At 44.5% G+C, this 72089-nt stretch overlaps 2 protein-coding genes across 2 annotated transcripts; both read right to left on the bottom strand.

The window, feature by feature from the left end:
- Positions 1–26803: 26803 nt before the first annotated feature.
- On the bottom strand, positions 26804–38949 carry LOC8035491 (proline-rich antigen homolog). The gene is made up of 3 exons (XM_002411348.4): positions 38845–38949; positions 37371–37617; positions 26804–27140 (listed from the first exon to the last, which is right to left on the bottom strand). Exons 2-3 carry the CDS (start codon positions 37601–37603, stop codon positions 27047–27049), a joined length of 327 nt encoding a protein of 108 aa, XP_002411393.3. The 5' UTR covers positions 37604–37617; positions 38845–38949; the 3' UTR covers positions 26804–27046.
- Positions 38950–57329: 18380 nt separating this feature from the next.
- On the bottom strand, positions 57330–66288 carry LOC115331966 (endogenous retrovirus group K member 24 Gag polyprotein-like). The gene is made up of 2 exons (XM_042293010.1): positions 66119–66288; positions 57330–57598 (listed from the first exon to the last, which is right to left on the bottom strand). Exons 1-2 carry the CDS (start codon positions 66286–66288, stop codon positions 57487–57489), a joined length of 282 nt encoding a protein of 93 aa, XP_042148944.1. The 3' UTR covers positions 57330–57486.
- Between the last annotated feature and the right edge of the window lie 5801 nt (positions 66289–72089).

Here is a 72089-nt window from a genome sequence, read left to right as displayed (position 1 = left end):
AAGAGAAAGAGGTGTAAGGAAAAGTGAAAGAAGGAAAAAGAGGGTAGAAGAGGCGACTGACTGAATCATCCTGGTCGGGCCAAGCCAGGACACCCGTCTACGAGAAGCAGGGGTCGAAGCGGTGTATTGCCTCGCCCGGGGGGCCCCGAAGGGTCCAAACATTCCCCGGGCTCAGCTCAACCACCAGGGTCCCCTTTTCGCCGGACACGGGTACGCCACGCACAGCCAGACGTGGGTGGGCGAACCCACATGGCTCGGGGTTCGTAGTGACGCCACTCACCAAGCACCTACAAAAGTAGGTGCCCCCTGCGTGCGGGTATGGTGGCCCACGTGGCTGGGGTCCGTGGTGACGCTACTCACCAAGCACCTAGCACCTAAGGTGCAGGTGCCCCCTGCGGGGCTCGGGGTCCGTGAGACGCCACTCTCCAAACACCTGCTTTCACAGGTGCCCCTGCGGGGACGGCAGTTCAAGCATTCAGTCGCCGTCCCAAAGTGTTAATCACAGGTGATGCTAGTTCTGACGCCTTGCCCCAACATCAGCTTGCCACCGATTTGTTTCAAAAGCGGAAGCGAGAAAAACGTTACAATAGCGAGCATGCAGCATGATTTTTCGCATAAGCTAATGCCTGTGCCGTAGAGACGCGCGGTCTCTTCATCATATTCCCGAGGGTAAAAGCGCTGAAAACAACGGACAAACAACGCCCTGTGTTGTTTGTTTCTTTTACTTGTCCGTTGTTTTTAGAGCTTTTACCCTCGGAAATGAGGTCTCTTCTCGTTTACCGAACCGGCACACTTTTTAAGTTTACGATTGTGTGATGCAAAAAATAAAAGGAGTTTAGATGTCACGTTTTTTAGTAGTGGCGAAAGCCCTTACAAAAATCAGAGCTGCTAGAAAAAGCAAAAACATGAAAAAAGGCGGAAAAAATTAACTAATGTCAAACCTGAATATTTGATGGGGTTCAAAGACTACCACCGTACCAGCTCGCCAGGTTATTCTTTCTGTCAAAGAATAATAGCCAATCGTAATAAACAAATAAATGCAAACTATTAATTGGTTACAAAGTCGTAATTGGTGCAGTGCAGCCCTACGCTACTCCACTCTTTTGATGATATCAGGTAATGTGTAAATGTATAGGGCAGTTCAAGCAACCATTTATGCCCGACCCATTATATTGAGTTTTTTCGTTATATAAAAGTTATATGAAAAAAAGTGCTCTTCCTAAATTAAGCCGCACCACTGAATGTACAATAGCGTGTAACGTTTATGTATGTTCTCAGCAAAAGAAAAGGAGGCATTAAAAAAAGGCCAATCATTTTGTTTCCTCTCTGTTAGAGCTTCTTTCGCGTACACGCAAAATGTGGGTGTCTACGTCTAAAAGAGTGGAATTGACATTTCCTGCAAAGCTGGAAGGCCTGACTCAGTTTGGCTAGCAGCTTGGAACCTATGGGAACCTGGGGAACTGAACCACAAGAGGGTGAGAGTGACACCCACCACAAGAGTGAGGGTGACACCCGCCTTGCACTTCCTGAACGATGGCACCATGAGGAAGGTGGAGCTGCCCTAAAGTGAATGCAATAGCAGGTGGGTCGTTTCAGTGAACCCCTATACAGATGATACTAAGCAGAAAATTATTAATAAATGTGTTATTAAAAACATGGAATGTGAATCGCACGGAGAAGAAGGAGGAGATCAACACAGCGCTGTGTTGTGTTCATATCCTCTGTTCCCGTATTCTTCATGATTTGTTTTCAATAATTGGCTACTAACTAGTCCAATCATCAGCACCAGTCAATATAAGTATGCTGCTATTTATTAGTATGCATTAACACCGTGCTTGCAGTTGAATCCTACAGTCATTTATTAATAAACAAAGACGAGGGTGCAAGCTAGCTAAACAGGCTAAACACATAATTTATTAAAGACGGGTTCTCTGAAGGATGACACAAACGCAGAGAAGTATCAAACACAGCTGAGTATTAATGGGCAAAAAATGAATAGGCGACCCAAAAAAGAAAACGTAGGGGAAGACATGAAGTCAGTCTTTACAATTTCTCTTCTGCTTGCCACCACTTTACAAAGGGAATTCCTTTTTGGGCCTTACAGCGTTTTACTGTTCACAACCCCTGACATACCCAAGGAGAGTAAACATAAAAAAGCAACCTACAAACATTTGGGTAAATGTGGTTGAACAAACAACAGGGAATGCCTTAAGGTTTCAACCTAGGAAATAAAAAATATGCACAACATTAAGATTTAAAAAAACAGACGGACGCATCACAACTGTTTTTAACAAAAATATAGGCCAAGAAACTTCTTCCACTCGATGGCAAAACACAGGGAAGGCACTAATAGATTTCTAGGTTTCATCATTGTTAGTGATTCTTTCAGTATACACTTGTGGTCACTCTCTTTAGTCAAAATTATTTCATCATCATCATTCATTAAATCATCACAGTTGTGTTCTTTAAAGGGGTACGGAAACAAAAATTTAAATATTCAAATTTTGTTCGGAAGTGAGTCAAGCATGATGGATAATAACCGTAAATGATAATCGCACGTTTGTATTTTGAACGACTGGCTATATTTTTCGTTCCAAACGGTGCACTCGAACAAGCGCTCGAAGAGAAGCGAACGGAGAGCGCGATGCGTCATGGGATATTCGGCGCAAACAAAAACAGAACGAAAAGATTCCCCGCGTTCGTGGAGTAGCAAGGCAGGCGTGGTTATGAGCTTTGCCCTTGGTGGCGTTATCAGCGTTGTGGTGGTGTCAATAGCGTCAGCGCGTTACAACCAAGCCGGTCGAAGTAACCGTAGCGCGACGAGCCTGTGTCTGGCCCACGTGGGCTGGCCCAAGGAGCACGGAGCTTCCACAACATTGTCAGTTTAGGGCTGTACTAGATGGGGAAAGCAACTTTTGTTCGAGTTTTAAGCGACGGGCTAATCTTCTAGGGGGAGAATGGCTGTTTCCGGTTGCACGAACGAGGGTCCGAGAATGAGGGGAGTCGTTCCTTTCCGTCTTCTTGGACCGTTTGGTACAATGCTCGATTTGTGAGTTGAGCCAGGAGGAAAGCTAAGAAAGAAAATGTTGAAATTCCAAAGGGCGGCGCTGCTCCGAAGGAATCTGCTGCGTCACGACTACGTAGCAAGTTCCTCGGTGTTGCTAGATTACCTCCCAAATAGGCTCCGCATGCATCCACCAGGTGCACATTGAGAGATCGTTTATTTAGCTTTAAAATTAGTTTTCTTGTGCCTTTCAACGGAAGACTGGTCTTTTTGAGGTTAGAGTCCAACATGCAACACATTCAAGCTAGAAAATGAGCGCTGAAATTTTGTTTCCCTACCCCTTTAAGGCCACACAATTATTACATTAGATCACGTGTTTTGACACAGCTGAATACAGATACTTATTTTTCAGCAACATTTATACTAAGTTCAATCGGTCCTTAATGCAGGGTTTTGTCGCATGAAGTGTTCTATGAGTCGAGCGTGAATTTCTAGCGGTCCTTGGGACATGTCGTGCTGTTGACTTATGTATTACTGGCTTTTCTTTGTTACTTTGTGGGATATGGCAAGCGGTATTGAATTTATTCAAGGTCCCAGCTGCACCAAGCGAGTAGACTCACCGTCAAAGACCGCAAGCCCCGCAGAGTGTTCTATGAGGTGAGCAATCATGTTTGGCAGTCTTTGGCACATGCAGTGCTGGGGGTTTATGTAAAACTGGCCTTGTTTGTTTGATCCAGTTTTGCTTCAGAAAAAAGTGGACCTCTATAGTGGGATGGTGCACGGCTGCATGCACATGCACCCGGTATTTATTATATTTATATATACATAAATACAAAGCTTTCTATTTTGATTCAAACAAAGTATAAAAAAAACGGCGTGAGTGTTACTTGCATGTTGACTTCAATATGTGTTTGTGGGGCTCAGAGGACATTACATAAGGGGAAAACCCTTAGCAGTATGTTATTCAAAACTAATTAACCAAAATTTTTAATAATGGTTTTATGAGGTATGTTTCAATTCTAGTTTCAAAGGCAGTGAATATTAAAGACTAACACAATTGACACAATTTACGAATGGCAACAAGTTTCGAAATATTCAGTGCTAAAAATCTGCCTTTTCGTCGCCCAATTCCAAAATCTTGCGCTCAGAAGGCCTCAGGATGTCGTGCGGACGTGGTTTCTTCGGACGCACCTTCACTATCCTGGAAGTATGACGCCGATGCTTCCGCCAAGGACACACGGTCGAGATAGTGACGACGTACCCGCTATGACTAAGTCACTCTTCTGTTCATTATTAACGGCACGAAATCTTGAGCTCAAGCTGAGCACGGTTTTTGCATCCGACATTAAAAACGCAAAAGTTGGACAATGAATACCTCCAAGCCGCTTGGCTTTTTTGTGAATGGTTTAAATAGGGATAGCCTTTAATATTGACTGGCTTTAACACTGCAGTTGCAACATGGTACATAAAGCCATGAATTACAAAGCTAACAGATTTTGGTCAATTAGTCAGCGTACTGTGACAGTTATCCCCTTTACTAATGTCCCCCGAGTCCCACGAACACGCAGTGAAGAAGACATCGACAGAACTCTCACGGCCTTTTTTGTTTAAATTTTGTTCGCTTTCAAATAGAATGCTGTGCAGAGTGTATACACGTAAAACGACTTGTAGAATGCAATCATGCACATAATTGTTACAAAACTTTGCTTTTCACCCAATTAAGTATTCTATTTGTCATTGCAACCTTCCAAACATAAGCAAAGCATCCAGTTTGGTACTCAAAATGTATTCTATTCGGCAATAAATCAACGGACTACTACTTGATTCGCCTTTGGCTTCATTGTGAAAATATTAGGCATGTGCGAATCATGGATTTTGGCTTAAAATGGATAATAATTTGAGCTTATTAACTTTTCAGTTGAATGTCACATAGTTTCTGCACCTCTCTCCAAGCCCGTGAATTCTGGGTCCGTTTACATGAAGTCATCCAGCAGCCTCAGGTTACCGTTTGGGCCAACGAGATTGCTCTTCTTCTGACGCAGACAGCTCATTGTATATTTTGTCAGAACACCTTTGTCTGTCACGGATTCGAGGGGTGCATTGACGTGCAAACGCAACAATGTATCATAGATAGCTGTAGAAATATATTATCACGAGCACCTTTTAATATGTAATCACCCCCTCCAGCGTTGAAAACCGCAGCCGTCAACCTCGACACGCTGCATGCTGGATTTTGGGTTTTTCAGTGTAGAGGAGGAGGCAAAAAAATTAACATTGGCCAAGGGACAAATATTAGCATCTACCGTTATGGTCAGTCGGCAGCCCTGTACGGTTCATAAATGCAGGGTGGCAAGGTGAGAAGGGTGCGTCTGTGGCAAACATAGATTGTAGCACCTAAGCTCCCCACCTTCTGTCGGTGTTTGTCCATTTTTTTTTTTTTGCAGCTTGACTTTTCTTGGCTATGTTCGCTGATACCGAAAAGAACCCATTATCGCACCCAATGAACGCTGGCGACCGATGACACCACCTGACAAAGCGGGTCTGCCCAAACGTCCCTGATTTTTGCCTTCTTCTTCTTCTTTTAGACATATTGTTTCTCATCTGTGCATTTGTTGGTGGCCTCTTACCCATACAATAACCTCAAATGTACACAGGAAGGCTGCTGTCAGCAGAAAGAAAACAGGCCGCTGTAGAAGTTAAAAGTGAGAGCAAAGCAAAAAATCACTCATTGCGAAAATAAACCAGTGATGCCTCGGACTTTTCCGTGGCTTTTTTTTTTTTTTTTTTTTTTTTATCTCCAAACCTGTCAGCTCATTTCTAACAATAAATGTAACAAGGTACATAAGTCTAGCAACGTATCAAAATACATCGCAAAAGTATTTCACTACTGAAACACAAATAGATTTCGGAAATGCATTTCGGTACAGAAATAGAGATACTCACAAGTGCCCCTAAGTTTATATCGCAATACTTGCATGTTGTGATGTTGCCCCGATTGTAATTCCTCATTCGTTTTATATTGCTGCAGACGCCGGTTACTTGTTCCAACATAAGCACTGTATGCCTGTGTGGAGGCTGATGCTCATGGCCTTAACTGCAGCGAATAATAGCAGTTGACAAGAGCAAACATGTTTTCGCCTTCTACATTAAAATATGTTTTGCTTTGTCCTTTTACCTAACGCAGGACGAGAACACCCCACCGGCACCATGTGTCCTCTACAACAAGGAAGAGCTGGACGATGCAGACTTTCTTCACCTTGTTGAGGATCGTGAGCGCTTGTTCTCCGTTTTTAATGCAGAAGAGGGGCTGTGCATGTTGTTGGCACCATATTGGCTTTTCAGCATCCAGTACGAATGCAAGGCCTCCAACACACTGGTTGCTCTGGAGAGGATTTTCCTTGGCTTGAGAGATACCAATCCAAGGACAGTCGTAATTAAATTTTTGAACAAAGTTTGCAGAAAGGTATGTGGTTGAAGAGTTGTTTTGTGAGCCGTTTTAAAAGTGTATAGTCCACTTTTCTTGCCAGTATAATCAGGTTAATTTTTATTTCGCATCCAGAACGAATGATAGAAGGTTTTATGGAGGCATGTTTTCTTTTTCTTTCTTTAAATGTTGGGCACTTTCTGTGATAACTAATGCTGACCTCCTGTAGACGAGGTGCTTAGAATTTAGCTGTACGAGTTCCTTATCCATAGTCGTCTTCCAGAACTTTATAATTTTCTTTGTATGTGAGCAAGAGTATAGCGTCTTTTACTGAGACGTTTGCTTTTTTGCCATAGAGTGCAAGTTCATTCTGTAATATTTTTCACTACATGTTTGCAGATAGCATTCTTTATTTCATGGAATGGGCATACATTGTATTTTCCATTTCTCAAGGTTCAATAAATGTTAAATTTAACACATTCTAATGGATGTCATAATGAGCTTCACCTAATGAAATACTGCTGTGGTTCAGTCAAGGGCTAAACCAACCCCCTCTACCCTGCTTCCAATTAGTAAACAGATGCGCGTAGGAGACAAGTGATAAGCGAAGCGTGTTGCCTGCAATCCTCTGAGACAAACAAAACATGTCACTTGATCTCCAAACAGGAAAGCTTTATATGCTTCGTTTGTGGCAGACCATGATGTTGACAATGGTTCAGCCGTGCAGTGCGATGCTTGGGGCCACTGCTTGCTCACTTAGAGTTCGAGAAAGGGGGGTGCCGTAGCACTTCCCGATTGCCCACGCGGTTATGATGTGGCTTGCAATGGGCTCTTTTGTATTACTTCTTCATGAAGTGAGTTGTGTTTAGTGTGACTCATTATTTCTTTATCACATGCCTCGTATGTGGTGATGTGGCAATCCCTTTAAGTGAAAAAAGTGTAAATGTGTTCAGTAAACATGATAAGCTGTAAATCATATAATAATAATATAAGAATATGCAATACCATATATGATTTTCGTACAATTTACAAGTTCTGATATGTGTATTCGACACATTCCAATGAAATGTTCACTGGGGTTTATACTTCATTTCACCCTTCGTCCAAGCGCGGCGGACGCTACCAGCCAATCCAGCGTCGAGAGAGCGTCGTGTGACCTTGAACTCCGCATAACCAAAACGTCGCATGATACTCTCCCGGCGCCAGATTGGCTGGGGTGGCCCGGCATCCACTGGACCACCCCAGCAGGTGCCCATTTCATGCCAAGCACCCTTTACCAAGGGTGTTAGCAAGCACCCTTTGTGAAGGGTGCTTGCCTGAACGCCATAAGGGTGTTAGCCCAGGGACAAACTGATTTACACCCTTAAGTGTGTAAAAACTTTTACTGCGTACTCAAGGCTTCTCTTTCCCATTAGTGCCAGTAAGCTTGTGTAAAGTGGAAAATATTGTAACTGAACAGTAGAGAGTTTTAGTAGATCGCTCCCATGACTCCGATAACGATACCCGATACTCCGCCACCGCCTCCCTTGCGCATGCATGGTATCGTTATCGGGGCTATCGGAGGTATCAGAACGATCTACTAAAACTCTCTATTGTTGCCCTGTCCCTTCACCTAAAGTTACTTCGTTTTATTTTTTATTTTACTGCTGCAGTACCGGGTGATCTTAATGGTGGGACAACATACCATTCCTGAACCCACGACGACTGGAATGGTGGTCACAACCAGCGTCGTAAGACTTAGTACTCAAAAAGTCCAATAAATATTGAGCAGCCTTGTAGCAGCTTCGCGTGTCATTACTATGTATGAGTTTCTGGGGTTGAGTTCTCAAACTTGACCTCCCGAAACTCTTGACAGTCTTCTGAGGAACACCCAAATTTTCTGGCAGTCTGTGATAAATTATGTATTAAGTGTGTAACTACAGCCACTTTCGGCCAGTGACTGGCCGGAAGTCAATGGTTAGTGGCTGGCCGAAAGTGACTGCCAAAATGGCCAAAGGTGAATGGAAAGTCACTGGCGTAAAGTGAATGGCTAGTCACTGGCCAAATGTGAAGGGCCAGTCTCTGGCCAAAGGTGAATGGCCAGTCTCTGGCCTAATGTGAATGGCTAGCCACTGGACAAAGGTGAATGGTCAGTCACTGGCCTAAAGTGAATGGCCAGTCACTGGCCTAAAGTGAATGGCCAGCGACTGGCATAAAGTGAATGGCAAGTCACCAGACGAGGACGAAAACACTTCTATTGCCGAGCACTTTGGCCAAGCTTGGGCCATCGAAAATCTGGTTGGCCATAGTACACTTGCCACCGATGGCCCATTCACAACGTGCTGCTTGGGCTATTAATCTAAAGAATTCGAAAATTGTCGAACTTTCGATTCCTAAAAAGTCAAAAGTTCGACGAACTTCAAACATTTAGGGTAAAAGTTCGAAGTTCGTTGAACTTCGAAAGACCGGGGCGGACGGTTTCATTTGGATTCACGCAGTGAGGTACATTCGTAATTCTTTTTTTCGCAATTTTACATGAGGTGCCGCATTCCTTGCGAAAGACAATGCCGTTTATTTGAATCATCTGGCATGCTTGGTTTTAAAGAAATAGATTCCCGAAGGAGCGAGGAAGGACAACGGGTTTTTGACAATTGTCGTTTGTGCCATATTTGAAGCGCGCTATAGCCGAAGCTGTTTACGGTAGAGATTTTAAATTTTTTTAAGAATGATCTATGTATAGCCTAGGTAAGTGTCGTCTTTATATATGATTATTCTTGTTCAAAACGTAGCCGCCTCGGTGGCTCCGAGGCGAGAGCGCCGGCCTACGCGTCGGGTTCGAATCCCGACCGAGGTGCCCGCAATATGACGGAGGCTTATTGCGGAGGAGGCGCCGTGTAACCGAGCTTTCGGTTGCACGTCAAAAGATCCCCAGGTGGTCGAAATTAATCCTCAGTCCTCCGCTGGGGCGTGCCAGATGCCCGTCGTAGGTTTGGCACGTAAAAACCACAAATTTTTTTTTTTTTTTGTTCAAAACGAGTTTAGTAGAAATATCCAAACATGTACCTAGGGGCGATTATGTCCTAACCTTGGTAATTTTTTTCGCCTACATTGTTTGAGGTATCGCATTTAAATTAACACTAGAGACAGTACATGATATTACCATATTCAGAATACAAAATAACTTATTTATTGTTTTTTCACGTTGAGGAATAAATTAACTCATGGAGGAAAATTTCTAAAATTGTTCAAGTAATACAGCACGTCATAAAAAGCTTTTCTTTCTCATTTTACGTTCTTGGGACGTGCTTCTTTTGGCATGTACACATTTTGGTAGGAGAAACTTGTTTCATAGTTCTGGGCCTCTGAATATGCAAGAATACAACACTTCCGGCGGGTTCTTGATAGTTTTTCTTTTTCTCTCCAGCTTTTTATTTTGGCATTTATTGTTATGTTTATTTATTGATTATTTTTTACCAATGGCACAGTTATTTAGGTCGAAAAGATATAGCTTTGAACTTCCGAGCCACCGAGCATGTGACGAGTAGTGCCTTCTGACAACGAGTTTCACACAATGACCATCTACGCAATCTTTTATGCAGTGAAGAGCGGCAGTAGCTATACATATGCATAAATAATTTCAGATTAAAATAAGCTCGACCATGCCCTCTTTTCCCCTGTTCTTTTCTTTAACAGTCCGAAATATCTTGGAGGGGGGGGGGGAGACCCCCCCCACCCCTTCCCCCCCGTTTTTCCTCTTCCGACGCCACTGATATGGTAGAGCGCTCCTAGACCTGAAGTTGAGTCAGCTTCTGTGCTTTTTGCTCGGCGTTTCTTCCGCCCCAGAAAATAAACCTCCGAAGCAATTACAAACAAAAAAATTGTCAAGGTGCAGGCGAGCTGGTGTATGTTGATCTTAATGCAAAATCCCGAGACTGGGAATGAAATTTGCAAGACATAGTGTAAGAAGAAAGAAAAAAGGGGACAGGACAACGTCTCAAACTCAGCTGAGTTGAGTTAGAGACGTTGACCTGAGCTGAGTTTTCAGCTGAGTTTTCAGCTGAGTTGGGTTTGAGACGTTGTCCTGAGCTGAGTTTGAGGCGTTGTCCTGTCCCCTTCTTTCTGTCTTCTTTCACTTTTCTTTCAAATTTTATTCCCAGACTCGGGATTTTGCATCATGTACAAACTAAACTTACTATGCCAGCGTCACTCGGGCGGCGTTCGATCGGATTACTGCCCGCGTTCAAGGGTGTAGGGAGGCAGTTTGCCAGATCACTTCAAAGTTTTTCTGAGCCTCAACCACCTGCCTGCCCCTGGCCGTTTCGAACTGGAGGAGTATCGTTAAACAGTGCGTTCGTAGGATCACTAGTTCGTGATGCACGTTAATGACCACCCCGGGCTGGCGGTCACAATTACTGATATATTGTCACACGTCACTCTGCGCTGGCAAATATTTAAGGACATTTGGGACACTCGTCGTCTCATTTGGTTGCCTGACCAACTTCGCGCAGTCTAAATATCACACCCGAACTTTTCTAAACCTGATTTCGTGAAAACCAGTGAGGCGTGAAAACGATATTTGAAACTGAAACTGTGGCGGAACATGAAAACCGGACTTCGAACTTTGCGCACTTGGACTTCAAGAAATTGGAAACCATCGAAGGTTTTTTTTTTTCGAATTTAGCCCTAAAAGAGAATCGAAACCTTCGAAGTTTTTTAACTTTATGAAGAAAAAAATTCGAAATCTTCGGATTTATCGAACCTTATGTCTTTAATAATTCGAAACGTCCGAATTTTTCGAATTTTATATCCAAAGAAATTCGAAACATTCGAATCTCTCGAATCTCAAATTAGGCAAGTTCAGAATCTTCGCATTTACCCAACCTCAAGTAAAACAATATTAAAAATAATCGAACCCGAACTTTTAGAAACTGTGAAAGCTTCGAACTTTTCGAACTCGAAACCCTACGATTTTGGAAAGTTGCGAATTTTTCGAATTCAAACCTAATACGGTCGAAAATATCGAAACCTTTCGAATTCGAACATCGGTTCGGTTCGAAAATATCGAAACCTTTCGAATTCGAACCTGGGGTGGTTCGCGGCATCCCTATATGTTAGGTCTACAGCTTTCCCACCTAGTTGCCAAGGACAAGTACGTTTGCTGGTTCTTCGCTTTCCCACAAGGAAAATACCTGCAGGATCTCTTGCGGGTGACTTGGTCTGCCGCTTTTCCGCAGTACAGCGTTTCAAGGGAGAAGAACTCCTTGCAGGCTACAAGCTCTTTTCTGAGTTTAAAACTGTTCCAAAAGGCACATTCTCATAGAAAGAACCGCCTTTGCAGGTCTCGCTATTCTGGATAGCATGCGTTTGTAATGACAAGCGCGCTCCTAGGCGTTTTACAGCACCGATGTCATAGAAAAATGTCCTTCTAGGGGGCAAGCAGACTGCTGAGTGAAATGTATTTGTGTCTTGAAACCTCTCCTTCAGCAGTGTTGCTATTGTGATGAAGCACATGTTTCCACCCAATTATAAGGTTAGTACAAATAAATGGTGTACAAAACAGGTCTTAGCTTCAGCCAGGACTCTTCACTCAGCCTACAATGTGTATTTTAAAGAAAGCACATGATGGTATAGCTATTTAATTTGAATGATTAAATCAGTATAAAACAGTAGCAGCCATAACAAAACTTTCAGTTGTGAGGAAGACTTCAAACATACAAATGTGAAGTTGAATCAGCAACAATGTACAATAATAATGCTTTCTTTATATTGCTTGCCTGTTAAATAGTTTTTACATTAAGTGAGTTCATTTAATAATTAAGTAATCTCTATGCAATTCGATACCCTCTAACCTCTGAAACAATAATTACATTCAGGAAGTCCATCTCGAGCTATCCCATCACTCACCAGTTCAACCAATCATTCCCTTTCATAGACAGATAGGCTACCCTAGCTCGCATAGAACTCTAGCTCCACTGACACGCAGGCTTTGCCCTTTCATATATAAATTATTTCTGAAGAATTATACAAAATTTACGGGCACATCAGCACATTTTATTGAGAGAACGAGATGGTGGTCTGTGTAAAATTAATTAATAAATGAGAAAGTGTGGAGGGAAGGTAAAAAGAATAGATCTACCAACGTTTGGGGGGATAAAGGTAAAGGAGATGGAAGAATAAGCAGAGAAATTAAACAAAATAAGTGGCGCAGAAATATAAGTGTGCGTACCTAAGAGGGTCATGTAGAGTGAAGAGACGATAGTATATCAAAGGAATGTAGTCTCGCCGCGGGTCTCATGGTCAGGATGTTGTCACGAGACCAAAGGGAATGTAAAATATACTAAAAATGATTCAGAGAAAATTATTCATACAAGGTTTTTGTACTAAATGTCATCTTATGAGATTTTATAGGGGAATGCCTCAACTAATTATTTCTCACAAAACAGAAGTGCGCGTGACTCTAAGGAATTTCTCACAATACTCCAGAAAATTTCCCTTGAGATTTAGTTTCCCTAATGCTTGTAAGGTTCATGCAGGGTTTCCTGCTGGTTTTAATATTGGAAGCTTCTCAGTTTCGACACAGTTTGATTTATAGCAATAATCCTCTTCCTCTCTCTGTGTGAGTCTGTCTTCAAAAATGCAATCATCGTGGTTAGCATCAAGGTGCTGGGACAATTTTATTAGGACACTCCAAAACAATCTGAAAATGATGAGAACCAAGTTAGTGCTGAGGAAGAAACCGAGAATTTGTCATGTGCAGTAACTGGTGAATCAACAAATGTTTCCACAAAAGGTTGTGCAACGGGTGGTCATCCAATAGGTGGTCGGCCTAGATCAGGGGAGGCTAAACTGACATTGCTCAAGAGCCGTAAGCAAAAGTGTAAACTTTAAAAAGCCACAAGGTGGGAGGGGGTAATAAGGTGTAAATCTTATCTTTTTTTATGCCTTCAAGAAGGCTGCGATGTACACTGATGTAAATATTTACATCACTATATATCGCAGAGCTGTCCCATCGGAATGCTCCTCTCGAGCCTTCTTGCCCGCGTGCTGACTTTGTGACATGGCGTTTGGATTGCAGTCTGGAGTCTTTGTGACAGAAATTGTTCGGAGATTACTTGATTGCTTTGGTGCTGGACAAATATGGACTCTGTGAATACGGAAAATTACTGATGTTCAAAAAGTTAGCAGGCATTCAAAACAGGTAGAGTAGATATGATTCAGGCATAATTCACAAAAATTAGACATATATTTTAAACATCTTCAATTGTTCGAATTTTTCCAAACTTAGAACTTGTCAGGTTTGAAAGTCTGGAAATTCTTAAAGTTAAAAATTGATAAAATGTCTCAACATATGTTCAAGATGTTTGGAAAATTTCCAAATGTTTTGAAACCTGGGATTGATCTTTGAACCTCCGGTTTTAAAAACAAATTATTCAGGCATGTATTTCTATATGCAACTGAACAATCGGTTCAGCCTAACTGAATCCAGGAATGTAATGTGGGGCAGCCCGTTAGGATGTTGCGGCAGGAGAGAATATACACTGATATTTAATAGACTAACAGGACGGTGAGGGAGCGTGCTCACTGAATGAATCGACCGTCACCTTCTATTGCAATCAGTCTACGGATTCTATTGTAGAGACTAGGGCAAGACTGCATTAGTGACCTAGTGTCCCAGTGAGCTTTAACCGTGAGTGTGTCATATGGTGGGCACACCTTTTTCGAAACTGCTCGGTTTGATCGAAAGCGCAAGTGTCAACACCTGCAGAAAATCAGCCTGGGAAGAAAACATTAAATTTGGTTCTTAAGTGCCTAGTATATGCAGGTGCAGTGCAAAAAACAAATGCATAATATGTAAAATAATATGCTTTATTACATATTACCAACACTTCTTCAAACGTCAGCAATGGAATCAACAGGTCGTCCATATAGGCCATTACATTCGTGTTCTTGAGTTCTTGACAACACACTTGGTGCGTTGACAAGGCCGAAAGGCATGCGAGTAACCTGGTAGTGGCCATCCGGAGTGATGAACCTTGTCTTCTCTCGGCTTTCCTTGGAGGTAGGCACTTGATAATACCCAGATGCAAGATCCAGGCTAGTGAATAACCATTTGTCGTGAAGCCTGTGGAGTTGGTCGTCAATCAGAGGAAGCGGATACCTGTCTTTCCTGGTGATTTTGTTGAGAGCGCGAAAGTTGACACATAGAAGTAGGTTCCGTTACAACACCAGTGTCTTTGAGTTCGTCGATCATTGCCCCAACAGTCTGCTTCTCAGAGTGTGCTAGACGGTATGGGCGGTACGTCATGGGAGTGTCTGTTGTCAACTCAATTTTCATTTTTGTTGCCTTCGCGCACCCCAGTTCCGATAGGGATGTAGCGAAGCAGTCGCGATAGACATTAATCGTGGTGACGAGTGCTTTTTTTTTTTTTTTTTTGCGAGTCAGAAAAGGTTGGACCAACATCTACGTCCTCTGCTGCAATCAAGGTTGTCGGCTTTCTTTCGCTGTAGTTTACGTATGCGTCGAGGTTGGTGTTAGCGCCTTCTTCCATGCACCATGTTCCTCTAGCGATCTGTTCGTTTTCAGCGATGATCGGCAGCGTAGCCGTAGTGTTATTTACGGGGATATACAGTTCTCCCAGTTCGTCTTTTCTCAAAACACAGGTCGGGACGTAATGCCCACGCGATTCGTGGATACTGCCATCAATAAAGATGTCTCCGTGGGTTTTTGTGTCCTTTCTCCGGAGCAGAGCACAATAATCCCGACGTAGCTTGGAGGGATTACGACCGCTTCTTTGACCCAGAGGCTTTACGCGTCGTGGAGGCAGGACCGGTATCTTAAGACTGGCGAAAGTACCGTCCTCCTCATTAGACGTGTCACGCTGTTCAAAAATGCGCAGGGTATTCTTGCGACGTACCACTGTAGCGTGCGGCTGTTCAGTAAAAGGCTGTCCGACAAGCAGCGGAACAACCTGCACTGCGTCGCGCACCACGTACACCTTGACATTGGCCTTGGCTTGGTCGACCGTCAATGTTGCTGCCTAAAGGCGTCGTTTTTCCAGAGCCAAGCCCTTTGATTGTGAATGGACGATTCAGTGGTTCGTAGGTTACGTTCATCAGCTGCGCTTCGCTTTCTCGTAACGTTACGCACTGGCTTCCCATGTCGACGAAAGCTTTGATTGGCTTGTCGTTTAGAATCGCCTGCATGAAATACTTCTCGTTTGGCGCCATGCAGTCGCACGTCTTGTTACCTTGTTGGGGTAAAACGGCGGCTTTCTTGTAGCTCGTGTTGGTTGAGTTTCTTTTCTGAAAGCGGTCTTTCGTCTCATGACCAGATTTCCCAAAATCGGTGCATCTTGGTTTTCGCTGAGGTTTCGGGCATGCAGCCGAGAAGTGTCCGATTGTCAGCAATTAAAACAAAGCCGCTCGCCTGTTTCGTTGAATCTTTTTCGTGGGGCCCTGGTCGTCGGCTCGTTGTTGTCTAAACCGCGATTTCGACCTTCACCAGTCGGCGGTTGATGGAGGGTTTTGGTCCGAGTCTGTTTGTCACGGTCCAATGCGGAGCGAGAGGGGAAGCGCACTCGCCGTAGACCGCAACGGGGTTCGGACGCCCGCTATCCCACAGTACGTGGGCTCTAGGGACGGGGGGACAAAGACAAGGCACGTGACGAACAGAGCATTAGAAACATTTAATAAAGGCTATAGTACGATGGTGACAAAAGTGAAAGGGTAATACACACACTGTCTCAATCAGGCGGAAGCATACAAGAAAAACTTAATAGCTATTGGCAAGACAGAGAGTACACAACAAGAGGAATGGGAACGATACCGCACTTTGGCGCAGTCCGGCACGACGAGGCTCGCAGAGGCGTGGACGCACCTGAGGTCGGTCGCTTGCGACGGGCTCTGTCTGGACGGGGCCGCGGTGCGCCAGAGGCGGGGGTTGTTGGCTTTAGACGCTGTCGCGTCACGGACGGTCGACGCACTGGAGCAGTCCGGCAGAGGAAGGCCGCACAGGGTTGGAGCACAGAAGTAGCTGACGTTCAGTGTCCAGGCGGGTCTTCCCCTTTACCGCGGTGCCCGAGGCTACGCCCGGAGCCGACAGGAAGAGCGGGTTGCGCTCTCGAACCTCCCAAGTCGACTGCCGCGCCGTTTCCCAGTTTCAACCGAACGGCGCTCTTTCTTAATAAAGTAAACAAAACACACCCGCTCCCCTACAATCGCAATACACTCACACACACACAAACAAAAAATGACCGTCGCAGCGGCGAAGACATTCGTTGCCCCAAGCTCCAAAGTCAACACCAAAAACGCTCAACTGGGGCATCTGGCAAACTCATTACCGAATTCCACGAAGTGGTACCGCGCCCAAGCATCGGGCAAAAGCGTCCCCCGAACGGGAGTCGAAGAGGCCATAAACAAGTCAAGTAAGGGTCCCAGTCGGGACCGGCGAGGTGCTAACTAGCGCCAACCAGGGAGTGTCACACCACCCGCGGCGACCACATGGCCCCGCAGGCAGCCGACGGGGCGCCCTTTACAATACGCAAGACCCGGCGGGACCAGGCCGGTTTTTGTGACACTGTTTGATCACATCGATTCGTTCATGCAGTCGCTTCATGCACCGAAGTAGCTCGTCCGGAGTGGCGTATTCTCGCACACTCAGAGACCGCATAAAATCTTCGTCTTCAAGTCCAGTGATCAGGTACTCTATGCACGACCCGTCACCCAAGTTGCAGCGTCGTGCTTTCGCCAGCTTGCCATAAAAGTACGCTTCGATTGTCTCGTGGCGTCCTTTTTTCTTTTCTCCATGTCCCTGAAGACGTGTTGAAAACTCGATGCCGACGGAAAGGCCTTTTTCATTTCCACTTTCCACTCGTCCCAGGTTCGTTGAACGGAGGTCAAACCGTCATACCATGTTTTTGCGACTCCGTGAAGCTTAGTGAGAGCCAAGCAGGTCGTTTGTCGATCACTCCATTCATAGGCCGCAGCTAGATTGTCAACCTTGTTGAGCCACACTTCCACCGTAGGCTGGGTGTCCGATGATTGATCATTTACTGGCACCAACTGGGCGCTTGTCGTAGCCAGCTGTCCATCCATGGCGCTCGAAGCCACCGTTGGTGGGTGACGTTGTGGCGATTGCGTCGTTTGGAAAGCTGGGCCGCTCCTTGCAAGGCCTCGCGTTCCGTAGTTTGTATCGCGGCCTACATGAGCACTTGAAAGTCAAGGACTCCGGACGTTGCACCGTCGGGAGCCAGGCCGTGGTCGCTCGACGTCGCGGTATCCCTGGCCTCCGTCGTCAAATTGTCGTGTTGGCGATCGTCGTGGTCGAAGTGCTCGTTGCCCACCTCCGCACTGCTAAGTATATCTGTGGTCGTCGGATCATCCTCTCGTGGTGTCCCCTGCCCTTGTCCTCCTGCCGTTGGCTTACGTCTTCTCGACATTGTGATTTACGTGGACGAAGCTCTCGTCGAGGATCTCGGGTGAAGCAAGCATTCGTAGAGTGCAACTTACGTTGTAGCCCCCAATCCGAACGGCTTCTCAAGTCGGGGGCTCTCGATCCCACTTCTGAGCTTTTATGTAGTCAAACAGATGTTTCGTTTTCCGTTTTCTTAAAAAAAGAAAGCGGTTTATTCATATGATACCCGCTCGTCACCGAGGCGGGTACCTACCCTCCAAATCTTGTCCCATTTCAAGTCTCCTTCCTTTTATTCTCCACACAGCCTATCTAGGTGACGTCACACGCCAATGATACTCCATCGCGTGGACCGGTTGCGGCATGCGTTCGCTGTTCTCGCGCACACGTGCCGACGACTCTTTTCGTTGACAACAATATTGAGTTTAAAAAAATCCCAGTCACAATTTTTTCTTCAAGTTGATTCCTATTAGGTTCCCACGGGTTCCTAAATGGAACTGGCATATCCCGGTTGTAGTTTTACACTCCAGGTGGACCCAGTTAGAAATTTAACTGTCCCATCCGCAGTGATCCCGGAAGTGTAATTTATGCGGGGGCTAGTGGTTGAAATAAAAAGGGGGGGGGGGGGGGGGGGGAATAAAAATTGAAAAAACAACCATTACCAAGATTTTACTGTGTATAGTAGGTAAATTATCACTACGTATACCGTGTGTTTATACACACATCCAAAATTCCTGTCACGAAGCAATGAGTTGTTGACACAGTCTGATCCAATACCAGTAGCCATACGGCGGCATCAATCTACGGTTTCGATGTAAAATGCAGTGAAAACTCGGGCGCCTGAGCGTAGAAAGCTCACATTTTAAACAAAGGTGTATTTTAATCGTGGTCACATTCCTGTAAAATTTGTCGGCGCAGCTTTGTTTGTTTTAAAAATGTTTACCACCTGTGGACGTGGTAGTCCTCTGGTGGTAAACCTTCACTGGGGATACCCTTGTTTATTTCAGCATGTTGTCTGTTACTATGGTCGTCTTTGAAAAGAAGGTAAAACAATCTGGGTATCTAATAGGACACCCGCCTGGACATAGCAAGCAGGCTGACCAAGAACCAAATGGCATTTTGAAAAACAGAAACAGAAATACAGGCGAGAATGCCGCGATTCTTTGATGTCTCCGACAACCACCGTGATAGCGGTGCTTCAACACAAACTGCAGTGCGCTCTTTCCCTCAACAACCTGTGTCGCCTGCTAAGGTCTCTTCTTGCCTTGGGAGTTAGGGTACTTTACTCCCTCAACTTGCTACATCTGTAAACAGTCCCTCGTTCAAGAAGAGTTTTCTTCTCGCGCAGACTAAAGTACTACATAGCTCCTTCGGAGCAGAGTACCGCAATCTACAACGCCGTCTCTCGGCGACTAGCACCGAACGGCCGGAGGTTCCAACTCCGGTCAGAAATGCACGGGGAACGTGAGAAAATCGTTGTTTCTTCAATGTTGTGGAGATGTACGAAACGAGAATAGTTTTTGACATAATAAAGGAACATTTTAGAATAATTTGCGTCGAGTTGTGTGCCAAGTGAGGACGTAATTTTTGTAAAAAAATTGCATGAGCGGCATCATGCAGCAGACGACGCGTAACGCCATGGCGACGTCACAGCGTTCACGTGACCCGCTCCGGCCAACCCAGAAAGTCCATCTCCACTGCGCACAAAAAACGTCTGCTTCAAACGCCATTGCCTTGGAAATTGCGTTCTCTAAATTTTCACACGCATCCAATATTATGGAAACTTTGATAAAGTGTTTAGTGCTTTACCAACTTCACGACAGACTAGTTTCGAAAAGTGTCAACTCGGCGTTTATTTTTTAATCAGCCGTGTTGAGTCGATTTCCATGTATTCTCCCATAGGGCGGGCCGCCTCCTGGAACCCTGAGTACCACGTGATTCTCGCCGAGCTGCTCTCTCGGCCATGTTGTCGGCGAAACACGCGGATCAAAGGATTGCGCTACTCTCGAGCTCCGTAGGAGCTATATAGTGCTCTATCGCAGACCATCTCTCCGCCTGGCGCTTCGACTCTCCCCACGGAAGCAATTACCCGACCCTCGTGGTTCCTCAGATTGCCAAAACAACAAAAACAACAACAGCAACAACAAAAAGAGCAACTCGAAGAAAAAACTGCTGGAAGATATCATTGTGTTCTTTCGGAAACGCCACTGCTCAAAATAGAAGCAAAACAAAGACGAAGGCTTGCTGGGCGGACAAAAGCAGAGCGCTACGCGTTACTCCGTCACCCGTGAGTGCATAAATGGGAGGGCCACAGGAAAACGACTATCAGGTTATCTCCCTGATAGTGCTCTGCAAACCGCAGGCGCCGGCTTTTTTCTTTTTTTTTTCCCATTTTCTCGGAGCTGCCGCGTCGTCCGGTTTCCTGACACTTTGCTTTACTTCGTAATTTTTTTTTTTTTTTTTTTAATTTCGTGGGCGAAGGTTGTGCCGCAATTTGGTGGGTTACCAACCGTAACAAAAACATAGCCACGTGCTCGCCCTTAGTCAAGTACGTAGCTTGGCGGAGCTGAGCAACAACGGAAACACGGAGGGGAGTGGGGAGTGGGGAGGGGGTGCGGGCGTTATTCGGTAGGCCTAAAGCGAAACACATAGGGTGGAGAATATGAGCGGGTGCTCAAGCCTCCGTGGTCAGGGACTTGTAGTGTAGCGTAGTGTGTATAGGTAAATCCTTTTTTATGGAAATAAACAATATTATTAATCCGAAAGCATTAACTGTCCCATAGAGCGAAGCCGACGTTGTCTATAACAGTGAAAAATAGCACATAAATTTTTATTGTCTGAGCGAAACGGCACCAAATTCCCATTGGCTGAGCGAAACGGCACCTAAATTCCCATTGGCTGCGACGCGTCATGTGGCTCCATAGCAACGGCGTCATCATTGCTAAGGAGGCAGTCGAACTGCTGGCGGCGCTGCGGGAAGGGGGAACGCGGGTATCCGCTGGCCTGACGTTAAGTCTAACGTTAGGCCTATCGTTGCGCCTTGAGGTCTAACGTCGTCACCCGGTACGTGTAGCTGTTTGACGTGAAGGGTGGACGTGGGTATGCGCTGGACTTACGTTAGGCCCAACGTTATGCCTAACGTTACACTTTGAGGTCTAACGTCGTCATCGGTATCCGCAGCTCAAGGCGATGACGATGATGAGAGGACACATGATATCAGCATGCGCCGCGCTGGGCTTCGCACTTCCGCCGTTTCCTCACCCAGTGGCGCTGCAGTCACCAGGGAGCCAGGATGGTCTGCGCGGCGCACCACCGCACTACCTGCCGGCGCTGCGTCTGCTTCTGCGCCTCTCGGCCCAGGGAATGCTTTGGTATTCACAACTCATAAGAAATGCTTAGGTGTTCTCGAAATTTATATAATATAAAGCACGTTTTATGATACCTCAGATAGAACAGAATCTTAACAATTAATGGAAGCATGTTCTGCACTCTATGGTTGCTTACACAGTAAACAGTCGACTGACCGCGGAACTAACCTCATTTTTTGTTCCATCCATACCTTCACGGCAACGTATTAGTGTGTTGCTTAAAAGAAGACATTTTCACTGCCGGTGAGATATACAGCTTTTAACTCGACATAGTACATCTTGACTTGGACCATCACTAAACAATGCTCTAAGAAATGGACTGAGAAAATTGCGTCCAAAAGTGCTCGTGTTAAACTTCCTTTCTGGTCACAGCGGAGAGGTATTCTCGTGGAAACCATAAACGTGAATAAAACGTTAAACGAGTAGACTTGTTTTAGAAAACCTACGCCTGTCATACGTTTCAACTTCACGGATGAGACGGAAAGACGGAAAGCGACATGCTAATTTAGCTTGTATCATCGTGCGCTAAAATGATCGTTCCTGGTTCCCTAGAAGGATAAAACGTGACACAAGTTGTTTAGCATAGAGGTGTGTGTTCAAGGGTGGGGTGCTGCCGGTACGTAAAAATGGGCACAAAAATAAAAGTCTGAGATATAAGACGTGCAAAAAGAAGGGGAAAGGAGACGAACGACGTTTCGGGCGCACAGCCTTGGTCATACTGACTGACGAAGGGTAAGCCAATGCCACGAAGTGGAATGTGTCGAGAGAAGTTGTCTCGTCTCATTGGCGCTGATCTGGACTTCCAAATAAACAAAGCACACTTTCTGTAAATTTTCTGGGCATTCATGCGTACACATTATAGAACTTACAGCACGCACGTAATCTTAGCAATCAGAGAAATGTTTCAAGCCGTTGCTCTGGCAGAAATTGACATATCACGAAAAAAACGCCGTAAAGCATGTTTTTTTTTTTTTTCTATCTCTAGAAACAGCAGATTAGTAAGACGTGCTGTTGCGAAATTCGTGGAATGGTACACCGAACTATTTACAATGTTGCTCACTCCACCCTACGCTTCATATTCTAAAAGCTTCGTTGCCCATGCACCGTGCCAATTCCGATTGCATTTTACCCAATTCACTGCAGCTCGTTTTTTTTTTTTTTTGTTTTTTTTTTTTTTTTTTTTTTTTTTGCAAACGTTTTTGGTTAAAAAACAACCGCCTCAGATACGCTTGTTTGCCGTGACAAAATAAAGCAATGTTATCAGCGTACGCTAGGACTTTAATTTCTACAGAGTTTAAACTATAACCTTCGACGTTCCCACTTTTAGCGATGCTCAAACAAAAGGGTTTCAGATAGAGGGCAAGCAGTAAAGGTGACAGTGGGCACCTTTGTCGGACAAAATACAACACAGGGGTACTTGTAGTGAGATTATAGTTTACAATAAGCTTCGTTGAGCATCCTTTATAAGCCATACTGACTTCATCAAAAATAGCTTTTTCTCATTCCAACATGTGTCAAAACTTGCCAAAGAGCCTCGTAATTAACTCTATCAAAAGCTTGTTCGAGATCTATCTGGAGTAAGGCAACTGGTTCCATTTCATTTGAGAAACGTGCCAAAACACTTCTTGCAATAAGAATGTTTGACTGCATTGTTCTTCCTTTTATTCCACACGTTTGGTGTTCCCCGAAAATTTGACAAATTACATGCTGAAGCCTTCTCCTGAGGACTGTGAAATTCAGGGCAAAGACCCAGGCCGTTGCGTATACAGAGCTGGGGTATCCAGGAGCGGTGCTGGCTGTTGTTCCCTCCTGCTCGTCAGCTTCCATGGTAATTTTATGCAGTCTTGACTCATGCAGTCTTTTACATCATGTCCGAAGCAATGACAGAACAACGCGGCACACGGCAGTCTCGTCGTATGTGCCCAGTGCGCTTACACCGCAAACTAAAGGTTCGCATCTAGGGACTACAGTCGAACAGTTCGCTGGTGCGGTAGGCTGTCGATTGTTGTTTCCTCCTGCAGAGGGATACGCACAAACCTTTCGCAGACCTGATGCCCTGGAAACTTGCGACCATCTAAGTGCCCCCTGTTACTTCTGTAACTTTATCGAAAGGCTCCAACGCCTTTCGTACTGCGTCGTTCGACACATGAAATGGTATGCAATGAATCTTGACTGTATCTTCAGCGTTGCTCGGATAAATGACTGACGTCGCCTGTCCTTGTTTATAAGCTCCTTGGCAGCAACTAACATGTGCGTGGCCGCTGACAGTTGTAGGGTGACGATCCAGACGTGATTCATCTCGTATTTCCCTATTGAAGACAGTTCTCTGAAGACGTTCAGGCGTTCCAGCTCACGTTTGAAGTCTTCACTACTGCACGGGCAGTTCTTGAAGTCACATTGCAGAAGTACACTGTTGAGTACAAGTGCACCACGAGGTAGTGGTGGCAGTGCAACTCATCAGCAGATGCAGAATCCAAAAAAATTCCGCGGCCCCCAGATTTCACCAAACATCTTGCGCGTTTGGCACGTACGATCGATCTCCACGGCCACCGATTCCCCATTCGAAATATTCAAAAGACAATAGCGGTTAACTTTCCTGGCTCAAAATTCCATAAGGAGTGAGTGATGAACGCGCCAGGAATGTTGCATTGTAAAAGCAAAATCATATCCTGAAGAATCTAACAAACTAACAGAGAGAGGTGAATCCGTGACTGATCCTTGATTAAATTTGCATTGGGATTTTGCGGACGTATATTTAAGGCTAAACGGATTCACCACGTGAACCCTTAGGTAATGATGAATAAAAATCAAGATGATCTGAATCGTGGTTCAAAACACGATTTAAATCAGACCAGTTTTACTATGATAATTTAGATCAAACCTTCCCGCAACACTAATCTCGAGAATACTTTCGTTATTTATCGTTTGTCTATCATTTGACGCTCTGTGCGAATTAATTTTGTACTAAAATGCAATCATGAACAACCAAGTGAGATGGGTATCAGGCTGAACACGAGCAAAAAGCAGTGCTTTTCCGAACAAATCCGAGCTTTCTTCCTAGCTTCTACTTCATCCGTCAGTTATGTAACATCCTAGTGCAAGCAAATCAGAATGCAAGAACAAAAAAAAAGATCAAATAACGCTTTGTAGCTAACGAAAAATAAATCAAACTATGTTTGTGCCAGTATAGCAGTATAGTATAGACAATAACAAGTCGTGAATTATGCTAATGATAACAGTAATTATTTCCTCTGTGTTGTTATCAGTAATTGGGAGAATAGATCAATGAATCTGTCATACCTAAAAATACATGTAGTAATAAAAAAAAGCCCTATTTTCTAGCTACATGGATTTCAAAGAAAACAGTCAGATATAGATAAAATAAACCTGATTTACATCATTTAAGAAATATATATAATTTTGTTTTGTGTCAATTGCACATGTGTCTCTATTTGTAGTTGCTGCGCAAGCACAAACGCATCGCAAGAATTTTCGACCACTCAGTGCGAAGCGCCGGCTATGGCGTATCAACCTAATGATAATAATCTCGCCATCAAGGGGCTCTGGAATCGATTTCTTTGCTAACAAATTGATGGGACCCGAGCCCGAAATGAACGCTTATCTAGCAGCTCTTGTGTACTGTCCGTGTGTCACATTGTACTAACTTCTCGAATGTATGGACCTCGCATCACCCGCTGGTTGCGCACCTTTCCTTCATCAGTAACCGAATGGCGGCCATTACTACGGCACAGGTGCCATACCTCAGCTGGTGATAGTGATCGAGGTGGCTAGACTGAATTTCCGAAAGGGTCTATTGCTCCTCGAACGGACGCGTTAGTCATTCCCACTCCTTTTAAGCGTAGCTTGGCAAAACGCGAACGCTTCGGCGACTTTGAGCCGGTCAGAATCTGGATGAAAATCACGTGACAGTTTTCTGCAGGAGAAGCTCACTTCGACAATACGCTGTCACGTGCACCGCTCCGGCGTTCTGATTGGCTGGCTGAGATCTTAGTTTTCGTTGTCTACCAACTTAAAGGAGCTGTGCAACAGTTTCAGTGCTTTGCTTAAATAATTTGGGAGTTAGTGTCTCAACCTTTTTTTAAGTAAAGAACAAAAAAAAACGCTTTTGCCTGCATCTCCTAGTTTTTATTTTAAAAATGAACAAAGATTGAGGTTTTCGGCACCTTTCAGCTCCTTCACCATCTTTCGAGTCACATGCGCTGTGACGGTAATGGGGTTTGCGCGGGGTTCCAGTGAAACTCCCTCTTTAGAGCCATCAGTGAGCAGCGAGAACTCATCCACTCGTGACCGCGTCACCACGTGCTGGCGGGCGCAGCGCGAACCATATGGTAAAACAAGGAATGTCTCAGAGCCGGACGGGTATGGCCGGATCCGGGCATACCCATCCGGCTCTGCCCCCTCTCCCTCCTGCTTCTGGCGGCTGTTCGCGGTAGCAGATAGAGCTGACGGTTTTCTAGACCTAGGATAGATGGCGCCACTAAAACTCCGTATAATAAACGTTCTGGCGGTGATACCAGGTTTTCGACCCATTTATATTTATGTTGGAACGACAAGATTTATAGAAAAATACCTTTTATCGACCAGGTATTCGCACAATTTGCTATCTTTCTACAAGACCCCCATTGACGTCACGCCGCGTGTTTCTCATGGCCGCCGCTCGCGGCTGCAGGTCGGGGAATATTCTAATTTTTGCCTCGCGATTACGCGGCGGAATCGCAACATTTCGAAAAGAGCTGTGTTTTCTGTCCTTTGTGACAAGGTGAACAATGTCAAAAGTAGAAGATGCCAATTCTTTCAACGTTAAAATAGTTGCACAGCTCCTTTAAGGTGAAACGAAGAGTAGGCACACGTTCCAAGTTTTACCACGTCCTATTCGTAGGGCACTTCAATAGGGGTCTTTCTATTTTTCCCGAGTAGATACGAGATCAATACAAAGAAAGCAATGCACAAACATGGGGACAGAAAAAGACGAGTACAAGCTTGTACATGTCGGTTTCTGCTCCTTGTCTGTGTTTCGCTTTCTTTGTATTGATTATTAACCCAACACGCTCGTCAAACTCATAGACACGAGACCACTCGTTGTTGTCCAGGCTTCCTGACTTGCAGTTTGCGCGTTCCGCCTGCGTCTAGGTCATTTGAACGCTACAAAGTCATCAAGAAAGAAGACTTATAGCTTTCCCAGGGGCTAGTCAGCCTTTTAGTGAATCTGAAGAATTTCTCTGTGCCGTTAACAGTGGTTGATTGTGATGTCTTCACTGTTTGTTTATAATCCCCACTCCTGCCATAACCCCCAATGGGGCTAAAGTATGTAAAAATAAATAAATAGATAAAGTCTTATCAGTACCCCCTAGACAACAAGGCTTGGGCAAGACTTCATCGTTAGTGGATCCACCGACCCGCGCCAAGCGGCAAACACGCTCAAGCTCGAAGAGAGTCAAGTTAATCTTCAGACGATTCCCTGAGGACCACATCGCGAGGTGTTACTAAAAGGCTGTGGCCTTGACACTTTCTTGTCTGATATTCGTCCCTAAATCAGAAAGGGGCTCAATTTCGGCACCTCATCCAAACGGAAAGAGTTTTTTTTTTTTTTATTTCCATTATTCGTGCCAACATTTCGCCTACGCTTTAATGTCTGTAATAGTTAGACGACATGAAAGATCAGTATATTTTCTCCTTCCGCATAATTCAGGTATGGAAGAATATAAAATATCCCTCTCTCGCTCCAAGTACAGCGTGTCACAGACTCGATGATCCCGAATCATACACTAACAGACCCGACAACTTTGCGCTCTTCGAGGGACGATGTTTAAAAAAAATGTCACATCTATTAAAAGCTAGGTTCAGTCTGAGCAGCAAAAGCAACACAGGGTCATGCAAAGCGCGCAGATGCAGCAGTCCTTGGCACAGTCGTCGTCTTTCTTCTCCTGGACAATCCTGCAAAGTTCAAAAAAAAATAAAACAGAGCACGCAATGTTGTTAGGCTTACGGCCGGTCAACTTCCGCGTCATAACCCCACCCTGATCATTCCATCAATGTCGAACCCGTGCAAGTATCAATCAGCTGCCTCTTTGTCAGCATCCACGTATATCGATCTCGAAAAAAACAATACTTCTTTTATGCTCAAACTAAACTCACTTAAAACACAGACAGTGTGGTACCCACTTAAAAAGTTAAAGCATGCAGAAGAAAAGTTTGGAAACTTTCCTAACTGCAATACTCTTTAATGCTATGTTTTAAGAGCGTATGCGTGTGCGCTTGAGTACCGGGGTGTGAGGAGGGAGACAGTAAAATGGTCGAGTATAAAGACGCATTTATCACGGTGGGAGGCCTTTTTCAGAATTGTTTGTTTTGCATTTGTCTAACTTTATATTATTGGTACGAGATTCGTAATATTGAACCTGGTGATAAGCAGCGCACAGGAGGCAAACACACAGTAGAAGAAAACAGACTTGACAAGCGCTAGCTCGCAACTCAATATACTATAAAACGTCAATGCATACCGAATCGCCCAAGTCACATCCTTGCTACGTAAGATTGATTGCTGTAATAAGTTATATCCCTGTGTTACCATATTAGTTCAAAATACGGAAATGTGTTATTTTTATTCTTAACACTGTCTCTTCGAACTGTATACGTTGCCTCGGAAACAGCGAGACTACATACGAATTACGATTTTGTAACATTGAAATAACGTCTGTTCTTTTTCTTTTTTTTTTTTTTTTCACAGAGGGATAGAACCTTTGGGAGAGACAAAAAGGCCCGGTCTATAGTTCAACCCAGTATCACGAACACATCAGTGCAAATCGATCGGCACTTCATCTCCAAGCTGTGTATGTGGATCATTGCTTTGGAAGTCGCCCTTGGGTGCAAGGCCTTTCGGTACATGGAAAACGCTTTCAAATAATTTCTTCGCTCACTACCGCGTCCCGCCCAACACTGAAAACAGGCAACGAGTTTGGATATTGATTTGATTAAGTTCATCTCTCCGTGCGATACTAAAACCACATGACGCGCAGAAGCAGCCGTAAAATACCATTCTACGAGTAGTGCGAGATTGCCACTCCGGCAATGCCAAGCAGTGCACAACAAAATGCCTCAGCCCATCTGGCTGCTGCCAAAATAAGAAAATGGTTCCTACGCCATAAGAGGGAGAGTGGATTGTACATTCAAAAACGTCCGGATCCTCAATTCTTAGGTCGCAATCTTTGCTCAACATTAAATGTGGTGAAAGTCAGGAAACCATTAGAAGTACGAAGGCTCCTCATGCAAGTTTATAGCTGCTAAGTGTACCTTGGTTGAAGCTATAGAGCAAATAAAAAAGCTACGATTAAAAAAATCGAAGTAGCGACATTCAGCAATCTTTGTCTGGCCAAGATAACCAGTGAGCGTTACGGTGTAAATATGGTTTATTTATAGACAAATAACGGTGATTAGAACAGGATTTAGTTGTTGCTCCCAGCTTCAGAGCTTCAGCTTCATTCTCCTCTTTTTTTTTTTTTTTGTCTTTTTTTTTCAACTTCGTCCTTTTCTGGTTTCTGGTCATTTACTTAAGATGTACTCCTTAACTTTCTGACTAGTGAAACTGAACATACATATGGTTCCAACTAGAAACTTGCTGAGCGTTATCGAAAACCACTAAATCGGTCAATTTAAAAGTCACTTGAAGGACGTGGGAAGCGCGAAGGTACACACCAAAGTTACCACTCGTGCAACAGGCGCAAAGCTAGCGGTGGGATAACGTGGATGATAATCTAATCATTTGCATTTTCGCGCCACTAGCTTCGGGCCCGCTGCACGAGTGGTATCTTTTGGTGCACCCCCGCGCTTCCGCACATGCTCCGAGTCATTAAAAAATTTACCGACTTAGTTGTTTTTGATGACGCTCAACAAGTTTCTAATTTGAAACCTAAGTTTATTTTCACTAATTAAAAAAGTAAATGAAGATATTTCAGTCAATTATTCGACTTCTCTCGAGGATTGGCCCCCTATAGTATCTCCCGCTGGGCGTATAACTGATCTGCACAAACCGTATTGTGTACATTTTACGGATATTTTTTTTTTTTTTTATTAAATCAGTTGGAACTAAAGATAGAACGCCCTGCATATACGGTAGAGACTTCGGGAGAGGAGGAGATGAGAGCGCAGCGAAGCCAGATCGCCGAGCTCTGACTGGAATGATTAGTGGGTAGACGCAAAGCCTTTGTCAACTCACTCTTCGAACGCGTCAGACCACCTCGGACCGCCAAACTCCGGCGTTCGGTGTCCCCAGTCACAGCTGGGCATTCTGGTGTCCCTGCGTGCTCTCACCTCCTGCCGCCCTTCAGTTTATTCTCATGTAAAAATAAGTGTCTCCCCCACCCTACCCCCCCTCCCACCTACAAAAAAAAAAAGAACTAATATCAGGAACTATTCAGAATCCGCGAAAACGTGCGAGACGGTTCACGTAAAAGCGCCGACTGTACATTTTATTTTATCTCTCCCGTACTAGTGCCCATAAATCAAGATGCCGGGGCTGCAGTACGTACACTGACAGGGCGCGGTAATGAAGTGCGCTCGACTCGTCGCCCTCATTAAATTAGAAGCGCCAAGAGAAGACTGCCCTTCCTCAAGCATAACAGCGCGCACATCCCAAAGTAAATCACCCCCGCTCATAGCCTTCGCTCTGTGGCTGCTTTTAAGATTAAAAGACGTCCCATATACTCCGAAAGGGGTCATATAAAATAAGAACTGCTATAACGAGACCGACGCTGAAAAGAGTGCACGAATTTCCTCCAGCCCCGAACTCGGGCAGAAGGACAAGCGTTCAACTTCATGCTCCCGTACGCCGTCTCACAGTAACTTGGCAAACGACGGAGTCTGCGGTCCCAGTGAGCCAATCAGACCGTCGGAGGAAGGCACGTGACTGTCTCGCTAGTCGCGCGCTGTGCTTTCAAAGCCACGGGCGAGAAAGAGAGAGCGAGATAAGAAAGCCACTCTTGTTCGAATTTTTGGGCGAAGGGCCCCTCCTCCCACCCCCTCTCATTTTCGTCCCTTCGATGTCGGCAACCGATCGCTTATCTTACGAAGGGCTGTAGCGTTCTACCTTACGAAGGACTAAAACGGACGCTACGAGCCATCCCAGCCAATCCAGCTCTGTGAACGAATCACGTGACTCCGCGCTCCGCGGGCCGCTTCGCCCCTCGCGAAGGTCACGTGACACACTCACATGGCGTTGGATTGGATCCGATGGCTCGTAGTGTACGCTGCGGAATGAATCCGATTTACCCTGGCGGATTTTGTCACGTGGCAACAAAATAGAGAAACGCTGGACGCGGGTAGGTTTTCGATAACCACCTTTACCCTAGAGTTGAATCGAGTAAGTTTTGGAACACGGCCAGAAACTATCAACGAGCCACACGAGCTCCTTCCGACCGTGATTGCGGGTGGCAGAAGCCGAAAATATTTTAAAGATAAATAATTAGGCCCGTGTGGAGCAGCAGAGTCTAAAACAAAAGAGACGGCGATGTTATGAAGTTTCTACGAACGTTTTAATATTCTTTTAATATTCCTGAAAGGTTTGAAGACTCGTTTCGTGCACATATGTGAAAGGTTACCTTGGCCGATCTATTTATTGACCATGCATGCTGTTCCGATTTCAATTAAAGACAACATTCTTGAACCCGCTCTTCGATGCAGGAAACCCCCAAATTTGTCAGAGATTCCCTAGTTCCGTCGGTTCCGTCTCGCAGCGAGACGGAAGCCACGCCGATACCGGCACACCGTCGTTCGATAGCACGTCAATTCGTTTTTAGGCGGTATGCATGAACAAATTTTTCCCGCAACGCTAACTGGTGTTTCGGCTTTCCAACCTAAGTATCTTTATTCTCTGTGGCTGGGCTAAGCATTCTAAGCAGGGCAGCGGTCTGACCGTCTTTTCACCACATCTGTTCTGTCGTCGAGCTATCGGCACCTCGCTTGATAGATCAATTCGTTTTCAGGCAAGACGCACGAACAAACCTTTTCCTCAACGCTCACTGATGTTTCGGCTTTCAAATCGAAGTATCTTTATTCGCTGTGCTAAGCATTATAAAAGGGACAGAGCGGTGCGAATGTCTCCTCATCTCAACAAATTTTCTGTCGCTGTGCTATCGGCACGCTACCGTCTGACAGATGAATTTCTTTTTCAGGCAAGATGCACGAACAAACTTTCCTCGGAACGCTAACTGCTGTCTTGGCTTTCAAATCGAATCGTTTTTACCTGCTGGATTAAGCACTAATCAACTGAAAAGGGGCAGCGGTCCGGCTACGCCTCTCGTCTCGATGGTCTCAACAACAGCGCAGCCATCTTGTTTGTTAACGTGACGTCACGGAGCGCAAAGACGTCACTCGCGCTCCGAGAAAATCTCGGTCAACGTTATTAGATTAGCTCAGTTACGGAACTGCTCATAGACGCTGCATGCACGAGCAGTACCCCCCCTCACTCACCACGACTCGCCAAGCGTCGCTTGACGCGCTGCCGGACGGCTGCTTTGGTAACTGCAGCGTATTCTGTGGGAATCGGGCAGGGTCGGCACGGTGAAATCGGGTCGGGATCGCTGGGATCGCTACGTACGTTTCGAAGCACGGCGTCTAGATGGCGCTTCATCTCTGCTCTTTGGAACGCACAGTTATGAAACGAAAATCTAGATGGCGCTTTGAACGACACTTGGCGGATTGAGGTGAGTGAAGGGGGGGTACCCCCTTCCGCTTGAGTTCCACAACTGAGGTAATCTAGTAACGTTGATCTCGGTGCAAGAACAGCGTGCTCGAGTGTCAGTCTCCGGTGGCACCCCTGTCCGTTTAGTGAAAGGAGCGCCAAACACTCGCGCTCCGGAGCACGGACTTAACGCGCCCAAAGATAAACAGCTTCTTGCTCGTAAATATCCGGGCTCGCCTCCTGACAGTGCCCCTCGTCCCGAGCAGTGAGCAGTGCATGTTAAAGGACCGGGTATTGTTCGCAACGCGTTTTGGTGGGGGCAGCCGACTCCTAATTAAAATAAATTAAAGCAGGTTTCTTTTTATTGTGTCCTGCGGAGCAATCCTGTTGGTTTTTATGTCGGAACTTGCACTAAATAGAGTGTTAAAACGTTTGGTGCATTTTCTTGCTTACATCATGTTTTAGAACGAGCATAATGGACACGTTCGTACCAACCTTTTAGAAATAGTAGGCATAATAAATAAATATCGGAACATTTTTCCTGTTGGTATCAAACTTCAGCATTATAAGGCATTCTTAAATCCAAACTGTTCGTTGTTTATCTACTCTGCCAAGGAGTCAGATGTGCTCGTCAGCCATGTTTATTGCTGGGCTTGCTGAACCGCGCTGCCGCCACTGGCCACCTAGCGGGGGCCAATTGAAACACCTATAATAGCGTACTGTAACACCAACTCCCTCGGCATATCAGGGTTTTTTTTTCAATTTAAATACACTTAGAGTGTCGCAACAAAGCTATTTGATCTGCTGCGAACGTCCTATCGACCTCCCCATCATCGCCTCTCTTTGAACCAGTCCGCTATTAAAAGGAAATTCGAAAAAACTTCTCAACCCCTCTTACCTTCATTTGCTCATATCAGTCGAATAAACCCGTCAAATACATAATTTAGATTTCTCAATCAGGAATAAACTTGACACATGAAACGGTCTGCTTCTTGAATTGCTAGATCTAATCGCATCACTAATAACTGATGCAACTTAATTGAGAAATGGCATACCTTACATTGCATAAAATAGATATTGTCCGCTTGTTTGTTTAAGTTTGTGTTGGTATTGTTTCATTTTTCTACAACCTAAATTTGCTGTCGTATCTCTCGTAGGTTTAACGAGGGCTCTATAAGCTATAAACCATATATTTCCCTCGGTTCCCCCTATTGGCGGAATTAAAAAATAAACAACATTTATTGTTTAATGTCCAAGACAAGAAGGAAGGAGACCTATAGTTGATCAATTTTTGTTTCGCAACTTTATGTTCTGACACTCAAGCTGACATTGCATATATCCAGTCTTAATTATTATACTTTTTACGGTCATTCATTTTTAAAAAAATATTTTTTAAAAACCTTGTTCGATAGGTTTCTGAGCGTTGTTCATGACGCTACCTCCTCTAATACTGCAGTCAATTCTCACATGTCCCAAGGCTCGCCTATAGGGCCTCTTTTTTCTGGTAACGATGTTACGTAAAATATTCAAGTACCTATCAAACCTTCAAGTACCTTTCAAGCATACTGTTTGCTTTGAAAATACTTCGACCGAAGACTGCTCAAGCGTAAATAACGCGTTAAAAGCAATCCAGCGTTCTAGAAGCAAACATGATAAAAAAAGTACCCGAAACAAGGGTTACTCTGGTGACAACCCTAAAGACTTAGATATTTATGTATTTGTCGTAGTACTTGGCAACTGTATTTAACTTACAATACAACTGTCACATATGCAGTTCCCGTAAAATTACCATATATATTGAGAAATAGAGAGAGGGAGAGAAAAGGTTCGGTGTCCACAAACACCTTCTAGAGATATTGGACACTCGAATTATTTAGCTCTAATCGATACGTACATAATGTTCCAAATACGGCTCCAGATATATTATTTTCCTAGCGAAGGTCGAAATTCCCTGTTCTTAAAATTGAGACATACTTGAGTAGTAATATGTTACAAGTAGCGTGTAAGAACCTTATGGCTCTCACGCCAAGCAGCCCTGTACGTGCCGAATAAGCGGCCATATCGACACAAGCGTCAGTTCGGCGTCGTTGAGTGTATTGCGTACTCAACTTGAACCTCACCGGACCAAGTTCAAATCCGGCCAGAGATAAATCACTTTTTTATATACCATTAGGAATGCATCCCATTTAATAAATACAAACAATTGTTATACACAACATCCTGGTATCTCGGAACATTTGTTTGGTTACTGAATTATTACAATCTATTGCTCAATATGCAAATGCATATTAATCAAACGCATGGTTAAATTATTTTATGACTGAGCAACTCGTTATTGTGATTAATTAACTTTCTCAAGTAGCGGGCACCATTTTGAACCAACTGCCCAAAAATCACTCACGCATCGACCCACGAATATGCAACCTCAGAGTGTCTTTCATGCACTACTGTGGGAGCTGGTATCTTCGAAAGCATTATGGAAGTTCGCCTTGAATTTAAATTGAATCAATGTAATCATTCGGCTTGGGCATTCATCTCTGAATGTATTGGTATGGCTATTTAGACCGTATTTCGTTGTAGGCGCATACTGATCGCCTTGCACTATTAAAGTGAAATATTGACAATTATACTCGTAGGCACTAGAAGCTGAATATACTTTATTCAATTGGTTTAAACAGGAGAAATCATGCTAAAACAATTAGGCAATACAAGATTGATAACCGTTGAAATAAATTCACCTTTTTATTTGTCATCTAAGAGGAAATCTCAAATTTTAAACCAAAATACCCTTCGAACTCAGTATAAAGCAGTTGTTTTGGCATAAACCCATCCGCAAATCTTTCATTTGTATGTTAATAGTTGTGCCTATGCGTTTCTATTTTGATATATGTAACACCCGTAGTGTCCCGCGTAGCACGATAAGGTTCTAAGAACATTCCGGTAATGTTCAAAAGAACATAGGAAACATTCTTGGAATGTTGCACATTTACGTAAGAACATTTTATTAGCGTTGTCAGAATGTGGCGCAGGCACTTATCGCTACATTCGGGGAATTTTTTCTAGAGGGACATTTTTAGAACGTTCTGAGAACGACATAGAACATTACCAAGGCATTCAATCAACATTCAAATATCCTAACAAGGTTCTAAGAACGTTCTCAGAAAGTCCAAAGACTTCCGTAACTTCCTTGAAATGTTAAAAAGTTATGCAGGGACATCCTTTCAATCTCCTCAGAACGTGGCGTGGGTATATCGCTACATTCAGGGTACATTCTCTAAGGACTATTTACAAAGATTCCACAATTACGGCTTGCTCAGGCTACAGCCCCAATGAGCCGCACTACATGTATGGATATGGTACAGCTCCTCACAGGGCGATATTTTTTAGTCCAAACAGATTTTAGAAGGCGCAATCACAAGCTAGCCGCTTTTCCAGCGTACCAGCCTGAGCACGTACTAAGGACAGGTTACCCCTACCTGTTCTTTGTCAAATTCTTTCATTCAAAATGTGCCGTATACGCAACTGATTACTCACTCCGAGCTTAAGAACAGATACACACATGGCATGCAAAAATACTCCAAAAGCCGGGAGACGTCATAATTAAAACAAGAACGCCGACTTGACATAACAGAAAAAACAACTTCATTAGACGTTTCGCCTCCCATGCGGGAGGCATCATCAGTAGTTTGCTGATGATGTTTCAAACACCATTTGCTGTGTAACTACTGATGATGCCTCCCGCATGGGAGGCGAAACGTCTAATGAAGTTGTTTTTTCTGTTATGTCAAGTCGGCGTTCTTATTTTAATTACACACATGGCATCCCACATTGAACTCGGAAATACCTTTTTTCAAACTTTTAAACCCCAGATACTACAAATCTGGTCTATTCAAAACTGCCCCTCTACATACGCAGTGATTACCAAGTTCATTATTAAGTTTGGAAAACCATTGCTTTTTCCCCTCCACCTTATATCGGATTCCTCAGTAGACTCATATAAGATAAAACTGATCCCTTATGCTAAGTTTCCAGAAACTCCATTTAATTTGCATACTTTTGGCAGAAAGTGGCATATAGTGGATGGTGTTTCGAACCGCAGCTAGGTTGCGTGAGAGCTCCGTAAAGTTCGCTTCACCTGCGAATATTCTAGGAATGTTCGCAAGCGAACGTTCCAAGAGTGTTGCGCATATGAATGTTCAAAGGGGAACGTTCTGAGAACATTCTGCATACGAATGCTGGCCAACGAACGTTCCTGGAATGTTGAGCAGCTTACCTTGTAGGGAATGTTCGCGTACGAACGTTCCTAGAACGTTCTGAATGGTGTTTTAACGTTCCCTCCACATTCAGAACCTCCAGGGAATGTTCGCACAACATTGGGTGCTACTTGGGGTACCACCCCTTCTAAAGCTCCGAATGCAACTAGTCCAGGTGCACAAAGTATAAAGGTGGATTGAATTAGAGAACAGTAAAAGTTAATCATTGGTTTCTTGAACTGGTGACGAGCAAGCGGGGCAGGTTTCGGGTGAAACTATAGGGATATAACTGTGTTAGAGACGAAGGCACATACGTTGTTTGTGGCCTTTGGAGCTGCTGAAGTTTAGATAGTGCACCATATATTCGCCGTCAAAAATACTAGCGTGAAAAGCATATACAAAAGATGTAATTTTTCTTCTTTACTTTGCAAATACAATTATAGCTATTTCATAGGTCCGTCCCTATGTCCGTGCGTACTTAAATGCTTGTTTCGATTTTAACACGCACAAAAATATTATGTCACCCCAGATTTGAAGCATCTAAAGTCCTCTGCCGAAACCGTGACTGCGCTATCTTGTTGTTGTTGTTTCATTTTTAGCTCCCGATGACATAAAGCGTGCGCATACACTGCGTGACATTGTTAGAGCGAACACAACTTCGGCGCTTTTTCGCATTTTACTTTGAAAATATATTGGCGGGCATCTGCACTTACCACTTAGGTTAGTACCCCAACTTAACACTTTGCACCACTATAGTTTTTTTTAACTACTTTTAATTGTTTTTTTTCAATTATTTTTATATTTTATTGTGGTCTTGAGTGTCACCACGTATATTTCGTTTCTTACTTATAGTCATAATGTAGAAAACCCGAGACTGTGGTAAAAGCAGGGAAACGGTGTCGGAGAAGAAAGACAGGGGAAAAGAACGTTTCCCTGCTTTTACCACAGGCTCGGGTTTTCTACATTATGATCAACATCCACCAGCTCGCCTGCGCACTCACAGTTTTTTCATTACTTATAGTGTTCTCGCGAAGTTGCACCAATCAAAAGAACATTATGTTTGTTTTGGGCATTTTAAATAAATATTATATTATATTATATTATCGTAGCTTTGATTACAGTCCTTTAATACTGAAAGAAGCACAAAGTAAACAGCCAATGCTTTGTTCTCGTTAACAGTTTCGCAGAGTGTACAACCTACCGTCATACATAGTCATACTAATTAATTTTACTTACACGGTGGTATGCTGAGGAGGGGGCGGCGGGGCGTAAGCGTTCCCGCCATACTGCTGGGGCTGACTGGGCGGGTAGAGGTGCTGAGCTCCCGGTTGGGGCGGAGGTTGGTAGGTGTCGCCACCCGGTGGCGGCGGAGGGACATACGCGCTGCCGTAAGGCGCGGGCGGCGCTTGGGGGTAGTACCCCGGCGGAGGTGGCGGCTGGTACTGGTTCTGGGGGTACCCGTAACTCATTGTGCTTTCGTCTCCTGTGTGTAAAGCGAAGGATGAGCACTTTTAGATAGCAAAGCACAGAGATTGCCGCAGCAAAATCTGGAGTTGTTACAAATCTACGACTTTAGTTGGGAGATGTTACAAATCCACGACTTTAGTTGGAAGGGTGTCACAAATCCACGAGTTTGGGTGGGAGATGTTATAAACTCTATGACTTTAGGTCTGAAGGCATTAAAAATCCACGAATTTAGGTGGGAGATGTTACAATCCACGACTTTCGGTTGGAGATGTTACAAATCCACGACATTGGGTAGTTCGAAAGAGGGAACACATATATATTCTGTTGAAGGGCGACAGACGATAAGAGCAGTTCGAATATCAGCCATATGGCAGAGAAATACCAGCACCCACAAAAAGAAAGTATCGTGGAAAGCCCTTCGGCGGGCACTTGCTGGGTACTTGTGGAAGCATATGACAATTTATCGATGTTTCGCTTGTTATTGGCAAGTGTAGCAAAGTAAATCCTCCAAAGTTATTTTTTTTTTTGTCTATGCAGAACTTTACGCAAGCCTCGTGTTCGTTTTATAACGTACGCATAATGTAAAGTTCACTTCATGCTTGAATTTTATGCATTGAAAGATAGTATGGGATACGCTTGTACATTCACTGTGAAGTATTAGCGCCATATTTCCCTGTTGCAAGCTTTTTTTTTTCTTTAGATATCTTGTAGAGTCAATATTTATTAAAAACTACAGGGCTGTTAAACATTAGAGCTGTTCAGCTAGTCAAAGTACATCTAAGCAAAGACTGCGGTGGAATATGTCGCTCTGAAGAAAATGTTCCCATCGTAAGATCGGTTCACAGGCTGATCCGATGAACCGGATATGATGCTGCTAATTTTTTGGCCCCTCCGTGTTATGAATAAGATAGAAACCTGTCGCCTTCTCGGCGGTGCATATGAGTGGCCTTCTTGTCGTTGCAATACTACATCTAGAAAGTATCCTAACACAATTTTAGTTACAATAGACGAATACGTAATGCATCGTAAGAATAACAATACGTTGCGTTCTTTCAAACGAACAGATGACGTGTCTCTTTAAACAGAATAAAGCTCCTGGCTTGAGCTCGTTTCAAAACTGAGGTGGACCGAGAAATACTCCCGCGTTTGGAATATTTAAAGATCGTGCGCAACACTGGTTCGACCTTGATGCTCGCAACGCCCGTCACTGTCAACAACGAAACAAAACCCTGCAGGCACTTACTCAATTGGTAGACGGCTCCGTCTATCAAGACACTCGCAGACCACTGTACAGGCTCGGAGGCAACGCAGTCGCGATCTCTATCCCTATCACATATCGGTTGCTACGGCGATGCGTTTCGTTGAGATACGACTCCCCTTGCAATCCAAAAACCGCCCCCAGAAGCGGCGTCACTAAAAAAAGAAAAGAAAGCTGGTTTGACTGACATTGCTCCCAGGTTATGGCGCGACAACACAATTAAATTGCTTTCCTTCTTTCGTTTTATCGTGACGTCAACGATTGTTGTGTCCGCTGAAATAGGTGTGAGCGCGATGGAGGAGTCTCGCTAGACTGCCGCCAAAAAAAAAGGTAAAAAACAACTAAATTTACTTGGGTGATAAGTGCGCCTTAGTACTAGAGGCGAGAGCTTATCGTTTTCGGAACATAACAGCGAGCGCCATCACTGAGTCATCTCCTTGGTTTTATTTTTATCGTCCTAAGCACAGCAAGTGACGTCACACAGCCCAAGTGTCCTTTCACGGTAATGTGGCGTTATTTGACGAAGCCGTACTTCGCGTGAATTACCGCATCTAGTCGTAATCATAAAAAAATATTACCAACAATTTCCTATAATACATGAAATGCAATATGTGGGTATACATACTTGTCCCGGGAGTAAAGACCATATATATTTTTATCAATTTTAGGAAAACTGAATTTCGGTGTCAGATGACCATAGGGGGAGGGGGAGACGGCACTGTAGGACGGTGAGGAGAAGCACCGGGAGAGGGAGGGAAAGGGAGGAGGTGTGAGAGGAGTAGAGAAACTGAATTGGTGTGTCACATGGTCCGAGGAAGGGGAGGGAGAGGAAAGACACCGTAGGAGAATGGGGGAGAGAGACCGCTAGAGGGTGGAACGGAAGGGGGAAGGGAGGGGTTAGAGAGGGATAGGGAAGGAAAATGAGAAAGAGGACAGGGAATTGGTGCGCAACGTGACGTTCATTTCCCCCTAAATTCAGCGAAAAAACAAAAACAAATTGTTACCAATTAGTGTTAAGTCACAGAACATAAATTTTCCCGCTTTATTTAGCGGGGAAACTCAGTTGGCGTATAGGTTACGTCACGTCAATTTTCCCGCTTTAATTTGCGGGGAAACTGAATTGGTGTTAAGGTCACAAGACGTAAATTTCCCCCCCAAGTTTAGCGGGGAACATGAATTAAAAGGTAAGTCATGTGTCATCAATTTCTCCACTTTGTGTATGTGTCACGACGTTAGGTCATCTGACGTAAACATCCCCACTAAATTTAGCGGAAAATGCACCGACGGACGGACCGACAAAACAATTTTGGAATTGGGTGTTCCGTTAAAAAGCTTTTTTTTTAGTAGACATACTACTAGTCAAAGTTAAAGACTTCAAAAGGAGTGGTAATTACAAACAGGATTTGAAAATGAAGAAAAAATTAAAACGGCAATCGAATCACAGGCAAAATTGCCGGTACACAAAATACAAAACAATATAATCTATAAGCGGCATCCTATGCAAAATCGAGTATATATACTGGCATTAACTGATAGTTACGTTGTGTCTAAATAATGTGAAGACAACTCAGAATCATGAAGAGAAACAACATTACCCACTAGTGCATTCCGTTCTCGCACCGTGCGTTGGAAAAAAGAAAAACTTGAAACAATCTTTACTCATCAGAATTAATGCAAGTAACGCAAGTGCTTGCTCCCAGCTAGACACGACTTATGAAATGTCACGTAATTTGATGGGTCCATGAGCAGTGAATCAGAAAGGATAATGAAAAGAAACTCCAAGCCAGGCACGTAGCCAGATTTTGTTTCGGGGGCGGGGGGGAGGGGGGCGCTTATGACAAAATGCTGTATGAGGGGGAGGGGGAGAGGAAGTCCCAGCAAAGTGAAAGATTCGGGGAGAGGCCCGGGCCCCACGGAATTCCCCCCCCCCCCCCCCCCCCCCCCACCCCTGGCTGCGTGCCTGCTTCAAGCGCTTGCTTTTTCGTCTAGACTCAAGGGTGGCAAGATTAGATAGGGCGTGCAGCTATGTTGGTGAATCTAATCTACGATGCTCCGGAAAAAAAAAAAACGTAGCGCCAATCGTTGAACGCGTTCGAGATCAAGGATAAGGTTTTTCGTGCGCGGGTCCCCTACTTCAGCCACATACTCTAACAGGGGACGTGTCAACACTTTGTAAGCGTGCAGTTTTGTTTCAGTGGTTGCCCATTTTAAAGACCGCTGTAAGAAGGCCATTTCTTATATTAACCTATTCTAACTATATTTGTTACGTGCACGTTTCATCGAAGACCCCTGGTAATAGTAACGCCAAGGTATTTGTAACTGACAACTCTTTTCAAAAGAACACCATTACGACAGTAATGGTATAATAGTGGATTCAACTTGTTTCTAATGGAAATACAGAGTGTTTTGCCTTTGAGTAAGAAGTGTTCAGCTAGAAATACATGAACATGCTTGCAGGTGTTGTATTTTTATATTTTACAGTAGGTTGACGTTAGGGAAATTGGTCGATAATTCCGTGCACGGGTTTCCGTCCTGAAATATTGGAATGACTTCACCCAATCTCCAGTCGTTTGGAACTAATGAGCTATCGAGCGATTTATTAAAAACAAGAAATTGGTACTTCCACGACCATTCAGCATACCTTTTCAAGTGCGAATTTGATATTTTATCTGATTCTCCGCCTTTCGTTAGATTGGCATCAAGAAGCAAAGAGAAAATTCCTTCCTCGGGTAGTTCCACATCAGCAATTGGTGGTATCGTGGTGAATTCATCGAATCCGGATATCGCGCCATCATCGCAATCAAACACTGTGGGGAAAAAAAGCTATTAAACGCGTTTGCTATGTCGACCTTTTCTAAAAATAACCTTGTCATCTAATGCAAGTTTAGTCACTCAAGATTTTGGTGGTGAAAGATGCTCCCAAATCTTTTTCGGGGAGTGCTTGAGAAGCCTTGTCATGGTTACATTAAAAAAGTGGTGCTTGGCCTTTTGTACCATTCTTTTCAGATCTATACTCAGACACCTCAACTTATCACGCACTGACGCACCCTGTGAACCACGCAACCGTTTTCTTAACCACGAAACATTTCGTTTTTGACATGTTATTTTTCTGTTAATCCATAGATTGTTGCTATGGTTTCTTTCCACCTTTTCCGGGACATACTGAGTAATGCAGAGGGTAACAATCTCTTTAAATTTAAACCAGCCCCTACCGAAAAATCCGGTATAACTTTTCGCTATCCGGATTATGGAACCAGAAATCTATCTGGATTCTATCTGGACTCTATCTGGAATTTAGGTTTTCAGAAATTATTCCTTTGTTCTCAATCTGGATTTCGGGTTTCCAGTAACAAATTTCCGGTTCCATATTCCGGATAGGGAAAGTTATACCGGATTTTTCGGTAGGTAGAGTTGATCAACGTTTGGTTTAGATCCCAAGCTAATCTACTCGAAGGCGTCGTACAAAAATTGAGTATGTCTAAAACAGCCACGTCATCCCTATGATTAAATTCTTTGTAGGTAGTGATTTCATAACGCACCGAACGAATTTCATTTTTATCTAGCGATAAAATTACCATAGAGTGACGCAATATAACTGGCAAGACTCAACATTCATAAGAATTTAACAGCCTGCTCTCGCTTAAAAACATTAATCAAGTATAGATTGCTTTCTCCTTGAATTCTTGTAAATTCCTTAACAACTTCAGTTAATCCATGCGAAAGCGTCATGTCTATCAAAGCCGATGAGAGTAAGACATCACGAGTATCAGGTAATGATGCATCCCAATTGACCTCCGTCCCCGACATAGAAATCACCGGCAAATATTACTTTCTTTGAGTCAATACGCAGTTTTTTTAGAAAGTCATTTAGTTTTTGAACGAAATCTAAATTCGTGCCAGGTGGGCGAAAAACTGCGCCAACTATGGTCTCCGATTTCGTCAGCCAATATTACTTTCTTTGAGTCAATACGCAGTTTTTTTAGAAAGTCATTTAGTTTTTGAACGAAATCTAAATTCGTGACAGGTGGGCGAAAAACTGCGCCAACTATGATCTCCGATTTCATCAGCCATCGTTTTCAATGTCAGGAGTGTCGTCTTACACAAAACAGTCAATACTGATTTCTTTTTTTCTTTTTTTTTTATTACACTGGCCGTTCTACTCCCTATGCTCGCGCGGTCTTTTCTGGTGAGGCTGAACCCCGGTGGAACAATTCCACAATCCAAAAGTAAAGGACATAGCCCCATTTCGGTTATAATTACGACAGAAGGGTCATGTTCGACAAAGACGTTTTCTAAATCAACCGTTTTATTTAGAATGCTCCGCGTATTTAGATCAATGATGGAAGAGGTGCATTCGGTTTGAATCCTTCTTCGTCATTCCCTTCGATGTCGAACGTTTCTTGTTTCCTCTTCGGAGATGAGGACCCTTTGCTCTTGTTGCTCGTCCAAGGTGTACGTAGTTCCATTTATTTTCAGTTTGTCATGTACAAGAATTACTTTTTCACCCTTTGCTCTATTTTTTCGAGAACTTTCTCAAAGCTTTTTTTCGCAGAGTTCGCACCTGTTTTGAGTAGTTCTCGTTATTGAAGTTATACCGACAGAAGACTACCGGTCGAGGTTTATCTGGGAATATCCTTTCAAGCCATGTGAATACGTTCAACGCTACTGACGTCTATCGGTTTCGCTTTGCTTTAAATACCTCATCAACAACCTCCACTTTCAATTGTTGTTTTCTGCGTAGGCTCCTCGATGCCATAAATAACATGATTATTTTGCCTACTTCTCTTCTCCAAGTCATCCACTTTCCTTTGAAGATTTCTGATCGACGTTTCCAAAAGCTCAACATGCTTAACCGATGAATCTAGCCTTGTTAAAAAATCCTTAAAAAGCAACTCCGCTTCATTTTTGGTTTTGAAAAAACAATGCAGTCCTCTTCAGTATCGCCTAGGAAGACCACACGTGAAATCTTACGACGCAGTTCTGTCTGAATGTTTCTTAAACGGTCCGGCAAACTTTGCAACTCGCCAAGTTGCCGAAATCGGCTGACTTGAGCGGGCGAATTCAGGCGCAACCAACAGCGCAGTCAAGGCTACGGCATGGGCGGAGCCAACATTGAGCTAAACGCCATCTACATGGCCCCCTTTTGCTTGTTTTCACTTCTCCGGGCGAGCGTAGCGCATGACGTCAGCAACGTTGCCTCTTGGCGCTCAGCAGTGTCCACGTGATTGGCGTAACGCGCCTGCGCAGCGCGTTTCTTGGGAGCCGTCCGGCCGCCCGCCGTGGTCCCGCCGTTACCGCCGTCTTCCGCGTCACAACCGCCGTCGTCGTCTCACCGATTGTGATTATTGTCTCTCGGAGTTTCGTCCACACTACGGACACCACGTGCGCGCACACTTATGCCGCAGTTGTGCAGACGTCGTCGAATGCCGTAGACACCGAAACGTAGCGAAGAGTGCGGTGCTGACGACACTCGCGCCTGCCACACGCCCGCCCCAATCCCGCCCGTCGTTGGGCCGAGGATCACGTGACATCTCGTACCACGTGATGGCCATGTACTTGGCGACCCGAGGCCAATGTTGCCGGGCGGAGCCGAAGTTTCGGTTTCGATTTCCGCTCAGATTTAAAAATATATATCCCATTTTTCGCGAAGCAAACGACGTAGTGTGTTTTACTAGGGCTTTTTAATTCGAAATCAATCATTATACCGAAATCTTCGAAATTGAGCGGAGTTGCCCTTTAACCAGGGCTATTGAGGCCACGATAGCCTCCAGTCTTTTATCGAAATTCGCATAGTCTCGCTTTATTGTTTCGAAGTCCTCTACTATTTGATTTATTTAAGATAAAATTTGATGCATAATCTGCATAGTTTCAGGCCTGGATTTAGTTCAGCCTGTCCACTGAGACCCAAAACCAACGAGGCATCATCCCAACACTCATATGCAATGACACACAAAGCCTGTGGGCCTGGCAACACCATTATAAAAAGACTATTGCGCCTTAAGCAAGGATAACAATGACTGGCACGAACCTGTACAAAAAACAGTAGAGGATTAAGCATTCCTGCTTGCGTTTTGCCGCCAAGCCCACTGAGCCGGGAGGGCCGATGATCCTGTCTTCTATGGGACAGTGCAGATGGCGCGTCCGTCGCCGTCGAGGAAGCGCAGTAGATCGGCGCAGATATTCTTGAGACGTCATCGGCGGTGACCAGGGTTGCCAAATTGGGCTATTAATATGCAAATTGGGATATTTTGTAATGCATTTGGCGTCGAACTAAGGCAGTTGGCTATGTGGCTATTTTCTGGCTATTTCAAATCCTAACGCGGCTATTTTTTTTTTTTTTTTTTTTTGCTTAGTTCGGAAGACACTTCAGCATGGGCACAAAGCGACAGTCCACCCTTTCAGGATTCCCGCATTCAGGGATTTTCTGTGTGAAGATGCGTGAGCGTCGCCAGATCCTATTAGTTCCAGTGAGCTACCGTCCTAGATTCAGCTCCGAAGACATCACTTTTGTATTTATTCTGGCTTATCTTATGCTCCCAAGTCCTTTCTCCTTCTTACTGGCGTCTCTTATCTCCTCGAGTTTTCCACCATCCTCGTACAGGATGCACCTCTCCCGAGGAGAAAGAACACTAAAGGCAACTCAAGACATCCAGCAGAATTTCATGCCGTCCGATAACGCGTGATGTTGGAAATAACGAAGGAGGTTGTTTTTTTTTTCTTTGTTTTTGCGAAACATGGACGTTTTTTAAAGCAGAATGAGCCATAACAAAATACAGCAAATTTAGAACAATGAATAATTTGAATAAGACCAAGTTAAGAAGCGCAGGAGCAGCCATGTTTCCGTTGCTATTCGAGCTTGCCATCGCGCACCTGACGCTGCACAAGTCGAGGGCCGCCGTTGAGAGAGTATACAGTCACGTGTTCCTCACATAGACGTAAGGAACAGGATGTCCCTTCAAACTCTTAAAAACATCCTCTATGTAAAGTTTGCTTTCCTTGGAAGGAACGAATGATGTAAGGATATCAACCCTACTGAAGAATGTGTTGCCCGTTTTAACACGGAAATCATGTACGAAGCTTGTCAGCCGAGCACGAGGTTCATAACTATGTTTCTGTAGAAACGCGTGTGAAAATTTTTGGTACTTGTTCGTGTTTGAAATAAAATTTTGTAGTACATTTCAAGATGTGTACATCTTGCAAACTGCTCGTAATCCTAGATATGCAGACGCCATTCCTTCGCCTTGAGCTCGTACTTTCGACCGCACGATTTTTTGCGCACTGCAGATAATTTAAATATGGCTACTTTTGGGCTTTATGAATTTCTTGCATTTGGCTACTTTAGGGCTACACCTTTTGGTATTTGGCGGTTTGAGCTAGAACCTACCTGGCAACCCTGGTGGAAACTTGCAGGCAGTTGTGGTTTATTTATGATTCTTTCACGCCACAGATGGTACCGCTGAGTTGTTGATATTGGGGTTTAGAAACCGCTTCCAGATGATCCGACGACTTGATGTTTCGTCGAAGGCCTGTCAAAGTGCCCTTCAAATCTAACGCAGTTTTTCGAGTTACGTTTCTGGGTGACTACCTGGATTCCCGTTGGGTTCTCTCTTCAGGGACCCCAGCAGCTCCCTCCGCAATCGTCGACTTTCAAGGGTTAGCATCACCGCAGGGCGCGGCGTGCGATAGACACGAAAGGCAGTTCGCCGCGGCCCACGGGGCTGCCAGCGAGTGTAGCAGGAGACGGGGACAGGCTTTGTTGACTTCCGCGTGTACACCAGCGACGTGCCACCGTAGGTGCGTTGGAAGCTACATGCTCGTTGGACCACTCATATGTGAATCTTTCACCACGTGACCAGGCTTTCGCTTATGCCCACACTCGGCGAATGGGGACAGGTGATGAAAGGGAGGTGGTTGATTGGTTCGGCGAGCACATAGCTTCCACATCACTGACAGCTTAGGAGTGAACAGAGTATAGAGTAATTTCCCCTCAGATCTTTCCACATTCTTTAAGAGTCGTGTTACTTCCTCGTTCTTAATTCCCAAGGAACTAATCAGTGTCAACAGTTTAACAAATAAACTCGATAAACCTTGATCGTTGAACCTTGAAAAAAATATTGAAGTTGTGTTCTAGGCACGAAAGCTCGGTAAACCTTAATAACGAACGAAGTACATCAACCGAGACGTACGTCTTGCAAAGTTTCGTTTAATAACAGTCAGGAGTTTTGTACACACCATGGGGCGCCACGCTTAAGTGCATTCATATATGTGGAAAATGCTTGTGTAGTGCCCTCTACAGTTTTCCGCTACTTAGGGACTGTAGCTTGCCAGGTTAGTCCATTGTGCTGTGCCCTCATGCAGCTTGCCGAATGGGCGACGAAGTAATGTGGTTGCAGGCTTAGAAAAATACATTGGGAATAGAAGTCACATTTGAAATCTTCCTAAATGCTCTAACTTCAAGCTCATATCTTTTTGAAGTCACTCTTAACAGCGAGACCGCTTTGACAAGATCTTTTTTTTTAATAACATCGAGCTGCTGTGATATAGCACCGGAAATACAATAGACTCTCACTAATTCAAACTCCAGGAAGCCGTGAATTTTGTTTCAATTATCAAACATTCATCTAAATATGATGCAAGATAAAGTTATGATTTGCCATATGAATGGCTACAGATGCAAAGCAAATATTCGATGATTTTCTGTACATAGGCCATAAGCATGTACAGATCATAAGCAGTTAAGCCACACATGAAACATTTGCGAAATGTATGACATAAGTTTATTTATCTCTCAAAAATGTTGTTTATCTTGGACTATTTAGACAGCACATGGCAACTCAAAACAAAAGTAAGTTTGTTCATCGTGCCAAGAAGTTATGTAATGTCGACTCTTAAGCAGGGGACACACAAGCAATGAGGACGTTCACCGCGCGCCAGTTCTCATAGAAACTTGCGTGGACGCTTTGATGTGGACCTCTGCGGCTCTGTTATGCCGCCACGTGCATCATGAGTGAGAACCCAACAGAGGGCGCATTTATTTTCTCGCGCATTGCATTATGGGAATGCAAGTGGGCGTATAACCGTGCGTTGCATTATGGGAAAATTTCCCCTCTAAACTTAAAGGGGCCCTGCAATCATATTTAAGCGTCTACCTTTTATGCGGTTTTCATATCTCTTGGGGTTCGGGCAAGCCAGCGGGCACGGAAAGAGTAGCTAAATATCAGTGCCCCATATTTTAACCGGACGACACGGAAACCTCCTCCACCGACGAGGGCGACCCGCGGTACCGAAAGCGCGCAAAATGTGACGCCTTTGGTCCTGGGCTTACTACTGGTCAGAGGCACTAAAAACTTCTTTCTGGTCGAAATACAAAATATAAGTGGCGCGAACCGTTTCAATTATTTATAAAAGTAGTTTTTGTTCACTATTATAGATGAAAAACAGAAAGAAATGCAGTTTATAAAGTACGAAAACAAGAAATGACCCGTCGACATACCCGCCGTCAAGCGGTGGCAAAGGCGGCGCATACTAGAAAGGAGTAGTGGGATAAGGTGCCGACACGGAAAAATCCCGGATGTACGCGTTGGCGCTGCAGTCGTATGGACAGGAGGATCCGATCGGCTCCGAGCGTTCCGAAGGCCTTCGGCGAGAGGCTTTGTCTCGCGGTTTGGTCGTTTCGCGGTATGGCAGCGCGAAGTGGCTCCCATTCTGAACTGATCTTTACCCCGTGTTTGCTGTCGTTTGTGGCCGATGAAGTGTCATGCCGAATTAGTGTTTAATCGCGCAGCAAACGCAATGAAAGCCGCTTTGGCTGCCCGCTGCATACAGCCTATCCAGAACATGCTTCAGTGGCGCCCTCTGGCGCCATCGACACGGAGTGCGGCGGCCGTGAGCGCTCGATGAGCTCACTATACCTCCTCTAGTACACGGCCACTCAAGCTAGGACCTACGACGCCATGAAGGAGGTTATTTTTTGCTTGTTTTTGTAATTCTAAATTGCCTATAACTTTTAAAATAAAGCGAATTTCGCGAAGAGAAAAGTTTCACTAAGTTACTACGTTCAGTGCGCTCAGGGTCGATGCAAATTTAAAAAAAAAACAGTAAAAAGTCCTTGCAGGGCCCCTTTAAGAGAAAATTTCCCCGCTAATTTTAGCGAAAAACTTTCCCCTCTAAATCTAGCGGAAAATTTTCCCCGCTAAATCTAGCTGAAAAGTTTCCCCGCTAACTTTCGCGCAAAAATTTCCCCCCCTATATTGAGCGGAAAATTTTCCCACTAAACTTAGCGGATATATTTCCCCACTAAATTTAAAAGAGACATTTCCCCGCTAAATTTAGCGGAAACCTTTTAGCGGAAAAAATTCCCTGCTAAGTTTTGTGGAAAATTTTCCAGGCTAAATAAGCGAAAATTTCCCGCTAAATGGGAGGGGAGGAGGGGATGTCCTCCCCTCCTCCTCAAGAGCTGCGCTCTAATTCGGCAGTGCAAAGATTTGTAAACTTCTTTCTATTCTTCTTTTTTTTTTATCAAGTTGCCGCTATTCTGGTTTGCAAAAGATTGCCGGCCTGTTTGCTCGCTCCAGTTACGCTGGTGATGTGTTCCAAACGCTACGCCTCAGAAGCTAAGCCTAACACTCGATTTTGATATCTTTCCAGGCAATAGCGAGAGACAAGACAGTGAGGAGGCAAGTCACCGCACTGCTCAAAACGAAGGAACAAACTTTAATAAAAACAAAGCAGTGTCGCCACAGACCGGCCAAGTGGATTGAAGAGCTGGCACGAGAATGAACGCTACACTCTACGCGCCTACGGTGTACCCTGTCTCAATAAAACTGTGCAGTGGACGCAAAGGCAGCGCTGGTTGAGGGGAGAATGGGAAGCACTAGGAAGCCTGGAGAGAAGAAAAACGTCCTCTCCCCTACAACGTTCCTTATTCTTGCCTTTTCTCCCCTCACCCACCATCACCCTTCTCTCCCTTCCGGCCTTCCTAGTTATTCCTAGTGCTTGCCATTTTTCCCCTCATTCAGATTTGCCTCTACGTCCACTGCATAGTTTTAGTGAGACAGAGTGTAGCTTCGACCGCACAAGGCTGCGCATTGTGAGGACAAGTTGGAGCGCGACTTGCGTCGCGACTCGGTTCTGTAACAAAACTTGGAAGTTTCAGTACCCTAGAAACATTCTGTGACTCTTCTGTTAACTAAGGAAAACCTGATAATTTATAGCTTCACTTCTTAAATTTGCTCATAAACCCTAGAGGGGGGAATTGATTAAAAAACAAAACACAGAGAAGCTTACTTTTTTTTACCGTTCCCTGTCCTAAGTTTATGATTGAAATTGTACACAAGCTTTCCTACATTTATAGTATTCCTAAATAGTATATTAAAAAATGGCACATGGGCTATTCAAATTCAGTACGGAATTCTGGTGCAACCATCAGTGCAGGTTGTGACAATAAAAGCTGGAACAAATTTAGCATATTTATTCTAATCGTAAGCTGCTTTAAATAAACTAAATAAGTGAGGAGCTCTTAGCATTCTGATATTGTTGTTTTTAGTACCGATTGTCAGCCATGCGTAGAGAGTACAAGTAAAATGTGTCAAGTTAACAGCCTCGTTCCTTTTCTGTTTTAAAATTTGCAGGGAGAAAGCCAGGCGTGCCCTTCTAACGAAGGAGAGTGAGGCGAGATCATGATAGACATAATTTCTTATTTTACGTTAACAAGTTGAAGAAGGTTGATTTGAGACATTAATACAACGCAGGCCAAAGGATCGGCACAATCTTTTTGGGGATCTAATCTTCTTTTCAAAATGCTTTTATTTGCAGGTGTCCAGCAGTGTGCCCTCTACTTCAAAAGGGTATACAGAAAACTGTGTAAGTATTTTATTGTGTTGTCGGAACGCTTCATTTTATAATCTTACATCTTACCAGTGGTACCCCGAGACAAATGGGTTGAGTTTCTGCCTCTCTTTGTAACTGATCAGGGGTGACACCAGCATCTTCTTCTTGTGGAGGGGGAGAGGGGAGGGAGTCATACGCTCGTATATGGCCAAACAGGTGTGTACGATTTATATATATTTGTTGGTGACGGGGTTATTGCCGACAACACCGTCCTTTTATATGGCTTTAGCTTGACCGCCAAGACTTTATTTATATTGGATCTAATACTTCTGCAATGGTGAGCAATATAAAATATTTGGGGTTCTGCAGCGCTGAGAGTGTGGGTGGACACACGTATCTGCCTAGGCCGACGTACCTGACCAGAGTGTCGAATCGAAATTTTTATCGGTTCGGTTCAGTTCCGGTTCAGTTCCGGAGAGCAAAAGTAACGGTTCGAGCTGGTTTTAACCGCTAAATTAAGTATATATTTTCCGCGTTGTTTTGGCAATACGCACTATTTCAAGCGTGAAACGAGTAACTCTATAGCTTTTGTCATTCGTACAATTCATTTTTGTTTTCAGGTAGCAAGAATAAAAAATGCACTATTTAATTTTAACGAAACAGTCAAAGAAAAACTAGATTAACATACAAAACGTCCTGTTTATACGAATCAACATCTATTTGTTTAACTCAGTGGCATATATTTTACCTGAATCGAAAGGCTATCCGTCTGTTAGGTCGCCTAAAAGAGCTGTGATTGGTACAACTTTGCGTCACAGTATTTGAAGTTGAATATTAGTTGCGCTCTTGAACTAAGGAATGACTTTCAGTGCATAAAATCATGAAATTCGCACCTCCTCGCTATATATATTGTGAAATCGTGTTTATAAAATATCTTTCACAATATATATTATGAAGACGCAACTGAGCTAAAAGTAATATTTTCCAAAATGTCACACAAGTCTAAGGACAGGCCCCTTTGCCCATTTTTGCTTGGCAACAAACCCAGTGGCGCCATCTCTTGTGTAGACCCGGCACACTTCCGGTTCACGTGTATTTCCTAATTTTCTCCTCATAATTCCTTCATCGTAAAAGTGATTCAAGACTGTCATTGCTGTAACTGGCCATTTTCAGAATATGGCGTGTACATTTGATTTCGAACTGACTGTGAAACCCGCCGTCTAGTTCAGAACCGGAAGTAGTTCGGGGCTATTCGCACTCTGGCGCCACCACATTTCAACTCACGCGAGAAAGAGCGAATAGAAACTCTGAGCGGCACTCACTTGGCTTGTTTTCATTACTAACACTGCTTATACTCAGCACCGTGATACGGGCAAATAACCATGCAGAAAAGGGAGATCAGAGTTGTACATTCAAATCTATACGCCCCTTCGTACCCCGATCAAATCTGGCCTAAAATAGCGCGTACTCAAGTGAACATTTTCGGCATAGTTTGGCATCTGAGGTTTGTTCTTGACAAGATGTCGGTCAATTCAATTTGCAAATAAGCGTCACCCTTGCCAATTCGTGATTTTTCGTTAAATAGAACAAAGTTGTATTTTATACTGTACTCGACATTGTCGCTACTTATCTGGTCACTTTCTGGCAGTCTGCGTGCGCAATCTTCATAGTTCGCCACACGCCCCTGTGTACTTATTTTTGTCCAGCCCACAGACACATAAAATTATTGTTCATCACGTAAAATAGGTAACAACAGACTCCTATAATTTTGAGAAGATAAATATGTGTAAGGAGACAATAGTTATTGAACGCCGATCACTTTTTGGCGTTTGCATCGAGGATGAAAATGCCGGAAAAGATTTGCAAAGCATATTTCAGATAATACAGCAATTAAATATATTTTTGTTATCATCAATCAATTTGACTGCATAAAGTTGAGACCGACACGGGAGGACGGTACCCGAAAATACTCCAGGTGCTGAGTCTGCGCGAATGTGCTTTCTTGTTCGCTGTTTGGCAGTGTGAAACACCAAGTCGAAGGGTATGCCTAAAAAAATGTATGTGCTGACATAATACATACATTTGAAGGCAAATTTACGAAATGTACAGAGAGATAATAAATGTTATTCTTCTCGATAATCTTATACATTAACTCCTTACTGTCAGAAAAAATGCATAGAGATGCAAGCAATGATATTCCTAATTACATATAAATAGCGCGAAATTCGGACAATATATTTCTAATATAAATCACATTTGGACATCGGCTTGCACGGTTTTGATACTTCACAAAACACCGTCTCGGGAGGCTAATGTTACATTCGGTTCTACGTGCACTTGTTTTGGGCTTTCATTTCAGTACTCTGTGCTTTGTCAGTCATTCGCACTCTAACAGTTTATTAGGCTGACGCTTATCATAATGAGACATGCTGTAGTGTTGAAAACATCGCATTTCCTTCTCTTTCTTGTCGTCGTCTGTCAATACCTCAGCCTCGGGTTTTTCACAAAAATGTTTAATCTGTTTAAGATGGTTTCCACGTGACATCATCGCACTGTATGCTGGTGGTCATTGCAATTTGTTCTTGCTGAGAAAATCAAATCCGGTGGTGCAAAATCCAAGCTGCAGAAGGTTTGCGCTCAGTGCAAGTCACATATTCGAGAGACATAGATTATTCTTGTTAGGTGTAGCGTTGTGACGAACGGCGCGGGAGTGTGGCACCACAAAAACGCGCTTCCTGGCAGAAGTGGTTTTGCAAACAAAGTAGTTTCATGAACCGCGCTTTCAGGTCTGTGCCGAAGATGCGGAGCAGAGAAACCTTTACAACACAGTATGTTTTAACCCGTTCCCCCCTCTCTCCCCTTTTCTTTTTTCGATGCTCCTCCAGATAATAGTTTGTATTAGTTTGTATTCCCGAGAAACTCCCACCTCCATTTTGGGGTATTACTTTGACAATTATATTTGTGACATTGGTTAACAGTAATCCTCAATTTCTTTGCACCCCAAAACTGTGAAGTTTAAACAAAATACGGAGGTGCTGAACTGGGGGAAAATTGAGAATGACTCCTGCGAGACATTCCTGTAAGCGGCTGCCTACGTTCGGCTGTCCCTCTGAGACCGCTAGGATATTTCTTTCAGGTATCCCTCCCGTGCACACTTATAGTTCTATTTATCGTTCGATGAATATGTCACAATTAGTATTTTCAATGATTTTATTCTCGGGGACAACTGTCTGGGACAGTTCAGCAACAACAAAAACACGTTTGGGTACCTCAATGATGTGTACATGTAAAATGGGTCGTGAAACAATTTTTGTACTTTCAGTAAATACCACTAAGAGCTAATCCCTGACGTTAATAACATGCAAAAACACCCATTAGTTTTCCTCTCCGCTCAATGGAAGACGCTGGAAAAATAAAGGAAAGGTTTTCCCCTCCTCAACTTTCTATTAAAACGAGTGGCCACGTGATCTGACACTAATTATAGTATACCATCAGTGTTCATGATAGTCATGCGCTGGGGTTTAAAAAAAACAATCATGAGTTGAGGTTTAGACATAGTTACAGTTCAGCAGCTATTACCATCTATGATTGAGCACGAGCCATTACCCGCGAATGTTTGAAGATGCTGATAGTCATGAGGCCGAGCACTAGACTCGGGTTCATGACAACAGAGTATGTCACGTTTTCATGAGACTCGCGGTGACAATTCGTGATGCTTCGTGACGTCACGATGTCAACAACGCTAATAAATCTAGTGACGTTCTCAATTTAAGTAGACCTGATGCAGTAAGTCACGCGACTACGTAACGAGCCACGTGGTGTGACATTACTTGACAGCATGTGTTCACACCATGACGTCACGTGAGCATGTGACAGATGATGAATCATAGTGCCAATACAAAAGCGCCACGAACACCTACAATTTCTCACACACTGCAATTCGGTATATGATAATTTGATCACTACGCAGAAATACTGCTGTCAATTTTTTGTTTTTCAAAAGTTTTTTTTTTTTTGTAGTATTAAAAAAGAATATACCTTGGACCGTTTTGAACCGATTACCGTTATATTATGGCGGCGACGATTTCGGTTCGGTTCAGTTCCAGTTCGAATAAAAATAACGGTTCGGTTCTGGTTTTTGGTCCGGTTCAATTCCTGTTCGACACTCTGCTCCTGACTGGCAGTGCTGCTGGATATACGGAGAAGGTGCCTGATGTTCACATTATTCCCTTTTCAGGTATCGAGCACGCTTCGATTATTGAGCAGGCTTTCAGGTATTGAGCGGCCTTCTTCTTTACTTTTTATTTCTGTTCTTTCACCTCTTTGTCAGTTCATTCCTGAAGCTTTTTCTTTTTCATTCTTTTCTTTGACATCAAGCATAGTAACTTTTATTTCACCTGACATTTATTTAGAGCATTTTTTATTCCAGATTCGCAGCTTCTTAAACTTCTTCGTCGTTTGCTTCTTTATAAATCTTCCATTTTCTTTTTTTTTTTTAATTTCTAATCTGTCTTACTCTTGTGTATTAAAAAGGCAGTTGATGGCCAGCATTTGTCCTGTCCACTTCTATTAGTCCTCATTCTTAGTGCTGTTTTGTGTCCCTAATAAGGCTGTTCTTCATGTCAATAAAAGATAAAGTTCGTAAGGTATGTTATGTTTCGTTATTCCTTTGCAAAGCCTCCACAAACGGGTCAGGGATGTCTTGTGGTGCACACGCGTCATGCCAGATTTTATACAGAAGCAAGTCCAGTACACTCGCATTCGCGACTCCAGCGAACTATGGGGGTGCGCTGGTCAAGCAAAATGGCGGATGAAAGGAGGTCGTCTTCGTCGTTCAGCACGCGGACCACCATAAAGTTCTTACACTGCGACGTAAAATCGGCGGTACATATGAAAGCAAAGCAATTTTTCGATGGCAGAAATCTTCTTCTAGTCAGTGTGTAGGAATGACACGGCGGAAGCATAAAGGTAATTACTGGAAACTATGTTTCTATGATGCCTACGAGAACCAAGCAGCGATAGCAGATGACAGAGTCGAAACGACCCCCTCTCTTGAGCTTCTCGACGCTACCGCTATGCGATGTCGATTTTGCTGGAGTCGCCAATAAGCCTCACTAAGACCCTGAATGCCTGCGGGTACGAACACCATATACACGACCCATGCTCACGTAAGGGCCCGGCAAAGGTATACAGGTGCCATTCAGGCATACGGAACCCGTATACCCGAACCACATGTAGGTATGCAGGATTTAATTGCTGTATAGGCATACATGAATTGGATTCCGTATAGGCATATGGGATTTGAATCTTGTATACACCTTTTCAAAAAACGCTCCTAGGCCGCCGCCATGTTGCTGATGCTGATGCGGCTGGTGCGACTCTCGCGCCCACTATAAGCTTGAAATTTTCTACCACTCTCTGACTGTGAAGACCCGCTCAGAGCGATTTTCTACCTATGTTTTACGGCTTTGTATTCGACGTTTTCTGGCCTTTTTTTAAAGTTCTCACTTATTTTTTATGCGCGGTGCGTACCCTTTTTGTGTTATCTTCCACTGTGAGAAATAGGGCTGGTATGTGCCTGCCATTCAAGCTTTTCTGCTCGACATTCACGGGAAACGAAGGAGAAGAAGGACGTCGAAAGGCCCTCGTCGCGATTTTGCGAACAAGGGGAACTGTTCTCCCAATCCTAGAAATAATACGCGTTGAGTCCTCAGTCATCCCCAAAAATAGATGTCCCGGTTTAGATGGGAAACGGGTCAGTCGCGTTCGTTCATTTGCCTCGGTGCTGTTGTGCAAAAAAGGAAGCTTTCCCCAAATTGTGCCTCAAAACGAAGCCATCTTGGATTCCGCCCGATCGTCAAAATGTGACTGTCGTCTACTGTGACTGTGTTATTTGAGATCTTTGTCAAATAAATTATTTTTAGATAACGCTGCATCGTGTGGTACGTACTACATATTGTTCGAATGTTAACACTTGCTAAAGTGTATGTCTCTGTCCTGTCCATCGGTAAACACGCATTTGCATTTCGGCTATCTTCTGTTGTAAATTATTTTCGACAGCTAAGTGCTTTGTCGTTTGGCACGCGGCTGATCGGGAGGTGCCGTCAAAACTTATCGTAAAAATACGACAACACGACAACTAACATTCCAGTCGCATTCGTTCTGTCGCTCGCGTACCCAACAAAAGTAATTTACAGGTTGTTCTTATTTTTTTTTTGTGCCTTTTTTTCATATGTGGTACAATGCTTTCTCAATGTCCTCGGAAAATACATGCACCATGAAACACAACATACAGCGGGAGAAGACGATAATTCAGCCACCAGCAGTCTCTGAAACTGCGCCCACACAGGCTGCGCCAATCGAAATCACAGTCTACTCGGTTAGGGTTAGCAAGGACGCCGGTGAGAGTCTACCCAGTGACTGGGGTAGAAAACGGTTTGTTGCCCTTGGGGTCGAGTGTTTCTTGGAAAGGTGTATAGGCATACGAGATTTGGATCCCGCATACGTATACGGGATTTGGATCATGTATACTTGTACAGGATCCCGAATAGGGTTTATACCCAGATCCCGTATAAGAAATATATGTACAAAAATTTTCAATAGGGGCTTGCGCGCCGGCGCGGTTTTGTTTTGTTGTTGTTTTGTCTTTGGCTCCGCCCACTTGCAACGCCTAGTATTTCAAGATATGCACGCCAGCCATGGCTTGAAATTTCATACGCCGCACCATTGTGGCGAAGAAGCTTTCCTCTGTGGGAGCTCTGACGTTGCTTCTCTTTCCGGCGCTCCATCCTCAAACACTCAGTCACTTTTGCACAAGACTACGTAGAGGATCCAGAAGCAGCAGTCCGGGCAGCAGTCCGTCCAGCAGTCTGTCCAACAGTCATCCTCTTTCTTCTTCTTGTGATCGACTCTGAAATAGCAGGAAAATTGAGCTTGCTGAAAACACTGGACACTCGACCGGCGGTTTTCTGGAGAAAAAAAAACGTATTTCGAGCCGCAACTTGTGTTCTGGGTAGTTGGACTTTTATATGTCACCTACAAATAAAAACATTGGCAGGCATAAAGACCCTGTCAGTGCCCTTTTTGAGGAAGTAAATCAGCTTGTCCCAGGAATAATGCTCTTAAGGGTGTAAAATGTTTTAATGTGTATGTCAAACAAGCCAGCAAAGAAATTAATTGTCTCGCTTAAAGTATAAACTGCACGTATGCGATTTGGCGAGCGCCGAGACAACCGACCAGCTCCGCTGTCGCTCAGTCAGTCGCGAGACGAGGCAAACCACACGAAAGCGATGGGAGCAAGCAGCCAAGCTGATGAGCGATGTTTTATTGGAATCCAAAAACGGGACGACGCGGCGAGGGGCAGTGAAGAATTTTCGGTGCTCGTCGCTGACTCTCGTCGCCGTCATTCGTCTCGTCGCTCGCTAAATCACTTATATGCAGTGCAGCCTTAAAACGTGTCGTTCCCGCTTCACTGAGGCAAAATACCGTACCAATAATCGTCCTCTGCGTTGTGCAATTTTCGTCTACTAGTGTGTGGAATTTGTTCCGAACATGCGCAGCAGCTGTCTCCTGAATAATATAGGACGCCTAGTGACACGGCATTTTTCTCCTAGATGATAACCCAAACCTGGGTGATAGCACTGGAAAGGTGTACACGAACCCCAGCAATTCTGTTCCCTAAGCATATTTTGTAATATCCAAAGTTTCCACTACTTTAAGAGTTCTGTCACCCTCAATGTTGAACCTTTGAATTAATGTAACAAAGGTCAGCGATTAATCTGTTAAGCGCTATTAATCTGCGCACAGCACTAAAACGTAACGCTATGTTTCGTTTTTTCTCTGTTTCTTTACGTTCAGTTTTCTTTTCTCCCCAGAGGTTATACGAAGTAGTCATGAAGGTTGCGACAAATAGAGCAGAGTTTGTCGACTCTTCGCCATACGTGACGCCACTATCACATGGCCGTGCCAAGAAAGTGTCTTGACTCTAATATTAATGAATAACTCGGCCCCTGGTCGACAGCGTTCAGTAGCTTCTCAAGGTTATGCTTTCACTCGATTCGTCTTTAACCATATAACAAGTATCTGAAATAAAAAGAGGAGAACCATGTTGTTTTGCATTGCAAAGATGAACCCTGTATTACCGAAAGCCCAGACTCCGCCAGAATGATAGAAACAAAGAAAAAACGGCTTGGGCCAGATTCTAAATTTTCGAAACTTACACTCAATTTAATATTTAAAAGCGAGCTTTCTGTATATATTTATATATATATATATATATATAAGTCAGAGATCCATACTTTCGGAGTTGCTATGCCAGGAGTTTATTACATGTATTACGACAGTTTCGCCGAGAGGCTCGGCTTCGTCAGGAGATGGCATACATCTATATATATATATATATATATATATATATATATATATATATATGGGTGATTTCATCTCAACTCAGGCACGGATTTAGGGTCAAATTTTTAATTTTGACGAAAAAAATATATGTTTTGGGGCAATTCCTATAATAAAAGAAGACGTAAAGGGTTATCTCGTCGGATTTTTTGTTCTCAAGTTATGGACCGTTGAAGCGGTCAAGGTGGAAATTGATGTTTTTCCAGCCTATCGGAGGTGCCATATTTCACTCCATCCCTTTTCCCTACTTTTTACGCTACATCAATATAACTTTTTGGGAACACTCTAGACATAGGCTTTTTCATGCTAATTAAGCGTCTAGGTCATAACATTCTTAATGATTTTTTTTTTTATTTGTCAAACCGCCTCTCTGTGACGATATTTGACGAAGTTCAGCAAGCTGTGCTGTGTGACCTAATCAACATATTTTTATGATCTTTATATCACCGTAAAGCACCAATTATGCTCTTTCTTTTGAGTATAATTTCAAAATTTTGCCACAAGTATATAATGCGCTATATGTGCCTGAAAAACGAATATTTCGGAAAACTAGCAAGTTTGGAGTCAATTTTCTAAAAAACCCCACTTTTTATTTTTTTTCATTTTTTATTCACAGTTAGTTAATATAGTAGTCTATCAGGAACTACCAACAGAAATTGTAATATATTGTTTGTATGGCCGCTATTAAGACTCGAATCTCGTGCTATGAGCGTTTTTAACTGGACTTCGCACAGGCGCTCTGCTGAGCAGAAGTTTGGCCTATATAAGGTTTTCTACTTATCGTTAGCCGTTACCTAATATCCAACCATAAACAATGAAAAACATTTTGAGTAGTGCTCTTAAACAAAGTTACTTAGAAGTCTGTATTCACAAGTGCGAGCGCATCTTTTTCTCCCAATACGGGGGAATGCAGATCGTTAGAGAAGTCCTCTGAGACCTTTTGCTTTCGGCTCCGAAATTTTACAGATGCCACCCCAGTCAGGCGGCGTGTATAGAAAACTTTATCTTGAACATCATGGGGCTACCGCCTCTATCTTCGTCGGGGTCCTGGAGCCTCTAAGGATTATGCCTTTGGATGCGACCGACACGGAAACCCTGATTGTCGGGAGAACAGGCGTTTCGAGGTCAGAGTTTACGTCGCAAGCCCCCCTCTGTCTCTCCAAGCTCACCTCCTCGTCCTTCTAACACAACCGTGCCACTAATCCGCGGGCACTAGAAGAGACGCCGCTGCTGCGTGGCACTTAGATTACCCGCGAGGCGGAGAGCGAATGTTTAAAGGGGCACTGACACATCAAAATCATATTTTTTTTATTATCCGAAACGATTGAAAACGATGCCGGGACATTACCCTCAAAATTTGAAACTTGGGAGTTCAGTATTTGTGAAGTAAAAAAACAATTTCTAAATGCCGAATTCGAAGTTCCCGCGCGATCGGCGCCGGTGCCTTGACGTCAAAAATCGCGGAGACCTGAGAGTCGACTTTCTTTCACCCCTCCCTGCTGTTGCCATGGCGACCCAAAGCGAGGAGGAAAGGAGCGATTGCCATCGTTTCGGCGGACCGGTTTTGAGCGGTGTCGCCTGTTTTCCGTTGGAGGATACAAATCCAGGAGACGGCACCACAACGAACTCCCGATTTTTGGTATTTCAAAAAGAAGGGCCGTAGTGCGTTCGCAATTGCGTTAAAAAACATGTTTTACGATTGCCGTAATTAAATGTTATAGAGATGTCGCCTACAAAGCTTCTAAATTTCCTGATTTTTGACGTCACCGATCAAAAGAAGCGAGGAGGCGAGAGGCGGGAAAATCAAACGCCAAAAATAAAAAGGCGCGCGCGCGCGCGGGAAAATTTTTTTTCGCGATGCGGTTTTTTTTGCGTGTTTATGACTGCAACTTGCATCGTTTTAGACAATAAAAATAAGTACGACCTTTGGGGTGTCAGTGCCCCTTTAAGTATGGGCCGACGGGAAGATTGGGGACCCAAAGGAAGCCAAATCTTCGCACGTCGTCTAACTGATAATAGCCTTCTCGTTCCCCTTCTGGCTCTTTACTTGAATTCCTAAGCCGCGGCGGAAAGCTGGTACTCATTCTACCTCCGTGCTGTCTGAGCTGGATGAACTTAAAACTGCTCCTGCTTTGAAAAAGCCAGAAGTGTTCGTTAAGGCCCGTTCACACTCTTGCGACCGAGTACGACCGAGAAAGACCAGACCGGTTTTTAAGCCTCTTGCGATCTCTTAGGACCAGCTCCGCTGCATCGCATCCGGTCTTAAGAAGTCGCAAAAGGCTTAAAAACCGGTCTGGTCTTTCTCGGTCGTACTCGGTCGCAAGAGTGTGAACGGCGCTTTACTGCCATGGCTAATACATTATTCAGTTCAGACCGGAAAGTGTGCGCCGACTATTCAAGGAGACACAAGAGAAGAGTGTTTTACGGACGCCATTTTCGTCAAGTCTCGGAGCTAAACCTAAGTTTTCTTAAGCAAGTTCTACCGGCTGAGGACGCCCAGCGCGTAAGCCCTGGAGATGTTCTGTGCAATAACTGCTACACAAAGTTCTTGGGTCAGATTGAAGAACATAAGCAAGGACAGGAAATGTTGTCATCAAGCTCATCGTCATCATCCCTGAAACCAGCGGACAGATCATTCGTCGACGAGGAAGCCCTGGTCCAAGGAGTGTCTGAAGCAATTGATGCTGCCGAAGTAACTGTGACACCGCTTAAACTCCCTTCTAGCGTGACCCCACGAAGTCGTACCGGCTATGTTAAGCGAAAAAAATCCGAGATAACCGCGGACTTCAAAAAGAAAATTGGTCGTAAACTAAGTGACGTGTACGGAGAACCTACGGGCAGAGACAAAGAAGATCCATGCTCCTCGTGCTCCGACTGGGTCAGGAATTTACAAGCAGCCTACGTCAAGAGGGCGTCGCAGCTAGAACGCTACCGCCTCTTAACTCTCTTTCCATCTAACCTCAAAAAGAGAGATATCCTGAAAGCAATTCCTGAAGTGACAAAGTATGCTTTGGACCAATCAAGAATGCTGAAAAAAAAAAATGGGGGTCTGGGCGTCACCTGACCCATACCAAGGACATGCTCTCAACGAAAACGATGTCGCTCTTGCGTTGACTTACTACACATCAGATGCGAAAGACTGCTCAAGACAAAGCCCGAACAAGAAGGATGTCGTAAGACTTTTTATTGATGGTCAGGAAGTCTTCGTCACGAAGCGATTTATGACGAGATCTATTAGGGAAACCTACAAAGAATTCAAGGCGGCCAATCCCAAGTCAAAGATGGGCCTAACAAAATTTTATTCTCTTCGGCCCAAGTGGGTTAAGAAACACCCTGTACATGAAGAGTGTGTGTGTGACGTGTATGCTGCGCCAACTTCATACTCTGTCTGACATCTCTGTCAAATGCGGCGGGGAAGACCATGACCTTTGAAGACGTCCAGAAAATTTTTCTTTGTGAAAATCCTTCCCAAAACTGCTTCTTGCTGAGGTGTGAAGCCTGTTCGAACCGGAAGGACATATCCCTCGAGATGCTAGGGATGAGCGCTGAAGATGAACTGGAGTTGACACTGTGGGAATCTGGTGGCGAGTTGGTGAAAAAACATTTGGAGGCCACTGCTTTTCTTAACGAACTCAACAAGTGGACAAAGAAATACATACCCCACTATTATATTCGGCGCGCACAACAGAGAGAAATATGGCTTGAAAAAGCAAATGTGAAGCCACGTGTCGTAGTCCTCCACTTTGATTTCGCCGAAAACTGGAGTATTGTGCTCCAACGTGCAGTGCAAAGATATCACTGGAAAACCAAGATGGTGACAATCTTCACCTGCGTTGCGACGGCCACGAAGGGAACACTAAGTTTCGGCGTCGTGAGTGACGATACCTGTCATGATTCTGCACACGCGCTCTTTGCGCTCACAATGATTGAAGACAGGCTCAAGGAACTCTTGCCCGTTTTTTTGGAGCTAATCTATGTTTCGGACGGCGCTCCAAGCCATTTCAAAAATCGGCACCAATTACACGAATTTCAGAAGAAGTTTGTTGTCAGCAGGTGGATATACTCGGCGTCAGGGCACGGCAAAAGCGCGTGCGATGGAGTGGGTGGTGTGCTGAAGCATCATGCGTCACTGAATAACTTGAAAACAACTGAACTGAGCTCCATAACTAACGCGCGTAGGTTCGTTGAAGCTCTCGGCCAGAAAATCAAGGGGATAACGCTTCTCTTCATCGACCAAGAGGAGCTGTCTCGTTATCGGGAGCTTAAAAGGAAGGAGTGGGAGAAGGCAACCCCATCGAAAGGCATCCAATCTTCTCATGTGTGGAGCAAAGCAATGGGGGAAGGGGGAGGTGATGTGGTCCTAGAAAGAGTTTACCAAACCCCAGAATAGACAGAGCTAAATGGTGGGACCGTGAAAAGGCCGGACCGTTTCAACAGTGCGTTCATCCTTGTCCCCCTGTGAGTGCGCGCTGTGTGATCAGACGACGCGCCATAGACTTTGACACTGAACTGACTGCAATTTGGACAAAGCGAAAGCTGGCTCAGAATCGCATCAACCTATTGTCTCGAAATGTGCTACGTCGAAAGATGACTATCCCTATCCCAGGTGTTTATCACTGTTTTTGTGTGAGCAGCGCCGTGTAGTATTGAAAAGGTACTGCGTCGTCTATCCGTAAACCAGACGGAATTTGGCGGTGTTCAATTCGTTTTAAAGTTTATATTTGTATTAGCTTTGAGTGTATTTTATGTTAATTAGGAGTATATGAGACATTTGGTCAACACATTTTGATATATTTTATGCAATGAACATGTTTAGGTTACATGAAATATTACTTCCCTTCTCTGGTTACGTGCCGCATCTTGAGTTTAAAATTCCGAACTTTATATGTAATTGTCATATTTTCTTGTGTCAAACAGATATGCAGTGCATATACATATGTGCGATTTAGTATCTGACGCTTAGGAAGTACTGTCTATTTTGTGCTCATACGGGCTCTTTCGTAAAATAACGAGCATTTTGTGGCGTGTAAGGACGAGCATTTTGTGGCGTGTAAGGCTTCAAATGCGTTAGTCATGTGTTTAGGTTTCATTTCTATTTGCAGTGATTCATGCCAGGTTACTTAGACTTTTCCCACGTGACTTAAGTTTGTCCGTGAGTTTAGATGTTACGTACTTCTCCGTCAATACATAAGGCGGAGCTCACACACCTTTCAAATCACCCAGTGCCAAGTAAATAAATATTGTAAGGATAAATATTGTTACTTCACTTGCTTTTACGCTCAGATATTGTGGTAAATACTAACATTAAATAGAAAACTTTACATTGGCCAAAATTCTGCTCAGCAAAGTGCTTGTGCGAAGTCCCGTTCAAAACGCTCATAGCACAAGATTCGAGTCTTAATAGTGGCCATACAAACAATATATTACAATTTCTGTTGGTAGTTCCTGATAGACTACTATATTAACTAACTGTGAATAAAAAATGAAAAAAATAAAAAGTGGGTTTTTTTAGAAAATCGACTCCAAATTTGCTAGTTTTTCGAAATATTCGTTTTTCAGGCACATGTAGCGCAATATATACTTGTGCCGAAATATTGAAATTATACTAAAAAAAAAGAGCATAATTGGCGCTTTACGGTGATACAAATATCATAAAAATATGTTGATTAGGTCACACAGCACAGCTTGCTGAACTTCGTCAAATATCGTCACAGAGAGGCGGTTTGACAAATAAAAAAAAAATCATTAAGATAGTTATGACCTAGACGCTTAATTAACATGAAAACGCCTATGTCTAGAGTGTTCCCAAAAAGTTATATTGATGTAGCGTAAAAAGTATTGAAAAGGGATGGAGTGAAATATGGCACCTCCGATAGGCTGGAAAAACATCAATTTCCACCTTGACCGCTTCAACGGTCCATAACTTGAGAACAAAAAATCCGACGAGATAACCGTTTGCGTCTTCTTTTATTATAGGAATCGCCCCAAAACATATATTTTTTTCGTCAAAATTAAAAATTCGACCCTAAATTCGTGCCTGAGTTGAGATGAAATCACCCATATATATATAATTGTAATCCCGTTTTCAGAAGCACTCGTAATATGTCTTTATATATCCGCGGGCTCTGCTGGGCCGCCGTTTTTTCACGAAAATATTTTCGAAAATTTCTCGTAACTTTTTAAGTTTTTATTCAGACAACGGTATAGGTTCTGAAACTTTCTCACTTATTGCCAACCGCTGGAGCTAGAGTCGAGTAGAAACTGAGCTTCCAACGACACTTAGTTTATTCTTTCGACGCGAAACATGCGGCTTTCATTTCTCCAACACTCGGTATAAACAACACGCGCGCACACGTGCCAAAGAGCTTCCCATGCTCCCAACGATCTTGCGTTCAATCGCCACCCCTGTCAACACCACCTAGAATAATCATGGCCGCCGTGAAACGTCATTACAGTTGGATGGCGCCAACTCCGTCACTGGGCCCGAGCCCGACACCGAGCGTCCTTCGACGCGCTGATTGGACCCGAGGCCCAGCTGAACGCTGACGCAGCACTCGTGTCCAATTGGCCTCATCGCTCGATCTCACCGTGATGACGTCAGAATTCTAGTGCACAGGCTTGGATTATTTCAAGAGGTGTTGCCCCTACCCATTCAGATCTGGGTAAGCTTCGTACCGGCGTGAGATCGCGCATCTCTATTGTGTGATGCATGTTAAAGGCTCCGGGATAGCAGTGGTACTGCAGTGGCTAAATTTCTCGTCGATATAGCACAGACACCGGATGCCCATCGGGGCAGGCACGTAGCCAGGGGGGGGGGGGGGGGGGGGGGGAGCATGGGGCCCGGGCCCCCCCCCCCCCCCCGAAATCTTCCATTTTGCTGGGACCCCCCTCTCCCCCCTCCCCCTCATACAGCACTTTGTCGTGGGTGCCCCCCCCCCCCCCCCCCCCCCGAAACAAGAACCTGGCTACGTGCCTGCCCCCCTTCGGGGTTTACTAACTTCCCACAGTGTCAACAAAACCACGAGACGATCTTAAAGCGCTCACTTGTAGCGGTGGCGCCGTGACACAGGGTGTGCGCTGCTGCGGTAGGTAGTAGGGAGCGTCCTGCTGCGGTGAAGGGTGGTAACCCGCAAGTGGCGCCTGCAACTCCGGCTCGGGCAAGTAGTAAGCGTTCGGCTGCTGTTGCCCGTTGCTCATCGCAACGTCGGCCCGAGCTCGCTGGCTCTAGATCTGTCCGGAAGAGTAGAAGAGTGGTTTAGAGACGGGAACAAACCGAACATATCGAGCCAGTCGTCGTGGTCATGAGGAAGTTGCGTAGGAACGAAATATAGAAAATTAAAGGGTCAATAGCGATTTCTGGGCAAGTAGAAATTCGTGGTTGTGAAAAGAGGGAGCCAGAACACGTTTCAAGTCGCCACTTTCAACGAAACCAAGCTGTGATTGACCACTTGGGTCGCAGTCAGGAAGGAAGGTTTTTCACTGCTTTCAGCGAGAAACCTTGGCAAAGTGTGGCAGCCACACCGTGACGCCTCCAATGCAAATAGCCGAGCTGCGCGCGGCACCAGAGTGAATCCACGCCGCTTGACGGCTTTGGGAACGGAAGATTGCCCGCATCCGCCTGTACGCACTTCCAACTTAAAGCGGCCCTGCAATCATATTTAAGCGTCTACCTTTTTTGCGGTTTCCACGTCTCTTGAAGTTCGGGCAAGCCAGCGGGCACGGAGAGAGTAACTAAATATCAGTGCGCCATATTTTAATCGGACGACGCGGAAACCTCCTCCGCCGACGAGGGCGACCCGCGGTACCGAAAGCGCGCAAAATGTGACGTCTTTGGTCATTGGCTTACTACTGGTCAGAGCCGCTAAAAGCTTCTTTTTAGTCGAAATACAAAATATAAGTGGCGCGAACCGTTTCAATTACTTATAAAAGTAGTTTTTGTTCACTATTTTAGATGAGAAAAGAAACAAATGCAGTTCATAAAGTACGGAAACAAGAAATGACCCGTCGACATACCCGCCACCAAGTGGTGGAAAACGCGGCGCATACTAAAAAGAAGTAGTGGGATCAGGCGCCGACACGGAAAAATCCCGGATGTACGCGGCAGCGCTGCGGTCGTATGGACAGGAGGATCCGACCGGATCCGAGCCTTCCGAAGGCCTTCGGCGAGATGCTTGTCTTGCGGTTTGGCCGTTTCGCGGTATGGCAGCGTGGAAGTGGCTCCCAATCTGAACTGATCTTTACCCCGTGTTTGCTGTCGTTGGCGGCCAATGAAGTGTCATGCCGAATTAGTGTTTAATCACGCAGCAAATGCAATGAGAGCCCCTCTGGCTGCCCGCTGCATACAGCCTGTACTGAACATGCTTTAGTGGCGCCCTCTCGCGCCGTTGACACGGAGTGCGGTAGCCGTGAGCGCTCGCGCTGAGCTCACTACCCTTTTTCTAGTTCACGGCCGCTCAAGCAACCAAGGACGTCATGAGGGAGGTTATTTTTTGCTTGTTTTTGTCATTTTGATTTGCCTATAACTATTAAAATAAAGCGAATTTCAAGAAAATAAAAGTTACACTAAGTTACTACGTTCAGTGCGCTCAGGTTTGGTACAAACTAAAAATTAATAAAAACGTGCTTGCAGGGCCCCTTTAACAAGCGTAGCCCGCTCTAGGTCGCGCGACAATCGCGCAGCTGCCCGCTTCTGTCCTGTGTGCTTCCCAAAAGCGCAGTGGCGGCGCGGACGGGTTCCACGTGTGCGATTTGGTCCTACACCGCCACTCGATTCGGCGTGCACAATGATGTTTTGAACAAAACCAGATGGTTTTATGACCTCCGCTCACGCCGTTTCAGGTCGACGAGCAGTCAGAAATGAAGAAATTCTCCCTCAATTCCCTCTTTCCATTCGAGAAAAATGGGAAACCCTCCTCATCTCTGCGGAGAGTAGCGCCAACGTAGCGCAGACTCGCACCTGTGTGGAGCAGAGAAAGAAGAGGGCGATAGGAAATGGAGAGGAGGAAACTGGTTTTCTTCTCGGCAGAAGACGATGCGTAAAGGTGTTTCATACAAAAGACACAATGTTCACTAACGACGTGATGACAGCATCATCTGCGGCACTCCTCGAGCATGTTCGAAGCATGTTTGTCTCATTAGCTTCGAAGACTGATTTTTGAACGACCCATGTGACCGTCATCCAAGGAAGAAACGCGCCTTACACAGCGTTTGCAGACTGTCTTTTGTTCGATGTAGCAACAGTGGCTGCTTCAAGGCTGGCTCACACGTTTGCGTTCAAGTGTGATCGACTGGCAGTGCAGCCGCTTGCGACAAACTAACAACAAATAACGGCGCCAGCGTGCCAGCGCTGGCGCCATCTATCAAGTAGCCCTCGAACTCTTCAAATCTGCGTATAACTATAGACTGAGGGTATTGGAGTAGTTGCGAGATCAGACCATGCACCACCTACCAGAAATGATTGCTTATAACATCGCAAGGAGTATTTCAAGCACACAGCGAGAAAATGGTGCGCGTTAAATATACTCTGATCAGAAGTGTTCCGTGGCTGCTCGATAGGTGGCGCCAGTGTGTTTTCTCGCGTCATAAAGCATGTCGCAAGTGGTTTCCGCGCAGTCCATCTCGCTCAAACGCAAATGTGAGAATCAGCATAAAAAGTAAACGATAGCTGGCTCATGCGTCATAAAGACCTCTCGCGAGAGTCTCTTGTGCCACGGGTCAAATTTTGCGATAATCTTCGGGTGTACGACGCTTTCCTGAAATGTAAATTTATTTACGCTAACTCTCTTCCCATTTCTTATGCTTAGCGGGAGTGGCGACCGTGTTTCATCAATCGTAGTTCTTTGCTGCAAAGCTCGTCTTTCTTGACCGACAAATTCGGCAATTGCGTCCCAAAGCTTACCCGAGAACTGAGCATTAGGGTAAACGAAAAATGCATGATAGCTAATGAAACGAACACTCGGGCCGATTTACGTGTTCTGTTCCTTTATTGGCACCTGAACTTCGTCAATAAACAGCAAAACGCATTCGACTAAACATTTACACCGTTGCGACGTGTAGTACACTAAGGTGACGTGTAGGTTAGGTTGCGACGTGTAGTACACTAAGGTGACGTGTAGGAGTCAGGCACGTTGCCAGGAAGGGAGGGGGGGGGGGGGGGGGGAGGCTCATGAGGCCCGGCCTCCCCCCCCCCCCCCCCCCCCGAAATCTTCCATTTTGCTGGGGCCTCCTCTCCCCTCTCCCCTCATACAGCATTTTGTCATAGGCGCCCCCCCCCCCCCCCCTCCCCCAAAACAAAATCCTGGCTGCGTGCCTGGTAGGAGTGCATTAAAATTTCTATTACGTCGGGCTCTTGTCCGTCTATTTCCTCGTCCTTGTATTTTTTTTTTGTGCTTTTTTAGGTGTAGGATGTTGTCGTGGAGGAAATCAATGGAGACTTCTCCTCGCTCAAACTAACGCAACTGAATAAAGTACGGGAATGACACGCAGGTTTTTCTGAACCGGAAGCTTTATTAAAATTACATCCACTGGTGATAGCACATTAAAAATGCTAATTATTTAGAACTCCCCAAGGCGGAGAAGGTAAATACAATAATTATTCGACTTCCATTTTAAATGGAGTGCGACCCAAGCCCTATAGGGAGCACGCGAGACGCGCTAGATTTGAAGCGGAAGTCAATTTATTCTTGCTTATTCCACGGCATATATTGCTGACAATTTTTTTCTAATCACAAGCCGGTCGTGTTTCCAACTCGCAACAACTTGGAGTCCAGTGCAAGGCACGCGGGACCCTTACGTCAACAAGCACGGCCTGTATGATTTCGCTATCAAAAAGCATATACTTACTGATGCTCGCTGCCGACACGCAGCTTCATCCATCACTTGTCATCCGCAAAATACACGCGAGACACAAATCAGCACGACAGGCGTCTGAAGTTCCAGCTGCTTTCTGCTCTGCGTGTAAAGACGGCAGCTGCCGCAACGACCTTGCAGCGTGAAGACGGCGTCAAACAAACTTCCGTAAAGGTGTTATTGTTGCTTCCTCAGGTTGCAAGGGTAACGACGCTAGCGGCGTTCAAGGAAACCTCGGTAGAGGACGCTATGTTACGCGCTCGAGCGTATATAGGGTTCTTGTTTCCGCCGCCTCAAAACATGGCGTTGCAATCGACACTGCAAACTAGGGAGGCTCAAGTGAGGGTGGGTGCAACTGCTAGATCGGGGATCACGGGACATGAACGCCATTTAATTGCTAGATTTTGCTGGGAGTCTATGGGGCAAAGGGTCGTTTTCTTTCCTAACTCAGGTCGTAAGAGCCCATTAAGGTGCTTGAATAATTTACACAAGGTATAAATGATTACGTTTTCATAGTCACCAGTTTTGTTGCGATTGGTTAAGTATTTTTTAACGCGAAAAAGGGTAAATTCCGCCATCTTGGACGTTCCTGCTTGTCTGGCAACCCTGCTTTCTCCTCTCGAGAAGGAAGCGAGAGAGGCTGCGCCAAGGCGTTCGTTGCTTGCAATGGGAGGCGAGAGGAGGAAAAATGCATGGGGCAACAGAGTTGCAAAAGAGCGGGCGTCTGCTCTCGTGCAGGCAACATTGGCGCATATCCTTTCTCGAATCCTCTCTCTCCCTCAGGCGCCGCCATTAAATTGCAAACGCTCTCCAGGTTTTGAGTTGCGCCCACCCTCACTAGAGCCTAACTACTGCAAACTACTGCAAACACAGCCGCAGCTCGGAGCCGCAGGGTCGACTCGTCCGACGCCACCGGCTGTGGCAACGGCGATACAGGCGCAGCGGTCGTCGACTTCCGTTGAGCGTAATCGTCTGCTTCAAATGTTCTGCGGAAAAAGCGGTATTCGATCGGTCCGCGTTTAATTTGACTTCGGAAGTTCTGGTACTCTCGGAAGAGGAAGCCTTGGCGCTACTGTTACAGTGTACTAGAATACTTGGGTAGTGTCGGGACCGGAGGGGCTCGCTTGAAGCGCGTGGTATTGGTCGCGACAGGTGTCGACACCGGCGCGTTATCCGGAAGGTGTGCGCATGCGCGGCTGCACGCGCGAAAATATGAATCTTTGGTGCACATAGGATTTCTGATACAGCTACGACCAGCCAGCGGTCGTACTGCGGCATCAATTACGCTGCGACACGATCGTTAGCAACATGATGCGTCAATGTATTGGACGGTACAAGCTACATTACCCTTCCTTTACATAAAAAAACAGTTGCGACTTTAAAGGAGCAAATTGCAAGTTGCTTCAGCGTAGAATTAGCTGCGACTTTCGGTTTCTCTGATGGCGAGCATTTTAAATGAAATGCCCATTTCCTTGGTTGCAAAGGCCGAACATTAGATATTTGAAAGGAATATCTTAAACTCGGAAGCAGTTTTTTTTTTTTTTATTTTTTTCCTATTGCATTTTATAATGGAACGAAACGGCACATACTAAAGTCCGAGATTGTTTTAGTATGCTTTTAATACCCCAGGTTAACTTCTCTGTCATCTTTTCTGCCCGTCTTCTTTTTCTTGACCTTAATCAGCTCGCTTCACTTGTCGCTTATTCTTGTGTTCATTTATGCGACGAACTACCCAAGCGACGGTCGCAAAGGGGTGAGAATCTTCCATTTCTTCATGGCTGCGACGACCATCCGAGGATCACCCGACGTTCACTTGTAAGAAATGGCTTATAAGTCGTGACAATTTTTATCACGCGTTTTAACTTTGAACTTAAGTCCAAAAACTGTGTCAACGTGGGCTGAACAAGTAATGCTTTATAAGATTTTAAAAAAGCAAGTATTTCACATAATTTTGAGCAGAAAACATGATCACACGTAGATCAGGCAAAGAAAAAGTTGTAATAGTTTACAGCACGGCATTGAAATAATGGTTACAATGTGCAGCGCATACATGGTCACAATGCAGCGCATTATCCTCTTGAGGGTAAACCATCTGAAACCTACATGCTCATAACAATACATTTAGCCGACAGCTGCTTTCTGACAACCAG

The sequence above is a fragment of the Ixodes scapularis genome, unplaced genomic scaffold (assembly GCF_016920785.2).
Source record: "Ixodes scapularis isolate PalLabHiFi unplaced genomic scaffold, ASM1692078v2 PGA_scaffold3__209_contigs__length_174095766, whole genome shotgun sequence".
NCBI lineage: Eukaryota > Metazoa > Arthropoda > Arachnida > Ixodida > Ixodidae > Ixodes > Ixodes scapularis.
The sequence above is the reverse complement of the archived record's forward strand: the minus strand, read 5'-3'. Positions and strand labels throughout refer to the sequence as shown.

What these genes read in the sequence shown, in the direction of transcription:
- LOC115331966 (XM_042293010.1), bottom strand. Translation starts at nt 66,288, where the DNA reads ATGAGCAACGGGCAACAGCAGCCGAACGCTTACTACTTGCCCGAGCCG. An exon ending in CAAGTGAGCGCTTTAAGATC is followed by an intron (nt 57,599 to 66,118) that starts GTCTCGTGGTTT and finishes CTGCTATTTCAG; the next exon opens with AGTCGATCACAAGAAGAAGA.
- LOC8035491 (XM_002411348.4), bottom strand. Translation starts at nt 37,603, where the DNA reads ATGAGTTACGGGTACCCCCAGAACCAGTACCAGCCGCCACCTCCGCCG. An exon ending in CCTCCTCAGCATACCACCGT is followed by an intron (nt 27,141 to 37,370) that starts GTAAGTAAAATT and finishes TGAACTTTGCAG; the next exon opens with GATTGTCCAGGAGAAGAAAG.